This window comes from Vulpes vulpes, chromosome 1 (assembly GCF_048418805.1).
Source record: "Vulpes vulpes isolate BD-2025 chromosome 1, VulVul3, whole genome shotgun sequence".
In the NCBI taxonomy this organism is placed as follows: Eukaryota; Metazoa; Chordata; class Mammalia; order Carnivora; family Canidae; genus Vulpes; species Vulpes vulpes.
In genome coordinates this window covers 21,547,998-21,620,086 of record NC_132780.1, presented here as the reverse complement: position 1 = coordinate 21,620,086, position 72,089 = coordinate 21,547,998, and the positions used below count along the sequence as shown (strand labels likewise).

The window sequence follows — 72,089 nt, the reverse complement described above, 5'->3', positions numbered from 1 at the left end:
AGTTTTAATATTTTTTTTATTTTTTTTTATTTATTTACGATAGTCACAGAAAGAGAGAGAGGCAGAGACACAGGCAGAGGGAGAAGCAGGCTCCATGCACCGGGAGCCCTACGTGGGATTCCATCCCGGGTCTCCGGGATCGCGCCCTGGGCCAAAGGCAGGAGCCAACCCGTTGTGCCACCCAGGGATCCCTAGTTTTAATATTTTTATTTAAATATTATTGCTTCGGGAGAGGGGTCAGCAAGATAGGGGAAGAGTAGGATCCCCAAGTACCTGTCCCCATCAACTTACCTAGAGAACTTTCAAATCATCTGAAAAACCTATGAATTCGGCCTGCGATTTAAAGAGAGAACAGCTGGAATGTTACCGTGAGAAGAGTTTGCGGTTCTACCAAGGTAGGAAGACGGAAAATAAATAAATAAAAAAGCATCCAGTGGGGGAGGGGTTCCTGCGAGGAGCCTGGCTAAGGCCAGGCGGCAAGAGCCTCCAGCACAGGAAAGCCCAGTCATGGAGAAGCAGAAACTTTACTAATCTTCCCAGATGGAAAGGCGCTCACAGGGAACTCAGGCAGGATCCCAGGAGGGGCAGTGGAGCCTCGAGGTTGCCGGGGTCACTAACAGAGGGTGTGTGCTCCGGGAGAGAGCGCGCCACATGCCTAGGGTGGAGCTCCATGAGGGGCTGGAGCGCACACCCGGCGGGACCCCGGGAGCAGCTCCAGCGGCAGCTCAGACGGTGGCTCCGCATAGAGGAGGCTGCGTGGCCCCGGGAGCATGATTCCAGCGGCACAGGCCCTGGAGGCCAGGGCACCAGGGGACACAGCCCAAGATCCGGTGCTCCCCTTGGGACAGGCAGAGGCCGGGAGGACACAGGACACGGAGGACACTTCTGCCACCAGACGCCCCCGAACTGTGCAAATCAGTGCCGCCTGCCCTCGGAGCATCCGGGCCAGTGTGGAATGGGAACTGAGGTAGTTACTCTGGGAGCTGACTCCAGGGCTGGAGAGCTGCCCGCCGCCAGTCTTGTTGTTCCTCCCTGTGTCACCTTGTGCCTGGGACAGCACGGGGCTGCCAGGGAACAGGGGACTCACAGGATAAAAAGCTCCCACTGAGCTGTGCACCTGGCAGGCGGCGAGACAGCGCCCCCAGGTGCACACACCTGAGAATCAGCACAGCAAGCCCCTCCCCCAGAAGACCAGGTGGAAGGACAGGGGAAGATAGAGTTCTTAACCAAGCAGTGAGGAAAGCTCCAGAGAAAGTCGAGGGACTTACAGTACATAGAATCAGAGGATACCCCTCCTTGGTTTTTGGTTTTGTTTTGTTTTTGTTTGTTTTGTGTTTTTTTGTTTTGTTCTTGGTTTTCCCCTTATTTTCTCTTTTTTTCCCCTTCCTTTTTCCAGGACAACTTGTTTTTAGCCACTCTGCACTAAGCAAAATGACTAGAAGGAAGAACTCACCACAAAAGAAAGATTAAGAAACAGTACTCTCTGCCACAGAGTTACAGAATTTTGATTACAATTTGATGTCAGAAAGCCAATTCAGAAGCACAATTATAAAGCTACTGGTGGCACTGGAAAAAAGCATATAAAGGATTCAAGAGACTTCATGACTGCAGACTGTAGATCTAATCAGGCCGAAATTAAAAATCAATTAAATGAGATGCAATCCAAACTGGAGGTCCTAACGGTGAGGGTTAAAGAGGTAGAAGAAAGAGTGAGTGACATAGAAGACAAGTTGATGGCAAGGAAGGAAGCTGAGGAAAAAAGAGAAAAACAATTAAAAGACCACAAGGAAAGGTTAAGGGAAATAAATGACAGCATCAGAAGGAAAAATCTACGTTTAATAGGGGTTCTAGAGGGCGCCGAAAGGGACCAGAAAGCATATTTGAACAAATCATAGCTGAGAACTTCCCTAACGTGGGGAGGGAAATAGGCATTCAGATCCAGGAGATAGAGAGAACCCCCCCTAAAATCAATAAAAACCACTCAACACCTTGGCATTTAATAGTGAAACTTGCAAATTCCAAAGATAAAGAGAAGATCCTTAAAGCAGCAAGAAACAAGAGATCCCTAACCTTTATGGGGAGAAATATTAGGTTAACAGCAGACCTCTCTACAAAGACCTGGCAGGCCAGAAAGGGCTGGCAGGATATATTCAGGGTCCTAAATGAGAAGAACCTGCAGCCAAGAATACTCTATCCAGCAAGGCTCTCATTCAGATTAGAAGGAGAGATAAAGAGCTTCCAAGATAGGCAGAAGCTGAAAGAATATATGACCAACAAGCTGGCTCTGCAAGAAATATTAAGGGGGACTCTGTAAAAGAAAGAGGAAGTCCAAGGAAATAATCCACAGAAACAGGGACTGAATAGGTATCATGACGACACTCAATTCATATCTTTCAGTAGTAACTCTGAACGTGAATGGGCTTAATGACCCCATCAAAAGGTGCAGGGTTTCAGACTGGATAAAAAAGCAAGACCCATCTATTTGCTGTCTACAAGAGACTCATTTTATTTTTTTTTTAATTTTTATTTATAATAGTCACAGAGAGAGAGAGAGAGAGAGGCAGAGGGAGAAGCAGGCTCCATGCACCAGGAGCCCGATGTGGGATTCGATCCCGGGTCTCCAGGATCGTGCCCTGGGCCAAAGGCAGGCGCCAAACCGCTGCGCCACCCAGGGATCCCAAGAGACTCATTTTAGACCTAAGGACACCTACAGCCTGAAAATAAAAGGTTGGAGAACCATGTACCATTCAAATGGTCCTCAAAAGAAAGCAGGGGTAGCCATCCTCATATCAGATTAATTAAGTTATCCCAAAGACTGTAGTAAGAGATGAAGAGGGACACTATATCATACTTAAAGGATCTATCCAACAAGAGGACCTAACAATCATGAGTATTTATGCCCCTAATGCGGGAGCTGCCAAGTATATCAATCAGTTAATACCCAAAGTAAAGACATACTTAGATAATAATACACTTATACTGGGAGACTTCAACACGGTGCTTTCTGCAAATGACAGATCTTCTAAGCACACATCTCCAAAGAAACAAGGGCTTTAAATGATACACTGGACCAGATGGATTTCACAGATATTTACAGAACTTTACATCCAAACGCACTGAATACACATTCTTCTCAGGTGCACATGGAACTTTCTCCAGAATAGACCACATACTGGGTAACAAATCAGGCCTTGACGGATACCAAAAGATTGGGATTGTCCCCTGCATATTTTCAGACCATAATGCTTTGAAACTTGAACTCAATCACAAGAAGAAGTTTGGAAGGATTTCAAACACATGGAGGTTAAAGACCATCCTGCTAAAAGATGAAAGGGTCAACCAGGAAATTAGATAAGAATTAAAAAGATTCATGGAGACTAATGAGAATGAAGATACAACTGTTCAAAATCTTTGGGATACAGCAAAAGCAGTCCTGAGGGGGAAATACATGCAATACAAGCATCCATCCAAAATCTGGAAAGAACTCAAATACAAAAGCTAACCTTGCACCTAAAGGAGCTGGAGAAGGAACAGCAAATGAAACCTTCACCCAGCAAAAGAAGACAATTAATAAAGATTCAAGCAGAACTCAATGAAATAGAGACCAGAAGAACTGTGAAACAGATCAACAAAACCAGGAGTTGGTTCTTTGAAAGAATTAATAAGATAAACCATTAGCCAGCCTTATTAAAAAGAAGAGAGAAAAGACTCAAATTAATAAAATCATGAACGAAAAAGGAGATATCACCACCAATACCAAGGAAATACAAATGATTTAAAAAACTTACTATGGGCAGCTATACACCAATAAATCAGGCAATCTAGAAGAAATGGACACATTTCTAGAAAACCACAAACTACCAAAACTGGAACCGGAAGAAACAGAAAACCCGAACAGGCCAATAACCAGGGAGAAAACTTAAAAAAAAATTTTTTTATTGGACTTCAATTTGCCAACATATAGCATAACACCCAGGGCTCATCCTGCCAAGTGCCCTCCTCAGTGCCCATCACCCAGTCACCCTAACCCCCCATCTACCTCCCCTTTACTACCCCTTGCTCATTCCTCAATTAGATGTCTCTCATGTTTTGTCACCCTCACTAATATTTTCACTCATTTACTCTCCTATGCCTTTATTCACTTTCACTAATTTTTATATTCCCCAAATGAATGAGACCATATAATGTTTGTCCTTTTCCAGTTGACTTATTTCACTCAGCATAATACCACCCCCGCCCCAGTTCCATCCAGGTCTAAGCAAATGGTGGGTATTTGTCGTTTCTAATGGCTGAGTAATATTCCATGGCATACATAGACCACATCTTCTTTATCCATTCATCTTTAATGGACACTGAGGCTCCTTCCACAATTTAGCTATTGCAGACATTGCTGCTACAAACATTGGGATGCAGGTGTCCCGGGGTTTCATTGCATCTGCATCTTTGGGGTAAATCCCCAGCACTGCAATTGCTGGGTCGCAGAGGAGATCTATTTTTAACTCTTTGAGGAACCTCCACACAGTTTTCCAGAGTGGCCGTACCAGTTCACATTCCCACCAACAGTGCAAGAGGGCTCCCCTTTCTCCACATCCTCTCCAACATTTCTTGGTTCCTGTCTTGTTAATTTTCCCCATTCTCACTGGTGTGAGGTGGTATCTCATTGTGGTTTTGATTTGTATTTCCCTGATGGCCAGTGATGCGGAGCATTTTCTCATGTGCCTATTGGCCATGTCTATGTCTTCCTCTGTGAAATTTCTGTTCATGTCTTTTGCCCATTTCATGATTGGATTGTTTGTTTCTTTGCTGTTGAGTTTAATAAGTTCTGTTTTTTCTAAAATTTTTTTTTTGGAGTTCAATCTGCCAACATATAGCATAACACCCAGTGCTCATCCCGCCAAGTGCCCCCCTCTCTTGGATACTAGCCCTTTATCTGATAGGTCATTTGCAAATATCTTCTCCCATTCTGTAGGTTGTCTTTTAGTTTTGTTGACTGTTTCTTTTGTTGTGCAGAAGCTTTTTATCTTGACGAAGTCCCAATAATTCATTTTTGCTTTTGATTCTCTTGCCTTCATGGATGTATCTTGCAAGAAGTTTCTGTGGCCAAGTTCAAAAAAGGGTGTTGCTTGTGTTCTCCTCTAAGATTTTGATGGATTCTTTTCTCACATTTAGATCTTTCATCCATTTTGAGTTTATCTTTGTGTATGGTGTAAGAGAATGGTCTAGTTTCATTCTTCTGCACATGGCTGTCCAATTTTCCCAGCACCACTTATTGAAGAGACTTTTTTTTTCCAGTGGATAGTTTTTCCTGCTTTCTCAAATATTAGTAGACCATAAAGTTGAGGGTCCACGTCTGGATTCTCTATTCTGCTCCATTGATCTATGTGTCTGTTATTGTGCCAGTACCACACTATCTTGATTATCACAGCTTTGTAGTACAACCTGAAATCTGGCATTGTGATGCCCCTTATTATGGTTTTCTTTTTTAATATTCCCCTGGCTATTCAGGGTCTTTTCTGATTCCACACAAATCTTAAGATGATTTGTTCCAACTCTTTGAAGAAAGTCCATGGTATTTTCATAGGGATTGCATTAAATGTGTAAATTGCCCTGGGTAACATTGACATTTTCACAATATTAATTCTGCCAATCCATGAGCATGGAATATTTTTCCATCTCTTTGTGTCTTCCTCAATTTCTTTCAGAAGTGTTCTGTAGTTTTTAGGGTATAGATCCTTTACCTCTTTGGTTAGGTTTATTCCTAGGTATCTTATGCTTTTGGGTGCAATTGTAAATAGGATTGACTCCTTAATTTCTCTTTCCTCAGCCTCTTTGTTAGTGTATAGAAATGCCACTGTTTTCTGGGCATTGATTTTGTATCCTGCCACACTGCCGAATTGCTGTATGAATTCTAGCAATTTTGGGGTGAAGGCTTTTGGGTTTTCTTTGTAGAGTATCATGTCATCTGCAAAGAGGGAGAGTTTGGCTTCTTCTTTGCCAATTTGAATGCCTTTATTTCTTTTTGTTGTCTGATTGCTGAGGCTAGGACTTCTAGTACTATGTTGAATAGCAGTGGTGAGAGTGGACATCCCTGTAGTGTTCCTGATCTTAGGGGAAAGGTTCCCAGTATTTCCCCATTGAGAATGATATTTGCTCTGGGCTTTCCCTAGATGGCTTTTAAGATGCTAAGGAATGTTCCCTCTATCCTTATGCTCTGAAGAGTTTTGATCAGGAATGGATGCTGTATTTTGTCAAATGCTTTCTCTGCATCTATTGAGAGAATCATATGATTCTTGTTTTTTCTATTGTTGATATGATCTATCATGTTGATTGCTTTATGAGTGATGAACCAGCCTGGTTGATGGATGAACCAGCATCCCAGGGATAAATCCCACTTGGTCATGGTGAATAATCGTCCTCATATACTGTTGGATCCTATTAGCTAGTATCTTGTTGAGAATTTTGCATTTGTGTTCATCAGGGACATTGGTCTATAATTCTCCTTTTAGGTGGGGCCTTTGTCTGGTTTTGGAATTAAGGTGATGCTGGTCTCATAGAACGAGTTTGGTAGTACTCCATCTCTTTCTATCTTTCTGAACAGCGTTAGTACAATAGGTATGGTTTCTTCTTTAAACGTTTGATAGAATTCCCCTGGGAGCCATCTGTCCCTGGACTTTTGTGTCTTGGAGGTTTTTGATGACTGCTTCAATTTCCTCCCTGGAGGAAAGACTATCCAGTGGAAAAAAGACAGTCTCTTCAATAAATGGTGCTGGGAAAATTGGACAGCCATGTGCAGAACAATGAAATTAGACCATTCTCTTACACCATACACAAAGATAAACTCAAAATGGATGAAAGATCTAAATGTGAGAAAAGAATTCATCAAAAACCTAGAGAAGAGCACAGGCAACACCCTTTTTGAACTTGGCCACAGCAACTTCTTGCAAGATACATCCATGAAGGCAAGAGAAACAAAAGCAAAAATGAATTATTGGGACTTCGTCAAGATAAAAAGCTTCTGCACAACAAAAGAAACAGTCAACAAAACTAAAAGACAACCTACAGAATGGGAGAAGATATTTGCAAATGACCTATCAGATAAAGGGCTAGTATCCAAGAGAGGGTGGCATTGGCGGGATGAACACTGGGTGTTATGCTATCTGTTGGCAGACTGAACTCCAAAAAAAAAAATTTAGAAAAAACAGAACTTATTAAACTCAACAGCAAAGAAACAAACAATCCAATCATGAAATGGGCAAAAGACATGAACAGAAATTTTACAGAGGAAGACATAGACATGGCCAATAGGCACATGAGAAAATGCTCCGCATCACTGGCCATCAGGGAAATACAAATCAAAACCACAATGAGATACCACCTCACACCAGTGAGAATGGGGAAAATTAACAAGACAGGAACCAAGAAATGTTGGAGAGGATGTGGAGAAAGGGGAGCCCTCTTGCACTGTTGGTGGGAATGTGAACTGGTACGGCCACTCTGGAAAACTGTGTGGAGGTTCCTCAAAGAGTTAAAAATAGATCTCCTCTGCGACCCAGCAATTGCAGTGCTGGGGATTTACCCCAAAGATACAGATGCAATGAAACGCTGGAACACCTGCACCCCAATGTTTATAGCAGCAATGTCCACAATAGCCACAGTGTGTAAGGAGCCTCGGTGTCTATTGAAAGATGAATGGATAAAGAAGATATGGTATATGTATACCATGGAATATTACTCAGCCATTAGAAATGACAAATACCCACCATTTGCTTAGATGTGGATGGACCTGGAGGGTATTTTGCTGAGTGAAGTAAGTCAATCAGAGAAGGACAAACATTATATGGTCTCATTCATTTGGGGAATATAAAAAATAGGGAAAGGGAATAAAGGGGTAAGGAGAAAAAATGAGTGGAAAATATCAGAAAGCGAGACAGAACATGAGAGACTCCTAACTCTGGGAAACGAACTAGGGGTGGTGGAACGGGAGGTGGGCGGGGGGTGGGGGTGACTGGGTGATGGGCACTGAGTGATATGCTAAATGTTGGCAAATTGAACTCCAATAAAAATAAATAAATAAATAAATAATATTATTGCTTCCATCAACAGATCTTTGTTGAGTGCCTACTGTATGCTAAGCTCTGTTCTGAGCACTGGAGATACTGTAGTGAACAAACAGATCAAAGCCGTATCCTCATGAAACTTGCTTTCTGGTGGGAGAGCCACACAATGTACAAAATGCATGAAGTCCATGGCAACAAGTACAATGGAGAGCATGGTGACTTTAGGCATGGCAGCTTCAATGATATCATACTATAAAAGCTGGAAAGGGAATAAAGAATGCCTGGGTGTTTTGCCTTCTGCCCATAGATCTATAAGGGGACTTGACCCCAAAGAATAAGGAATGGCCCAAGAGACTTGACTTTCATGTTGAGTAAAAGGACCCAAGGAGTTAAATCCTGATACTTTGAAGGCAGAAAGCACAACCTGAAATCTGGCATTGTGATGTCCCCAGATATGGTTTTCTTTTTTAAAATTCCCCTGGCTATTCGGGGTCTTTTCTGAATCCACACAAATCTTAAAATAATTTGTTCTAACTCTCTGAAGAAAGTCCATGGTATTTTGACAGAGATTGCATTAAACGTGTAAATTGCCCTGGGTAAGATTGACATTTTCACAATATTAATTCTGCCAATCCATGAGCATGGAATATTTTTCCATCTCTTTGTGTCTTCCTCAACTTCTTTCAGAAGTGTTCTGTAGTTTTTAGGGTATAGATCCTTTACCTCTTTGGTTAGGTTTATTCCTAGGTATCTTATGCTTTTGGGTGCAATTGTAAATAGGATTGACTCCTTAATTTCTCTTTCTTCAGTCTCATTGTTAGTGTATAGAAATGCCATTGATTTCTGGGCATTGATTTTGTATCCTGCCACGCTACCAAATTGCTGTATGAGTTCTAGCAATCTTGGGGTGGAGGCTTTTGGGTTTTCTATGCAGAGTATCATGTGATCGGCGAAGAGGGAGAGTTTGACTTCTTCTTTACCAATTTGAATGCCTTTAATGTCTTTTTGTTGTCTGATTGCTGAGGCTAGGACTTCTGGTACTATGTTGAATAGCAGTGGTGAGAGTGGACATCCCTGTAGTGTTCCTGATCTTAGGGGAAAGGCTCCCAGTGCTTCCCCATTGAGAATGATATTTGCTGTGGGCTTTTCGTAGATGGCTTTTAAGATGTCGAGGAAAGTTCCCTCTATCAGTGTGGTACTGGCACAAAGACAGACACATAGATCAGTGGAACAGAATAGAGAACCCAGAAGTGGACCCTGAGCTTTATGGTCAACTAATATTCGATAAAGGAGGAAAGACTATCCATTGGAAGAAAGACAGTCTCTTCAATAAATGGTTCTAGGAAAATTGGACATCCACATGCAGAAGAATGAAACAAGACCACTCTCTTTCACCATACACAAAGATAAGCTCAAAATGGATGAAAGATCTAAATGTGAGACAAGATTCCATCAAAATCCTAGAGGAGAACACAGGTAACACCCTTTCTGAACTTGGCCACAGTAACTTCTTGCAAGATACATCCACGAAGGCAAAAGAAACAAAAGCAAAAATGAACTATTGGGACTTCATCAAGATAAGAAGCTTTAGCACAGCAAAGGATACAGTCAACAAAACTAAAAGACAACCTACAGAATGAGAGAAGATATTTGCAAATGACGTATCAGATAAAGGGCTAGTTTCCAAGATCTATAAAGAACTTCTTAAACTCAACACCAAAGAAACAAACAACCCAATCATGAAATGGGCAAAAGACATGAAGAGAAATCTCACAGAGGAAGACATAGACATGGCCAACATGCACATGACAAAATGCTCTGCATCACTTGCCATCAGGGAAATACAAATCAAAACCACAATGAGATACCACCTCACACCAGTGAGAATGGGGAAAATTAACAAGGCAGGAAACAACAAATGTTGGAGAGGATGTGGAGAAAAGGGAACCCTCTTACACTGTTGGTGGGAATGTGAACTGGTACAGCCACTCTGGAAAACTGTGTGGAGGTTCCTCAAAGAGTTAAAAATAGACCTGCCCTACGACCCAGCAATTGCACTGTTGGGGATTTACCCCAAAGATACAGATGCAATGAAACTCCGGAACACCTGCACCCCCATGTTTCTAGCAGCAATGTCCACAATAGCCAAACTGTGGAAGGAGCCTCGGTGTCCATCGAAAGATGAATGGATAAAGAAGATGTGGTTTATGCATACAATGGAATATTACTCAGCCATTAGAAACGACAAATACCCACCATTTGCTTCAACGTGGATGGAACTGGAGGGTATTATGCTGAGTGAAGTAAGTCAATCGGAGAAGGACAAACAGTGTATGTTCTCATTAATTTGGGGAATATAAATAATAGTGAAAGGGAATATAAGGGAAGGGAGAAGAAACGTGTGGGAAATATCAGAAAGGGAGACAGAACATAAAGACTCCTAACTCTGGGAAACAAACTAGGGGTGGTAGAAGGGGAGGGGGGGTGGGGGTGAATGGGTGATGGGCACTGAGGGGGGCACTTGACGGGATGAGCACTGTTATTCTGTATGTTGGTAAATTGAACACCAATAAAAAATTATTTTATTTAAAAAAAAGAAGGCAGAAAGCAATGGGAATTTTGAAAGTTTTGGAGCAAAAATGGAGATAAGGGCGAATTCCTACAAAGAGTATGCAAATTTTAGAGGAACCTCAAATCCTGCTGATAGAGACATGGAGGCCTGGGCTTCCTTTGCTCCCAACAGACTCAGTTTCTGTTGCTTGTAACCAAAGACTTCTAACATACATACATCTGTGCTGTGCCAGGCACAGTGCTGGGCACTGAGGACACTGAGATAAATCAGACACAGACCCTGTCCCCAAGGAACACCCAGCCTAAAGCAGGAGCTAGCTGGTGACATGTCAACCACAGCTCACAGAGCACCCACTGTGTGCCAGTCCCAGTGACATGTTTCATGTATGTCACTTACTAATTCTCATCCTAAACTTTGCAGAAGGCATTCAGAATGAACCTAAATGAGATCATATCCCTTGCTGAGTTAAAATTCTGTCATCACTTCCCACTGTAACAGAAATAAAATCCTCCCAAATATAGACACTTTGTCATGGCTTCTGACCTTATCTCCTGCAAATGCCCTCCTTCCTCAGGATCCTGGAAAAGTAACAACAAAATCATGATAATTATCATCACCACCACCATCATCATTTCCATCATCACCATCATCACCACCATTATCATCCTCATCATCACCATCATCATCTCCATCATCACCACCATTACCATCACCACCATCACCATCATCATCACCACCACCACCATAATCACCACCATTATAATCCTCATCATCACCATCATGATCATCACCACCATCACTATCATCATCTCCATCATCACCACCACCATTACCATTATCATCTCCACATCTTCTCCAGTATTTGTTATCTCTTCTTTTTTCCCCTTCTTTTTAATGACAAACATCATAGCATGTGTGATATGATTCCCATTGTGGGTTTGATTTACATCAGAGAAGGCATATTTTCATCTTAACCTATCTGCTTGCCCCCCAACATGGCTGTGTCAGTTTCTGCACCCACCAGAGGAGTAGAAGAGGACCCATTTGTTCATACCCTTGCCAACATCAAGTACTCTTGCCATGGAACTGGGTTTTTGTACCATAGAGAAGTATATGCCTCTTCAGCTATGTCACAGAGAGAGAGGATGGATAGAATAGAAGGGCTGTGTCCCCACTGCTCATTGGTTGGCACATAAGATAGATAATGAGCCCTGATTCTGAGGTCTTCAGGGAGAATGACAGCCTCAAGGTCCCTGGCCAGAAGTTTATATCTTGTTGAGCCTGCCTTCACCCAAGCTTCTGAGCTGTAGATGCACTGGTTGCTCAGAGTCTTCTTTGGGAATAGAGCCTCTTTTGGCTATTTTTTTTTTAAGATTTTATTTATTTAATCATAGAGACAGAGGCAGAGACACAGGCAGAGGGAGAAGCAGGCATCATACAGAGAGAGAGCCCTACGTGGGACTCGATCCAGGGCCTTCAGGATCACGCCCTGGGCTGCAGGCGGCGCTAAACCACCGCGCCACTGGGGCTGCCCCTCTTTTGGCTATTCAGGGAGAAAAGCATGGTTCCCTGAGGATCTGACAAGGGGCAAGAGGTGTGGACACTCCCATTTTGCTTTCTGAGTTGGTGAAGTTCTTTGAGCTTTTGTTTCCTGCTTAATCCATAATCTGAGGTTTACCCTACAGAACAGGATGATGCCAGAAGCATGGTGGTGGGGCAAGGGGACCACCAGGTCATGTAGGCAGACTGACTGAGCTTCACCTTTTCTGGTCCAAAAATGAAGAGCATTGGCTGATCTTCTATAAAACTTTACATCCCACAATTGCAAAATAATTCCTCCCTTCTCCCTTTCTTCCTTCCTTCCTTCCTTCCTTCCTTCCTTCCTTCCTTCCTTCCTTCCTTCCTTCCATCTCTCCTGCCCTGTTTCCTCCTTCATCCCTCCACCCCTCCTTACTCCTTCAATTCTTTTTCACCATAACTCATTTTAAAAAGCTAAAACAAGCCCAACACTTACCCACAAAGATGTCCATTGTGGAATTCTCTAGAGTTCTAAAAAAAATGAATACAACTTGATCACAGAGTAATGATAAAAATAAGACAGCACACACATCAAATGCTTGCTATATAAAGGACTTGTATTAAGACTTTTAATGCATTAACTCCATTCATTCCCACCACAAGCCTATGAGGTAAGTACTTTTACTCACTTCATTTGGTGACGAAAATTTCCTCATGTCATTTATGTAACTTAGACTTGTCTGAATATCATTTGCCAATACCAAATGACAAGATATTCACATTAATTAAAATCATGATTTTTATTAATATGGAAAATATTCCATGAATGAAACATGCTAAAATGTAAAATGTGATGAAAAACTAATTTTGTTTTCAAAATGAAATCTACGTATGTAATGCATCGAACAGGGATGATCTCTGTGGAATTGCAGATAAATTTTCAGAAGCCTATTTTTTTCTGATTCTAAAGTGTTAAATAAAATTGTGGTAGGAGTCAAATCATATAAAACATTTTATGTACATAAAAATCTGAATGATACAAGTCCAAACTATAAATCCTGATTATCACTTTGAAGTAGGCATTGGTTTCTGTGGAATGTTCTGTTTGTTTGGTACATTCTCGTGTTATCTCAAATATATTTAAATTTTTTATTTTATTAAATTGTGGTAGAATACAAATAACATAAAATTTACTATCTTAACCATTTTAAGTGTACACTTCAGTAGGGTTAAATACATTCACATCGCTGTGCAACCAACTTCCAGAACTTTTTCATCTTGCAAATTAAAATTCTGTACCCATAATGAGTACCCCATTTCTCCTTCCCTGCAGCCCCTAGCACCCCCCATTATCCTTTTGACCTCCATGAATTTGACTTCCCTATATACTTCATATGAGTGGATCAAATGTTTTTATAGCAAGTATGGCTTTCATTCTTTCTTCAGTGTCTAAAATTTCTGCAGAAGCAAAATACACACCCATGGTTAAAACTAAACATGTTCCAAGGATGAATGATGACAAATATATCTTGCCTCTCTGACCTCCAGTGAAACTCTCCAGAGGTAGCCACTGTTAACAGAATCTTAAATGTCTTTCCAGAAACATCCATTGCATATACATATGCAAGTGCATGTTGTGGATACATGTATAGATAATACATATATAGAAATGATAGCATATTCTCTACTTGTTATGCACCATGCTTCTCACATATTAATACCATTATTGCAGGAGGAGCTGTAGAGTTTTGCACTATAAGAATACAACACAATGCATTTCCCCAGTCCCATCAGTGAACATTAGGTCTGTTCCAATCTTCTATTTTTAGAAATAATGCTCAGCTCTAACTAACCTCACACACAGACCTTTGAGTGCACATGCACATCTGTCAGTAGGACAAATTCCTAGAAGTAGAATTGCAGGGGCGAGAGATTTCTTGAGTGTTCATGTGGACAGATATTGCCACAATGCCCTCCAAAGAGTTTGTTTCAGTTTATGTTCCTGTTAACCATGTATGTGAATGCTGGTGGGAAGATCTTTGTAATCATTCTTAAAGTCTAGGGATGGAGGGGCTGCCATGAGAGGTGATAAGCTCCCTGTCATGAAAGGTATGTAAACAGGGGCTTAACAACTACTTGGTGGGGATGTTGTCTTGATCATGGCTCCAGAATCACAGGAGGGAAGTGAGCGAGGTCACTTGAAGAAACTAAAGATTCTGTAATTAGTGACTGCATCCATAGTCTAGGAAGTGTAGTTTACAACCCATCAAATGTTTACTGAGTTATCACCCTCAACATCTTTGTGCATAAAAGACCAGAGATCAGGTTCCATGCCTCTCACTGATTCCCCAGTGTTGAGAAAAATGGTAGGACTCATGTCTGACATGTGCCCAGATATCCCCAGGAAATAAATTTGCCCTCACAACATGGAGGGTTAGATCTTCTTAACTCCAACTTGCTTGTGTGGAAGCAGAGGCTCTGTGAGGGAACAGAACTGTCCCAAGGCCACACAGCTAGGAAGGGGCATCTAGGACTATCATTTGTAATAGTAACAACAATAACTATTATTGAGCTCTTACTAGGCATTGTATTGAGTAATCTCAGTTAAAACTACCATCATGAAGAAGGTATAATTATTGTCCCATTTCACAGGAGATGAAACTGAGTAATATATGAATAGTATAGGAACACATTTTCCTTGAAAAATATTAAATTTTTATAGTAAAACTAACATCTCATTTATCTACACTCACATGTGTCTTCTCTGTCACCACCTGGCATTGTGTTCTTCTAGGTTAGGTTTCCCAGTGGTTATTGTTCAAAGTTTCTGACATGCAATTTCATTGGATTCTCATGGCCCTGAGATAGGTCTTTTTTCAACAATTTTTTTCTCCCAGTTTCTTTACTAGGGAATGGAAGTTCAGAGAGACAATGGAAGTTCAGACCATGATCACATGGTCAGGAAAAAGTAGAGCCTGGATTTGAACCCTGCTTTGTTTGAGCTCTGCTCGTGATCTCATGGTTCCAAGGGAGTGGAGGACATAATTCTTACTGGGTGAGTGCAAATGGGACTACTACTCCATGGATAATTCCATCCTCCATGACTGAGAGAGGCAAGAGGAGGGGGCGTTCTATGTGGACTTGGGGTATATAGGACAAGCATGTGGGAGGAAATTAATGTGTTACTTTATAAACTATTATCTGCTATGTGTAGAGGCTGCATAGGATGGAGTTTATCCTGAAGCTGGACACTGTGGGTTCAGATCAATGCTTTTCCATTTACTTAGGCAAACTTACTTAACATCTCTGGCCTCAGTTTCCCCATATGAGAAACAAGGAAGATACAATAACAGAACTTCACACAGTTGTAGTGAGTGCCCAGGTAAGGTGAGCAATTCTTATGCCATCCTCCTCTTACAGAGGAGAATATGGAAATTTGGAGAAGTTAACTCAACGTCTCTCTAAGTAAGCTCATTTGATCCATGACTTTGGAAATTCTCTCTGTCCTTACAACTCCCAAAAGTTTATCTCTGGGCTGAAGCTCTCATCTAAACCCCAGGACTGCAAACCCAGTGGTCTCCATGACAACCCAACTATGATCTCTCACAGGGCTTCACACTCATGTCATGCACTGGGGTGTGGACCAGGTAGTTGGAAATGCTTGAGTGTGAATATCTGGTCCACTGCTTACCAGCTGTGTGACTTTGGAGAAGTTATTCAATGTAAGAGTGCTGGTTTCCTCTTGACTTTGAGCAAGACACATTCTCTGTACTTAGTTTTCTTCCCCCCCCCCCCATTTTTGTTTTATTTAATTTTTTCCAGGTTTATTAAGATACAATTGATAAATAAGTTTGTATATATTTAAAGTGTACAAGGTGATAATTTGATATAGGTATATATTGTGAAATGATTTCCACAATTACCATCATCACCCACAGTTAAATTTCTGAGTGTGCATTGTAAGGACACTTAAAGTTTACTGTCTTAGCAAATTCCAAATAGACAATACAGTGTTATTAACTATAGTCACCATGCTGCACCTTAGATCCTCAGAAATCATTCATATCTAAGAGGAAATTTGTACCCTTGGCTGATATCTCATTTCTGCATGCTCCCAAACCCTGACACCCACCATTCCACTCTGTTCCTATGAATTCACTTTTTTTGAAAAAAAGATTCCATATCTAAGTGGGGTCATACAGTATTTGTATTCCTCTAACTAATGCATAATGCACTCCAGCTTCATACATGTTGCTGCAAATAGCAGATTTTCCAGCTTTTTATGGCTGAATAATATTGTATTATTGGAATGATATATATATATATATATATTCTCTATATCACATTGTATATGTATATATTATTTTATATATAATGTAGATTTTATACATGTAATTATATATTTTTTTCTTTGTCCACTTATAAATCAGTAGATACTTAGGTTGCTTCCATGTCTTTGCCAGTGTGAATAATGCTGTAGTACTGGGCATTTTATGAGGGTATAGATGACTTTGAGATAGTGATTTCACTTACTTTGGGATACTTATATTCTCTGGGTTTAATTTTCCTCACCCAGAGTTCTGAGACATAGGTTTTTGACTAAGAAATCTACCTATAGACGAGATGAGGCTCAAGTCATCCTGCTGGAATTGCAAGGTTAATAAATGGCACATGTGGAGCTTCAACACGTACTCCCTAACTACAGCTCCTTACCGTGCCATTTAGCCAGATGCCACGTGGTCCAAGGTTGGCATGATTTTAGGGCCAGGTGGAGAAGTGTGGGTATAGCCAGCATGAGGTGGGAATGCCTGTGCAATGGGTGAGCACCTGGGGAAATTATAAGAATGTGTTAAAGTGGAGGGTGTGGTGAGTACTGAGAAGACATCCTCTCCTTAGCTAATCAACAAATATTTTTGAGCTACTTCTGTGTGTAGCTCACTAATCTAGATTAGGATGTAGACACTAATCTAGGTCCTGGGGAGCTTCAACATGTAGGAGATAGATGTCCTGCCATTCAATAAATATTTACTGAGCATCTACTATGAGCCAGGCTTTGTATTAGGTGCTGGGGAGAAAATCATGGGTAGACAGAGGTTCATGCACACAATCAATTTTGATGGAATATCTAATGCAAGCTAGACATGACACCAGATGTTGAGATGCCAGTATAGAAAAGCTTTGCCCTGCTTCTGAGGAAGTTATCCTCTGTTCCCTCAAGGCAGCATGATGTCAGGGAACAGGTCTGATTCTCTTATTCACCCCCAAATCCCAGCCTGTTACGGCACCTAGTGCAGTGAATTCTCTCCGGCTAAATAAATGAATTAAAAAAAGGGGGCCAAAAAAAGGGGGCCATGCCTCAAGGGGCTTTGAATGCCGTAATAACATATTTAAGCTTCATCTTGTATATAACAAGAGTGTAGAAACAACTTCATGATGTGGATTCACTTAACAAACACGGATGCCCCTGGACTAACTATGTGACGGCCCCAGTGCTCATAACTTGGATGTATTGTCATTTATTCTTCACACACACACACACACACACACACAAAGCTCTTGTAAGAGAGAAGTTACAGTACTGTATAATGGAGAGTAAGTTGAGCTGGGCATTAAATGGAAAGGTGTCTACTCCCATGATGCTCATAGTCCATAGAAGGAAACAGATTATTGAACAAAAAAGTAAAGTCAATTTAATTCCAAACTGAGTATAGTGGAAAGTGTGGCTGGTTACATTCTCTCTGGCCATCAGGAGAGGAGAACCCAAAAAGGTGATATCTGAGAGGGGGCCTGGAGTATAGGAAAGGTCCAAACACACCCACAGGTAGGGGCATGCAATTGTGCAAGTGCAAAGCCCTGGAGAGAAAAGGAGATCTCTGAAGCTGGACTTGGTAAGTGAGAAGATCAGAAGAAGATGGGGAGAGAGACATAGCCAACAACCAATCCTCACAGACCTTGGAAAGGGAACCAGGGGCACAAACAGACAGGGAACAGCATCTCAAAGGACAGAGATGGCAAACACACAGGCCCTGAGGCAGGATCAGCCATGGTGGATGCAGCTCCATGGAGGAGAGGTCAGAAGATGGGTGGGCCAGACCAGTCAGGGCTTTGTGAGCCTTGTAAGCCCCGGGATCTCCTACCAGGCTCATGGGGGCCCTCAGGGAGGGCCCCGCACATGGCACGAGCTTATCTGCTCTGCGCAGCACCCACTGGGGAGACAGAGCCCCGGCAGGTGCAGCTCTGCTCTCCATAGCCTCAGCTCAACCCGTCCCCTCCCGCAGGCTTCCTGCCCGCCACGTCCCCACCCGGGGCCATGCCGACCGCCTGGGCCCCCCCGGGCGCCCCCGAAGCCCACCCCTGCGCCAACCAGAGCTGCGCTCCCAGTGAGCTGGTCCTGCTGGGCTTCGCGCACGTGCCCGCGCTGCGGCCGCTGCTCGCCACGCTCTTCCTGGCCATGTTCCTGCTCACGCTGCTGGGCAACGCGCTCATCGTGCTGCTGACCGCCCTGGACCCAGCCCTGCGCGCGCCCATGTACCTGTTCCTGCGCCACCTGGCCCTGGTGGAGATGTGCTTCTCGCTGGACATCGTGCCGCGGCTGCTTCTGACCCTGCTGCAGCCCGGGCGGGGCGTGTCTCTCGCCGGCTGCGCCCTGCAGCTGCTGCTGGTGTTGTCCTGCGTCACGTCCGAGTGCTTCCTCCTGACGACCATGGCCTGGGACCGCTACGTGGCCATCTGCAGGCCTCTGCGCTATGGCGCCATCGTGAGCCCGCGGCTCTGCAACCTGCTGGCCGCCACGTGCTGGCTGGCTGGCGTCCCTGTGTCTCTGGTCTTCACCGTCTGGCTGTTCCGCTTCCCCTTCTGCGGGCCCCGAGGCATCCGCCACTTCTTCTGTGACATCGCGCCTCTGCTGAGCCTGGTGTGTGCAGACACCAGAGTCTTCGAGGCCCACGTGTTGGCGGCCACGGTGCTGGTTATCATGGTTCCCTTCTGCCTGATAGCCGCGTCCTACACCAAGATTCTGGCCACCGTGCTGCGGATGCCATCCGCCAGGGGGCGCCACAAGGCCCTGTCTACGTGCGCCTCTCACTTCGTCGTGGTGCTTCTGTTTTATGGCACCACGGGGGTCATCCACTTGCGACCCAAGGCCAGCTACTCCCCGGAGAGCAAGCAGGTGGTGTCCTTGTCCTACACCCTGGTAACCCCCATGCTCAACCCCCTCATCTACAGCCTTCGAAACAAGGAGGTGAGGGCTGCCCTGGGACGCGTGTGTTGCCATGGCCAGGAATCTGGACCCCATGAATGACTTCCTCAGGAATTGTTGATGGATGTTTGACACGGATCTATGTGCAAATATATCATACAGTGCTCTGACTTTTTTCTGGAAAACTCTATTGTTTTCCTCTTCCGGTCATGGTGGTGCTGGTTCCACCTTCCTGTCCAAGCAAAGGCTCATGGCAGAGCATTCAATCCCTGATTACTATTATTTGGTAGTGGTGGATAAATGAACCTAATTGGGCCAACTAGAGTGTATTAGTAAGTGCCACAAGAATGCTGCATGGAAAACCATCCTAGAATGTACTGTATTAAAACATGTCACTTACTGCTGTTAATCGTCAGTCAGCTGAGGGTTAGCTAATTTGGGTTGGTGTCATCTGGGTGGTTCTTCTGATCTTGGCTAGGGTTGCTCATGCCCATGAGTGCTCACCATCATAGGCTTGGTTTAGCTAGAAGACCCTCTGGTCCACACATTTCCCGTTTTTCTCCTGGGAACAGAGCTCAGGCATGGTTTTTCTCATTACAATAGCTGAATGAGAAGGCTCCCTTGTTCAAATGATTTTCAAAGCTATGGTCATGTGCCACCCAATAAGATACCATTAGTCAATGCAAGTCACATGGCCATATCCAAAGTCACGGGGTAAGGAAATACACTCTGTGTCTTTGTGGGAGGAACTCTAAGATTACAAGACAAACGCTATCGATAAAGGGAGGACTAAGTAGTTAGGGGCTTTAGATCTTAACTTTGGAGAGCCAGACACTGAGATTTTTGTTCAAACTTCTTCTCTTTGTTCATAGCTGTTAAGGATGTAAGCTTGTAGAGGCAATCAGCTATCTGGTCTTTAACAGAGGAGTTCCTGCTTGATAATGGAGTCATTGCAAAGAAAATCAGAACCAATGGTGGTGGGTGGGGGGAAAGATGTGGTTCTGATTTTGTCGAGTTCCTGGATCCAGCCATGCCCAAAGTGTGTCTTGCCCTTAGGAATTCCTCTTAGGTGAACGAGTAAATTTGGCTTTTATTTAAGCCAATTTGGGTTGATGTCCTATCCTTCTCAGTGCCCTGATTTACTGATCTCTAATAACTAGCCTGGTACACGAATTACGTTATTTCTTCTCTAAAGCTCAGTAAGAATATTTTTTTGAATATGGGTAAATACATCAGAGGAGAAGTTTTTTTCCTTCAGTTTATGGGCTACCTTTGAAGGGATCTAGTTTCCTAGAAGACAAACCTGGATCTGAATTGTCTCTCTTTATTTTCTTGGTTGTACAAACTAGGATTTGACTTTCCTGAGCCTCAGTCCTCTCATCTGTGAAGTGGGAATAGTAGCCATACTTCCTACACTGAGTTGTTACCATTAAACAAAGAGATGTATGGAAGCATCTAGCACAGTGCTTGGAACACAGTTGGTGCTCAGTTAATGGTCTCCATTCATTATTCACATAGCTATCCTCATAGATTAGAAACCCAGAAGCTCCACCCTCGGAAGGTAATGTACTATATAGTACTCCCAGGATGCTGGATCTGGTGTTAAGGGACTTGGAGTTGGATGGACTAAAACCCTTCAGTGTGGGTTGTTGGACTAGTCTCTCTGAGGCTCAGTTTCACCCTGTATAAACAGGAAAGGGTGTGAGGAATAACCCCTGCCCTGCCAGGGGCACTCAGGATTACGGTGGTGATCTAATATGACAAACAGTATAAAAATACAACTACTGCACCAGACTGAATGAGTTTCTGTTCTTTGTCATCAGACCAGTTCTGCCAATGCTTTCATCTTCCCAGGTGTCCTCTCCTTAATTTGGCATCAAACAACAAACAAGTCAGGCACTTCTCGAGGCTCTCAGGACACTGTGGTGAATAACGTAACATAGTCTAACGTAACATAATAATATATGTTACGTAATAACGTAACATAATAACGTAACATAGTCTGTGCCCTCATGACCTTTCAGGAATGCACAGCATTTTTTAAAGATGTGGTTCAGAAACACCTGGGGTGGGGATCCCTGGGTGGCGCAGCGGTTTGGCGCCTGCCTTTGGCCCAGGGCTCGATCCTGGAGACCCGGGATCGAATCCCACATCAGGCTCCCGGTGCATGGAGCCTGCTTCTCCCTCTGCCTGTGTCTCTGCCTCTCTCTCTCTCTCTGTGACTATCATAAAAAAAAAAAAAAAAGAAACACCTGGGGTGGTCGTTCAGCATGGAGATGTCAAATCCAGGCTGGGCCCCACCTCAATCTATCAAATCAGAAACTTTGTGCTCACAGTCCAGGAACATGTATTCATGAAAACATAAGTCCTGGGTGATTCCAATATAAGGATATGGATCTACTAGTTTAGCAGATCCCTGTTAGAAGGGAGAGGGCAAAGAAGGCCAACACATCAACCCCAATGCAAATAGTAAAGGGAAAGTGGTCTACAATCTAACCAAACTCTTTTTCCTACTTTGAAACTCTGAGTCTTCACCACTGAAATCTGCTTGACCTACTTCTTTGGAAAACTGTGACCAAGACTAGGAACTTCAGTACTACTATCCTTTGAAATATAGAAGTGGTCATGTTGTGCCCAAGATTGCGAATCCGGGAAACCACCAAGGAGCCGACACCGATGCAAACACACGAGGGTTTATTTACAAGCTCGAGCTTGGGTCCAAGTGTACCCACACAGTGGAGCAGGGACTTGGACCCCGAGGTGGGTTTCAGCTTAGTTTTAAGGGCTGGTCTAGGGGACCTCCAGAAGGGGTGGAGGAATTTCTCAAGTTCTGTTTACATTCTGATGTGGGGCCTTCCAGGGCATCAGGCTCTGTTCTCATTCTAATATGGGGCTTCTTGCCCTTGGCTTGGGCTCTGTTCTTATTCTAATATGAGGCTTTCTAGGGCATTAAGCTGTAAGCTGTTTTCTTCCTGGAACTGAGGTAATGTAAATTTCAGCTCTTATTCACAGGGGCCTGGGATGGCTGTACTTGTGCTAACGCTGAACTTAAAGTGGAATGGCCTTAAAATTTTCTCGGCCTCCACAGTCATTGAACCATCAACCCCGTACCCAGTGCAGTTGTGAGAGGAAGAGGTAGGAGGCTGAGCCTCCTGGCATCCGATAAGCCACCCCTTTCCTCAGCCATAGGGCATCTCTCATGAGATCCGTTGATTCTCCTGCTGTGTACTCATTCCCCCTTCCTGATAACTGTATGTGGATTTGTCTTTGGGAAACTATATGGACCATATTCCCTACAGTCTTTTGTCTTTGGCAGTTTGATCAAAGTACTTCCCTCAAAAACAACAACACCACCACCAACAACAACAAAGACCCAGAGTGCTTCCCTCTGCCCTCACCGTATACAGGGTGTTGATTTGGTATCCCTAAACTAAACCATTCCAGCACTTTCTCCCTGGAATTGGATTACTGAGTGAAACAAGCACAGAATATGGAACTGACTTTTCTCTATGGTGGCCTAGTACTTCTTATCTGGTTTGCCAAAACTCTCCTGGTCCATGATCCTGGCAAAATATGGTTCTTCATCAACCCTGCAGTACCCAACCACTTTCTTGGCTTAAGTGATCCAGTTAGCTTCTCTTTTTAGCAACCAAAGGACTTACAATGATACAGCATCGGGCTGATTCCCTGCCTGACACTGCAGTTCTGTGTTTGGCCTGGACCCAATGGTTGCCAAAGTCACTTTAAAAAGCTCTTCTCAAGGGATGCCTGGGTGGCTCAGTGGTGAGCATCTGCCTTCTGCTCAGGTTATGATCCTGGGGTCCTAGGATCGAGTCCCGCATCGAGCTCCCCAAAGGGAGCCTGCTTCTCCCTCTGCCTATGTCTCTGCTTCTCTCTGTGTCTCTCATGAATAAATTTTTTAAAATCTTTAAAACATTCTTCTCAAGGATGTGGAGAAAGGGGAACCCTCTTGCACTGTTGGTGGGGGAATGTGAACTGGTGCAGCCACTCTGGAAAACTGTGTGGAAGCTCCTCAAAGAGTTAAAAATAGAGCTACCCTATGACCCAGCAATTGCAGTGCTGGGGATTAACCCAAAGATACAGATGCAGTGAAATGCCGGAGCACCTGCACCCCGATGTTTATAGCAGCGATGTCCACAATAGGCACACTGTGGAAGAAGCCTCGGTGTCCACTGAAAGATGAATGCATAAAGAAGATGTGGTCTATGTATACAATGGAATATTAGTCAGCCATTAGAAAGGACAAATACCCACCATTTGTTTCAACTTGGATAGAACTGGAGGGTATTATACGGAGTGAAGTAAGTCAATCGGAGACCAAACATCATATGGTCTCATTCATTCGGGGAATATAAAAAATAGTGAAAGGGAATAAAGGGGGAAGGAGAGAAAATGAGTGGGAAATATCAGAGAGGGTGACAGAACATGAGAGACTCCTAAATCTGGGAAACGAACAAGAGGTAGTGGAAGGGGAGGTAGGTGGGATGATGGAGTGACTGGGTGAAGGGCACTGAGGGGGGCACTTGATGGGATGAGCGCTGAGAGTTACATTATATGTAGGCAAATCGAACTCCAATAAAAAAATATACAACCCCCCCCGCACTCTTCTCAAGATGTTCTTGGGTTTTTTGTCCTTCTCACCAATGTTTCAGGTTCTTCCTGAAAACATGACCCAGGGCAATTGCATAGTTGAGTTGATTGGGCATCTGCCTTCAGCTCAGGTCATGATCTCAGGGTCTTGGGATCGAGCCCCACATTGGGCTTCCTGCTCAGCGGGGAGTCTGCTTCTCCCTGTCCTACTGCCCCTCTGCTCATGCTCTTTCTTTCTCTCAAATAAATAAATAAAATCTTAAAGAAAGAAAACATGACCCAATTGGTACTGGACTTAAGAACCTCATGGCCTCATAAACCCTGACTTTTGAGTTCTAGTCTCCAACTAAGACCCTCCAACAACCAAAGAGCACAAAAAACTTTTGGGACACTTCTTTCCAGGCCACCATTCTGCCAGATCCCTCCTCGTACCTCCTGTTTCCTCCATCCCTGGATGTATCATGAGAAAGCCTTCTGAAGTCAAGAATGAGACCTAGAACTTTCTAGGACGTGGAAAGCAGACCTCTAGTTTTATCCTACCCCCTCCCCGTCATCAAACATCCCTGGAGTATGCACTGAGTTAAGACCTGTGCTTGCCTCTGTGGACACAGAAAGAAAAGGCAAATTTCTTCTTTTGAAATAACTCCTTGAGGACACATAAGATAAAAAAGTTACAATTTAGTGTGAAGGACGTTGTAGTAGCAATGCACTAAGTCATTATTTTGAGCATTGGGATGGAGATGAACTAGTATGTATTGAATATCTACTAAGTGTCAATCATCACACTGGACATGTGACGCATATTTGCTAATATAATTTTCCAAAAGATGTTTTGGTTTAATACCTGTCTCATGGTATGAGCACTGGGTGTTATTCTATATGTTGGCAAATTGAACACCAATAAAAAATACATTTATAAAAAATAAAAAATAAAAAAATACCTGTCTCATGGCAATAATAATAATATTGCTTCCAAATGTGGGGTATTTAATTTGCACTGAGCTCAGAGACTTATATGCATTAAATAATTTTATCCTCTCGATGACCCTGGGAAGAAGGAAGGGTTATCTTACAGGGAGATTCAGAATGGGAGTAAATCATGAAAGTCCTGCAGCTATGAGATTTGAGTCAAGAACTAAATATCATCTGTCAGGCTTCAACTCTACAGAACATTTCCACAACCTCATTTGGAGGGTGTTTAACCAACACTGACCGATCACCCACGTGGTCCCAGAAGTGATTACATCACACCATCCTGTTTTATCAGAGAAGGGAACGAATTCTATGTGGCTAGAGATGAGAGAAGGTTAATATTTTTCAAAGACTGAAGTTTCATGTGAAATTTAAAGGGCTGAATTGAATTTCATTGTGAGAAAAGCTAATCTCTTGTCAGAAAGAACAGTTTGGGTAAAGTTCCTCAGGAGTCACTGTATTTTGGATCTCTGGATGTTTGTGTGAGCAAGGTTAAAGGTGTGGAAAGAGTCACACAAATATCTTAAGGGTGGATATAAAGGTTATAATGATTCTAATTGTGGAAAGATGTATATAACATAAAATTTGCCCCTGTTAACCATCTTTAGGGGGACAGTTCTCTGGCATTAAGCACATTCACTCTATGGTGCAACCATCACTGCACCCATCTCCAGAACACTTCATCTGGGAAAATGGGAGCTCTGTAGCCATTGTACACTAACTCCCCATTTCTCTCTCCTCTGGCCCCTGGAATCCACCATTCTACTCTCTTTTCCTAGGAATTTGACTCCTCTAGGCACCTCATACATCACACAATATCTGTCCTTTTGTGACTGGCTTATTTCACTTAGCATAGTCTTCAAGATTCATCTGTGTAGTAGCAGCATGTGTCAGAATTCCCTTCCTTTTTATGGATAGTTGAATTCAGTTCTCTGTATGTATTACATTTTGCTTATCATTGCCTCCATCCATGTACACTTGGATTGTTCCCATCTTTTGGCTTTTGTGAGTATGCTGCTATGAACACAGAGATGCAGATACCCATTCCTGCCATTACTTTCAATGGGCAGCATTGTCTTAGCCTCTAATTTGTACTGGAAAGTCTTCTCCTGAGCAAGTTATGAACATGTGTTTCCATAACCAAACTCATCAACCAAAGGCAGGAACAATTTACCACTTATCTTTATACTCCAGGACCAAAACACAAGACAAGGCATTTGGGAAGAAATCAGTCAATGTATGATGGCCTGAACTGAGAGTGGCTCTGAGGCTCCTCCTCCCCTTAACCTCCACAGAGTGTCAGGGAAGTGTTTTCCCTTCTTCTTCTTTTTAAAGATTTTATTCATCCATTCATGAAAGACACACACACACACACACACACACACACACACAGAGAGAGAGAGAGAGAGAGAGAAAGAGAGGCAGAGACACAGGCAGAGGGAGAAGCAGGCTCCATGCAGGGAGCCTTACGTGGGACTCAACCCTGGGTCTCCAGGATCATGCCCTGGGCCAAAGGCAGGCGTCAAACCGCTGAGCCACCCGGGCTGCCCAGAAGTGTTTTTCCCATCAACTATTCTCCAAGTCTGCAGAGACCAGGGGAGGTCTCTGAGGTCCAGAGCTCCAATTTAAGCTGGCACCCTGCTTCCTTTTCACCATGAGGAGAGTCAACTCAGCAACTTAGAGCATTCAGAACTACGAAGAAGGTGAAACAAGGGTGGGGAAGTGGATGCCTCATTCAGGACCAGCAACAGCTTTCCAAGGTGGACTGAAAAGTGACTCTACACTTCAACATCTCCTCCTCCAGGCAGGAGCTGAATGCACCTGAGCATCTGAGCCTCTTCCAGGGGCAGCATCAGCAAGAACGGATCTGAAGCTGCTGTCCTTTGACCATCATATGCGGAGACCAAATCTTATTCTTTGGCGGTGAGGACAAGGAACAGCAGAAAGAAACTTTCTTTTATAGAATATCCAAAGTATACCAGGTACTGACTTTGAATGCTTTAGAAAAGTATTCAGTTACTTTTAACTGATGTAACCCCCAATTAGTACTTATCCATAATTGTGTATTAATTTATGAGGCAGATTTAAACAGATTGAGTGACTTTCTTGCTTGGAAGTTCTTGAACACTTTGAGGCTAATACCAGGTTGGTTCATGCCCATATAGCCATCACTTTTGGTGTATTGCTTCTTTGCACAAAGCCCCTTACTTAATAAATAACTACCGTTAAACACTTTACCAGCCAAGGGTCTGTCTTCTCATGAGAGGAATTCTGAGTTTCATTTAGAACAACAGATTGAAACCCACTTCCGTATAACTTTGAGCTCAAGCTTCAGCCACAACATTATGTTGTCTCTCTTTTGACAGTGAGGAAATTAAATAGCCCAGGAGGGAGATGGTTATCTATATTTTTAAGTAACACACAACAGAAATTAAGTAGAACGCTCAAAGAGCCAGATAGAGAAAGCTCCATGGCCCAGATTGCTGTGGCGACAGGGAATGTTCTCTTACTGACCACCATATCTCCTTCGAACCTAGCACACACAGTCTTAGCAAAAAATTCCTGGATAACAACTATTTTTGAGATGGTATATCTAGATATTTTTGAATATCTAGTTTTGGGATTTGGGACGCTAATGTGCCTTCAGGGTTGCAGTCACTGGTTTTGCTGCAGGTTATCCAGGGATCTCTTAGTTCGCCTGAAGTCCTAAGTTAGGAAAGGCAATTCAGAAAAGGATCTTTGGAGGATGTATGTATTGAGTGGATACGGATAAGAGGATAATGAAGATCAGACGCAGAGCCAAAAAGAGGGGGAGCAAGAAATCTCAGTTGGGGGGAAGGACTGGGATGGAATGGGAAATGAAAGGTGAGTGGACTCCAATCCAGGAAGTGTTTACTGGGGTGCAAGTTCTGCTTGACAGCTCTAAAGCGAGTCGGTGGAGTCACACCCCTGATCCTTGGCTGCCCACCTACATTCGTGCAGTAATATACACAACACATGTATGTCCTCAGGGCAAAATTATCCTATGATCCTCATGCCTTTGCACAGAACCTTAGACTCTACAAATCCGGCCTCTTGGAAGGCTCTGATGCTCTGAGTCTTACAGGTCTCTGCTAACATACTTTGAGAGGCTCTCAGGCCACCTTTCATCCCTAACGTTGCTGTGCAGGGTAAACATCTTCCTTATGAACATTTGGCAGATACTGACCTCTGTCATTAGTTTATCCTCAATTATTTCTGCTTATGTAGCCGTGAACTGTTATCTAAGGGCCCCCTGTAACTTGGAATTTTTTTTGGTGGTGGTGGTGGTGCTGGTTTGTGCGTTCATCGACTCTTTCTCATAGGAAGTCAGTGGCCATAGACCTGGGCTATCTTCTTTACCCATGCATTCCCAAGAGCTAGCATACAAAGGGAGGTTCAGTGAATGCCATTGAATGAATTCTGTGAATGATAGATAGCCTTATAGTCAGAAGAATTCTCCAGCTGGATCACTTGCCGGCTCTTTACTTCCCATGTCCCAGGTGCAGACTTTTCAGGCTTGACTGTGAAGATGAAATGGAATGGGACTAGACAGCATAAACGTCTGCCCAGCTGTGTTACCTTCTTTGTGTTATGTCCTGGCAGTGTGGTCTTGGGCAAGTGAATGTATCTGTTTGGGCTCCATACCTGTCTTAGGGCATAAAACCAATGTATATAAGGAGGATTGATGGCAAGTAAATAATGCATACAAGGCACTCAATGAGTTGTGGAAGTATCAAGTATGAGATCATATATCCTCTTGTGTCTTAACAATTTGTTTTCCTGTCAGCTTCTTCGAATTTCTGAAATGTATCAGTGCGAAAATAACACCTATGTGTATTTGCAGTCCCTCACATTGATACAATGAGTGTTATTTGCGACCTTTGCTGAAAGACATGTCAGTCTTTTGGGGGATTCCTCCCTCTTTGCTCTTCTTGAACACCATCATTGGTGACCTACAGCCTAATACAATTATCAAAATAAATTTGCATTGAGAAGAGGAACATTTTCAAACAAAGGCAGTCTTGCTCTACTCCAGATTTTAAAAAATACTCCCAAATTCCTATGCAAAGTATACGAAGAGGGGGAAAAAGAACTTTTTTGGAACAGAAATAACAATCCTAATTTCTTATTTGCTCTACCAATTCTCATCTACTGCTTTATTCATTGTAACAACCTCATCGGAGGCCAGTGATTTTCTCCCAATTTTCAGGCAGTCTGATTATATAACGATTCAGACCTAGTAAGACCAATCAGAGTAATGACGGTGATCTCATGCTCAGAGTTTGTCTATTCTCCAAAGTCTATTCAGCGCTTGTCTGTAAAAGTCAATTTCCAACAGAAGCTGGGCTAGCCCAGTCCTAGGGTTTCACTCACTGTGAACATACTCCCTATTTTTTTTCTAACTAAGTGTCTTTGAAGAGACCAGAACGTGAATACACTTTATTTGTCTCTCTGCAGATGGAGAGTTCTCTGGAGTTGGGCAACATGACCAGAGTCCAGGAGTTTGTCTTGCTGCGTTTGTCCACAAGACCGGGCATAAGGAATGCCCTGTTTGCTGTCTTCCTGACCCTCTACCTGCTGACCCTCCTGGAAAACACCCTCATCATCTACCTCATCTGCAGTCACAGCGAGCTCCACAAGCCCATGTACTTCTTCTTGGGTAACCTGAGCTGCCTAGAGATGTGCTATGTGTCAGTGACCATGCCCAGCCTGCTCCTGGGGCTTTGGACTGGACCCTGCCATGTACCCTTCACAGCGTGCATGACCCAGCTATTCTTCTTTATAGTCCTCATCTGCACGGAGTGCACCCTCCTGGCCTCCATGGCCTATGACCGCTACGTGGCCATCTGCCGCCCACTCCACTACCCACTGCTCATGAGGCCCCAGGTCTGCCTGGGCTTGGCCTTGTCTTCATGGATTGGGGGGCTGCTAGTCTCAGTGGTCAAGACATCTTGCATTGCCAGCCTGTCCTACTGTGGCCCCAATGTCCTCAACCAATTTTTCTGTGATGTCTCCCCTCTGCTCAACCTGTCTTGCACCCACGTGGCCCTGACGGAGCTGGTGGACTTCATCTCTGCCATCGTCATCTTCTGTGGAACACTGTTGGTAGCATTAGCCTCCTACTCAGCCATCGTGGTGGCCGTGCTCCTCATGCCATCAGCCGCTGCCCGACGCAAGGCCTTTTCCACCTGTGCTTCCCACCTGATTGTGGTGGGCATCTTCTACTCAGCAGCCCTCTTCATCTACTGCCGTCCCAGCCGTATCAAATCCATGGACCTCAACAAGGTGCTGTCAGTCATCTACACGGTAGTCACGCCCATGTGCAACCCCATCATCTACTGCCTGAGGAACAAAGAGGTCCATGTGGTGCTTCGGAAAACTCTCCACTGGCCTTGAACATGGTCTTGAATAACTGGACCTCTCATCTCCTGATTGAAAAACTTCTATGGCCACGGAATTCCAAACATAATACTGAAAGGCCAAAGAAAAACTGCAGGAATATGTTTCCCATCTCACAAACAATGAGTTCATTTCAATCAGTAACAAAATCTGAATTACCCATGGAAGAAGTGAACAATGTCTATGAGAAAGCAAGTCATCGATGATGAATGATGAGTGGCTGGTAACTCACACGACAAGATGGTCAACTTTATTAGTAAACCTAGAAATCCAAATTTAACAACCCCATCATTTTATTCTTAGAATGACAAATATTAACAAATGTTTCTATATGGTTCCCACAAGTAGAGATAGATGATATATAGGAAGATATTCACAGCATCTTTGTATTGAAAAAAATCAGAAACAACCTAATATCCACCAAGTGGATGGATTAGGTACATTTTATTCATTCTGAGGTAAACATTGGGGTGACTAAATAAAAGGAAATAGATTTATGCCTTTGACATGGCCATATGGCATATATATAATTAAGATAGGGCTTTTATCTCAATCTTTTCCCCATTCGTTTGTACTAGCTATTACGCATCTATACTATTTTTTAAGGTATTAATTAATTAATTAATTAATTTGAGCGAGGGAGAAGGCACATGTGTGCATGAGCAGGCGGAGGGACAGAGGGAAAGAGAGAGAATCTCGAACAGACTCTGTGCTGATCATGGAACTGAGCCTCAGGACCTTGAGATCATGACCTGAGTGGAAACCAAGAGTTGGATACTTAACCAACTGAGCCACCCAGGCACCTGCCCTTCCTATATGCATTTTTTAAAAGATTTTATTTATTTGATAGAGAAATAGTGAGAGAGAGCATGAGCAGTGGGTAGGTGGAGAGGGAGAAGTAGACTCCCCACTGAGCAGGAAGCCCAATGCAGGGCTCGATTCCAGGCTCCTGGGATCATGATCTGAGCTGAAGGCTGATGCTTAATGGACTGAGCCACCCAGGCACCCCAATAGTGCCTTTTCGTAAATAGAAGCTTCCAATTTTGGTGAAATCTAAATTATCAGTACTTAAATTTATACCTCTTACTTTTTTAAAGAAGATTTTATTTATTTATTCATGAGAGACAGAGAGAGAGAGAGAGAGAGAGAGAGAGAGAGAGAGAGAGAGAGAGAGAGGCAGAGACGCAGGCAGAGAGAGAAAGAGGCTCCATGCAGGAAGCCTGACGCGGGACTTGATCCCGGGTTTCCAGGATCACACCCTGGGCTGAAGGCGGCGCTAAACCTCTGAGACGCCTGGGCTGCCCTATAGTTATTACTTTTGACGGCTTAGTAAAATTTACCTATTTCCCTGTCACATAAAACCATTTCCTACATGGTTTATAACTTTAGCTTTCTAATTTGTGTGTATAATGCCACTCAAAAAATGTGTGTGTGCATGTGCATGTGTGAGGTGTGAGTTGAACTTTACTTTTTCCGCACATAATCCAGTTGTACGAAAATGGTTGTTGGAAAGACTCTCCCATTAAATTGCATTGCATCTTTGTCAAAAATCAGATTGAGTAGGGACGCCTGGGTGGCTCAGTGGTTGAGCGTCTGCCTGTGACCCCTGGTCGTGATCCCGGGGTCCTGGGATCCAGTCCTGCATCGGGCTTCTTGCAGGGAGCCTGCTTCTCCCTCTTCCTGTGCCTCTGCCTCTGTCCGCGTCTCTCATGCATAAATAAATAAAATCTTTTTTAAAAAATCAGATTGAGGATAAGAATGGGGCTCTATTTCAAGACTCTGTTTTATTCTCTATCAATCTATTTGTCTGTTAGCTCACCAATATGAGCTTGTCGGGATTACTGGGATGTAACTGTATGAATTAACATCAGAATTCTAAGTCCTCCCACTTTGTTCTTTTTCAAGATAGCGGTGGCTTTTCTAGGCTCTTTACATTACCATATAAATTTTAGATTCAGCTATGCATTTTTATAAAAATTACCTTTGAGATTATAATTATTATTGCACTGAATCTAGAGATAATTTTGGGGGGAATTGATATTTTCCACAATGCTGAGTCTTTCAAATCATAAATATAGTATACTTTTCCCTTTATTTGGCACTTAAAATCTTTTGGGGTGTAGTTGACCCATGTTACACTAGTTTCAGGTGCATAACACAGTGAATCCACAAATTCAAACATTTTGCTGTGCTCACCACAAGTGTAGCTGCCATCTGTCACCATGCAACATATTCCAATACCATTGGCCATATTCCTTGTGCTGTACCTTTCATCCCCATGACTTATCCATCCATAACTGGAAGCCTGCGCCTCCTGCACCCCTTCACCAATTTACCCCACCCCCCACCCCCTCCCCTCTGGTAACCATCCATTTGTTCTCTGTGTTTGCAGGTCTGATTCTGCTTTTTGTTTGTTTATTTATTCCTTTTCATTTTTTAGATTCCTCACAGGGGTGAAATCGAGTGGTATTTTGTCTTCCTCTGTCTGACTCATTTCACTTAGCATAATCCCCTCCAGGTCCATCTATGTTGCCTCAAATAACATGATCTCACCTTCTTTGTCTTTTAATGTCTGCATAATATTCGAGTGAGTATGTATGTGTGCACACCCAGGTGTGTATACTTACACACCACACCTATCCTTATCCATTCACGTAGGGATGGACTCTTAGACTGCTCCAGTAGTTAGCACTTTAATCTTTAACCTTCCTGTCAGCAGTGTTTCAGACCATTTACTGTGGAGGGCATGTGTATCGTTTGTTAAATTTATTTCCATGTATTTAGTGTTTTCAATACTTTTGTATGTTTAATTGTAAATTTTACTTTCCAATTGCCACATGTAGTATTCAGAAACAAAATTGGTTTCTGTGCATTTGTCCTGTATCCTACAATCTTCACAATCCTGTATATTAGCTACAAAAACTTTGCACATTCCATAGGATTTTCAGTATAAATACTCATGCTATCTGCAAATAACAATAATGTTTCTTCTTTTCTTTTTCCAACCTGTGTCCCTTTTATTTCTCTCTTCCAGCATCATGTGTATTTTATTCACTCAGCCCTATGAGCTGCAGATCCATGAGTGCTGAGTGGGTTCCTGTGGGTCTTCTGCTGGTCCTGTTGAAACAATCACTGGGCATAGACTGGACATGGTGTACTCTCCAGTTACCTTCTGTAGAGCTCATCAAAGCCTGTAACAGTGGCTGGAGTAAGGGGTGAGTCTAAGAGGATCGTAAAGGACAGCACAATGCAATCTGCTGCTGTTACAGATGCCCCAAATCTCTGCACCTCAACATGCTGAGATTTATTTCTCACCAGCGCCTTAATTTGGTGCAGCCTGCCAAGGGGTGCTCTCCTTCCTGCAGTTGCCCAGGGACCTAGGGTCTTTCCTGATAACACCTGTTATCCTCCAGAGCCTTGGGGCTCACCACTTAAAATTTTATTTGTAGACAAGCAGGGAAAGAGAGAAGGAGAGGAAGTGAGAACCATCATCCAAGGTTTGAAGGGCCAGGTCTGGCATTTATATGCATCACTGCTGTCCACACGTCACGACTTAGTCAGATGGTCATACCAAGATTTAGTCACATGGTCATACCAGGGTGCAAAGGATGCTGGGAGATGTAGTTTATAGCAGCATGCTCCTGATTCAGCCGCATCACTGATAAGCACACAAATATGCATGGTAACTGTAGTGTCCCTTTTCAGCTATGGGCTCTAAAAAAGGGAGACAATTTAAGCAAATGAGTATGATTAAAGGGGTATAAAACAAGCATTCTCAGATATCTTCGATGGGAATGTAAATCCATGCAATATTTTTAGATGGTAGTTTTGTAACATGTATAAAAATTTTAAATGTATGTTGACCAATAATTCTACTTCCTTACATGTGTTGTATGGATATATCTCTATACATGGGCAAAAATAAGCATGCCAGTATATCTATGGAAGCAATGTTTGCCCTAGCAAAAACTGGACAACTATAAAAATATCCATCAATAAAGGGCTTATAAATCACATTATGGTCCATTACAGGCCAACCCCATCCCAGACTTTTCTTCCTTCCTCTACCACTTCCCTCTTACCAGTTATCCTTATATAGCCCACGATCAAGTATTCCAAAGTTAAAACAATTTGCATTAAAGAAAAACTTTGTCCAGGTCAGAGTCCAGGTATTAATTAGGCTTTTCCTCACAAAATCAACGAACATTTCATTACATAGAATACAGACATAAATGACAGAGTACCGTCTCTCAATGAGGTCCCAGTTTAGTGGTGCATGAAAAAAGTAGAGGGACTCATAATAAAGTTAATGAGAACTATATTAGTGTCAGAGCTAAGCAGTTTTTACTCTCAAGGGAAAGAATTGACATTCACTGATTGCTGTGTGTCCACTACTGTGCTAGATCTGTACACATCTCTGTTAATTTATATTTACATCAGCTCCGAGAAGTGTATTTGATCTCCATTTCACAGGTTTCAATAATAGCGATCAATAGCTACCACTTACTGAGCTCCTAGTAAGTACCGGGGATTGGAGTAAGTGCTTTACATGCATTGATTAGCATGTAGTCTTCATGGGAACTCGTGTGGGTGAGCATGATCGTCACCATTTTGCCTATGGGCAATCCGTAGCCTAGAGACGAAAAGACGTGTTTTATGCATAAGATGCCTAATGTTAAATGCTAAATCAGAGGGGGCGGGGCAACATGGCGGGGGAGTAGGGCCCCCAAGTGACCTGTCCCCACCAACTTACCTAGATAACCTTCAAATCATCCTGAAAACCTACGAATTTGACGTGAGATCTAAAGAGAGAACAGCTGGAACGCTACAGAGAGAAGAGTTTGCGCTTCAAACAAGGAAGGAAGACGGAAAAATAAATAAATAAAAAGGAATCAAGTGGGGGAGGGGCCCCGCGAGGAGCCGGGCTAAGGCCCCGCGGCAAAAGCCCCCTGGGACAGGAAAGCCGGGCCCGGAGAAGCAGGAACTTTAAAAATCCGCACCGGATTCTACCCAGACAGAAAGGCGCTTAGCAGAGAACTTGGGCAGAACCGCAGGAGGGGCAGTGGAGCCTCCAGGTCCCCGGGGTCACTACCGAGCTCGGTAAAGGGCTGGAGCGCGCGCGCCCGGCGGGGCCTCGGGAAAAGCTCAGCTGGCGGCTCCGGACAGAGGGGGCCGCGCCCTGCTGCCTTCGGGAGCCACGGCCGCGGGAGCACGATTCCAGCAGCACAGGCCCTGATCCCAGGGCGCCGGGGGACACAGCCCAGGATCCTGCGTTTCCTCGGGACAGATGGAAGCAGAGAGGGCCCCGGACAGCAAGGAGGCTCCAGCCGCCGGGCGTCCCCCCGACCCCCGGGAGCATCCAGGCCAGTGCGGACTGGGAGACTGTGGTAGTTACTGCGGGGGCTGACTCCAGAGCTGGAGAGCTGGCCGAGGCCAGTGTTGTTGTGCCTCCTGGTGTCACCCTGTGCCTGGGGCGGAGCGGGGCCGCCAAGGAACAGGGACCTCACAGGATAAACAGCTCCCACTGAGCCGTGCACCTGGCAGAGGCGGGGCAACGCCCCCAGGTGCACACACCTGAGAATCAGCACAGCAGGTCCCTCCCCCTGAAGACCAGGTGGAAGGACAGGGGAAGAGCAAGTTCTTGACCAAGCAGCACTGGAAAGCTCCAGGGGAAGTCGAGGGATTTACAGTATATAGAACGAGAGGATTCCCCTCCTTATTTTGTTTTTGTTTTTTCTTCCTTTTTCCAGTACAACTTGTTTTTAGTCACTCTGCACTGAGCAAAATGACTAGAAAGAAGAACTCACCACAAAAGAAAGATTCAGAAACGGTAGTCTCTGCCACGGAGTTTCAGAATTTGGATTACAATTTGATGTCAGAAAGCCAATTCAGAAGCACAATTATAAAGCTACTGGTGGCTCTGGAGAAAAGCATATAAAGGATTCAAGAGACTTCATGACTGCAGACTGTAGATCTAATCAGGCCGAAATTAAAAATCAATTAAATGAGATGCAATCCAAACTGGAGGTCCTAACGGTGAGGGTTAAAGAGGTAGAAGAAAGAGTGAGTGACATAGAAGACAAGTTGATGGCAAGGAAGGAAGCTGAGGAAAAAAAGAGAAAAACAATTAAAAGACCACAAGGAAAGGTTAAAGGAAATAAATGACAGCCTCATAAGGAAAAATCTAATTTTCCTTTAATTGGGGTCCAGAGGGCACCGAAAGGGACAGAGGACCAGAAAGCATATTTGAACAAATCATAGCTGAGAACTTCCCTAACGTGGGGAGGGAAATAGGCATTCGGATCCAGGAGAGAGAGAGATTCCCCCGCACCCCAAAATCAATAAAAACCACTCAACACCTTGGCATTTAATAGTGAAACTTGCAAATTCCAAAGATAAAGAGAAGATCCTTAAAGCAGCAAGAAACAAGAGATCCCTAACCTTTATGGGGAGAAATATTAGGTTAACAGCAGACCTCTCCACAGAGACCTGGCAGGCCAGAAAGGGCTGGCAGGATATATTCAGGGTCCTAAATGAGAAGAACCTGCAGCCAAGAATACTCTATCCAGCAAGGCTCTCATTCAGATTAGAAGGAGAGATAAAGAGCTTCCAAGATAGGCAGAAGCTGAAAGAATATATGACCAACAAGCCAGCTCTGCAAGAAATATTAAGGGGGACTCTGTAAAAGAAAGAGGAAGTCCAAGGAAACAATCCACAGAAACAGGGACTGAATAGGTATCATGACGACACTCAATTCATATCTTTCAGTAGTAACTCTGAACGTGAATGGGCTTAATGACCCCATCAAAAGGTGCAGGGTTTCAGACTGAATAAAAAAGCAAGACCCATCTATTTGCTGTCTACAAGAGACTCATTTTAGACCTAAGGACACCTACAGCCTGAAAATAAAAGGTTGGAGAACCATGTACCATTCAAATGGTCCTCAAAAGAAAGCAGGGGTAGCCATCCTCATATCAGATTAATTAAGTTATCCCAAAGACTGTAGTAAGAGATGAAGAGGGACACTATATCATACTTAAAGGATCTATCCAACAAGAGGACCTAACAATCATGAGTATTTATGCCCCTAATGTGGGAGCTGCCAAGTATATCAATCAGTTAATACCCAAAGTAAAGACATACTTAGATAATAATACACTTACACTGGGAGACTTCAACACGGTGCTTTCTGCAAATGACAGATCTTCTAAGCACACATCTCCAAAGAAACAAGGGCTTTAAATGATACACTGGACCAGATGGATTTCACAGATATTTACAGAACTTTACATCCAAACGCACTGAATACACATTCTTCTCAAGTGCGCATGGAACTTTCTCCAGAATAGACCACATACTGGGTCACAAATCAGGCCTTGACGGATACCAAAAGATTGGGATTGTCCCCTGCATATTTTCAGACCATAATGCTTTGAAACTTGAACTCAATCACAAGAAATTTGGAAGAAATTCAAACACGTGGAGGTTAAAGACCATCTTGCTAAAAGATGAAAGGGTCAACCAGGAAATTAGAGAAGACTTAAAAAGATTCATGGAGAATAATGAGAATGAAGATACAACTGTTCAAATCTTTGGGATACAGCAAAGCAGTCCTGAGAGGGGAAATACATCGCAATACACGCATCCCTAAAAAGACTGGAAAAAAGCCTCGGTGTCCATCGAAAGATGAATGGATAAAGAAGATGTGATTTATGTATACAATGGAATATTACTCAGCCATTAGAAACGACAAGTACCCACCATTTGCTTCCACGTGGATGGAGCTGGAGGGTATTATGCTGAGTGAGATAAGTCAATCGGAGAAGGACAAACATTATATGGTCTCATTCATTTGGGGAATAAAAGAATAGTGAAAGGGAATAAAGGGGAAAGGAGAAAAAATGAGTGGGAAATATCAGAAAGGGAGACGGAACATGAGAGACTCCTAACTCTGGGAAATGAACTAGGGGTGGTGGAAGGGGAGGTGGGTGGTGGGTGGGGGTGACTGGGTGAAGGGCACTGAGGGGGACACTTGAGGGGATGAGCACTGGGTGTTATTCTATATGTTGGCAAATTGAACACCAATGAAATATAAATTTATAAAAAAACAAATCGAAAAAAATAAAATTATGTCATATGTTACGCAAGTTACCTATCAATAAAAACTACATTTTGCCTGGTTCAAAAAAAAAAAACTGGAAAAAACTCAAATACACAAGCCACCCTTGCACCTAAAGGAACTGGAGAAAGAACAGTAATAAAAAGCCTACACCCAGCAGAAGAAGAGAGTTAATAAAGGTTTGAGAAGAACTCAATGAAATAGAGACCGGAAGAACTGTCGAACAGATCAACAAAACCAGGAGTTGGTACTTTGAAAGAATTAATAAGATAGATTAAACCATTAGCCAGCTGTATTAAAAACAAAAGAGAAAAGACTCCAATTAATAAAATCATGAATGAAAAAGGAGAGATCACAACCAATACCAAGGAAATACAAATGATTTTAAAAACATTATGAGCAGCTATATGCCAATAAATTAGGCAATCTAGAGGAAATGGACGCATTTCTGGAAAACCACAAACTACCAAAACTGGAACAGGAAGACATAGAAAACCTGTACAGGCCAATAACCAGGGAGGAAATTGAAGCAGTCATCAAAAACCTCCCGAAACACAAAAGTCCAGAGCTAGATGGCTTCCCACGGGAATTCTATCAGACGTTTAAAGAAAAAACAATACCTATTCTACTAACACTGTTCCAAAAGATAGAAAAGGATGAAATACTTCCAAACTCGTTCTATGAGGCCAGCATCACCTTAATTCCAAAACCAGACAAAGGCCCCACCTAAAAGGAGAATTATACACCAATGTCCCTGATGAACACAGATGCAAAAATTCTCAACAAGATACTAGCCAATAGGATCCAACAATACATGAAGAAGATTATTCACCATGACCAAGTGGGATTTATTCCCGGATGCAAGGCTGGTTCAACACTCATAAAGCAATCAACATGATAGATCATATCAACAAGAGAAAAAAACAAGAACCATATGATTCTCTCAACAGATGCAGAGAAAGCATTTGACAAAATACAGCATGCATTCCTGATCAAAACTCTTCAGAGCGTAGGGATAGAGGAAACATTCCCCAGCATCTTACAAGCCACCTACGGAAAGCCCAGAGCAAATATCATTCTCAATGGGGAAACACCGGGAGCCTTTCCCCTAAGATCAGGAACACCACAGGGATGTCCACTCTCACCACTGCTATTCAACATAGTACTAGAAGTCCTAGCCTCAGCAATCAGGCAACAAAAAGAAATAAAAGGCATTCAAATTGGCAAAGAAGAAGCCAAACTCTCCCTCTTTGCAGATGACATGATACTGTAGATAGAAAACCCAAAAGACTCTATCCCAAGATTGCTAGAACTCATACAGCAATTCGGCAGTGTGGCAGGATACAAAATCAATGCCCAGAAATCAGTGGCATTTCTATACACTAACAAAGAGGCTGAAGAGAGAGAAATTAAGGAGTCAATGCCATTTACAAATGCACCCAAAAGCATAAGACACCTAGGAATAAAGAGCTTTTGAAACTCAACAGCAAAGAAACAAACAATCCAACCATGAAATGGGCAAAAGGCATGAACAGAAGTCTCACAGAGGAAGGCATAGACATGGCCAACAGGCACATGAGAAAATGCTCCGCATCACTGGCCATCAGGGAAATACAAATCAAAACCACAATGAGATACCACCTCACACCAGTGAGAATGGGGAAAATTAACAAGACAGGAACCAAGAAATGTTGGAGAGGATGTGGAGAAAGGGGAGCTCTCTTGCACTGTTGGTGGGAATGTGAACTGGTGCAGCCACTCTGGAAAACTGTGAAGGTTCCTCAAAGAGAAAAAAATGGAGCTACCCTATGACCCAGCAATTGCACTGCTGGGGATTTACCCCAAAGATACAGATGCAGTGAAATGCCAGGATACCTTCACCCTGATGTTTAAAGCAGCAACATCCACAATAGCCACACTGTGGGAGGAGCCTCGGTGTCCATCGAAAGATGAATGGATAAAGAAGATGTGGTATATGTACACAATGGAGTATTCCTCAGCCGTTAGAAATGACAAATACCCACCATTTGCTTCGACGTTGATAGAACTGGAGGGTATTATGCTGAGTGAAGTAAGTCAATCTGAGAAGGACAAACATGTGGTCTCATTCATTTGGGCAATATAAAAAATAGTGAAAGGGAATAAAGGGGAAAGGAGAGAAAATGAGTGGGAAATATCAGAGAGGGTGACAGAACATGAGAGACACCTAACTCTGAGAAACAAACAAGGGGTAGTGGAAAGGGAGGTGGGCGGGGGGTTGGGGTGATGGGCACTGAGGGGGGCACTTGAAGGGATGAGCACTGGGTGTTATGCTATATGTTGGCAAATTGAACTCCGATAAAAAATATGCCAAAAAAAAAAAAGAAAGAAAGAAAGAAAAAAGCTAAATCAGGCAGCTTACATATCCAGCAGGCAGCAGGGAAAGGATATTTACATTTTATCTATGCCCTGGAATGATGTTCTATCTACCTGTTTCTTGTCTCATTTCAAGCAGAGGTGATCTTGTAACACTTATGAGATACCCAGCTCAGACATCCCTCGTGCAATGTATTCTCAAATCCCCTTCTCTGAACACCCACGGGTTGCTCATCTCTCACCATAATATGTGTAAATGTCTATTTCAGGGTCAATGTCCCTAAGACTCCTGGGAGCAACTTGAGAGCAGGAATTATGTATCCTTCAGTGTTGCAATGCCAACGTCCCACACCAATCCTCACAGCTATTATGGCTCCAAACTGCATAAGAATGGAACCATAGCATCGAGTCGCTTTCCAAGCCCCAGTACAATTCATGAAAAGTTTTTTTTAAGATTCATTTATTTATTCATGAGACACACGCACGCACACACACACTCACACACACACACACAAACACACACACACAGAGGCAGAGACACAGGCAGAGGGAAAAGCAGGCTCCCCACAGGGAGCCAGATGTGGGACTGATCCTGGATCCTGGGATCTCATCCCGAGCCAAAGGCAGATGCTCAAATGCTGAGCCACCCAGGCGTCCCAATGAAAAGTTTTTACTTCAACCTTTCCTCTAAATCCACAGAGATTGGGACAGCCCCCTAAGGTGCATCTCTTGGATTTAAGCAGCACTTCTCTTGGCAGCTCCGGGAACACAGTGGTGCTGAAATGAAGAGAGGCAGGTGAACCCACTGCTCAGGACAAAGACAGCTTCTTCCAAACATCTGTGACATCCTTGAATTGACTGGCAAACTCTCCCAGTCACTGGCATCTTCAGTCGTGTCCAGGAGCAGAAACTGAGTATTTTTGGCCCCCAGAGTCTCCTTTAGAAAAGAAAAGCAGGACCTGCATCACTTTTGCTGAGAGGTAAGGAAACAAGATCATTTGGTTTGGGAAGGGTAGAAAGAGAAGACCAAAACGTTCTTTCTCCTACAAGTCACCTGTGGGATGCCAGACACTACCTGGGTGCCATGGAGACTACATGGGATTTAATCCCCATGGCAGGCTGAGAGCATGAGGGCTCATCTCCCTACTGTAGGTGAAGACATGAGGGTCAGAAAACCAGAGCCCTGGTCTAGGTCAGGGGCAGAGCCTGGGCCTGGGCTAGAACCAGTTTCTGTTTGATTACACAGCCCTTCTTCTCTTAACCTGAATGACAGTATATTTTAAATTGAAGCTTATAAAAGAAATGCACTAGATCAATACTAGCATTAAAATTCCCACGTCATAGGGGCAGGTGGCTGGCTCAGTCAGTCCAGGGTGCACTCTTAGTTTCAGAGATATGAGTTCAAGCCCCATGATGGGTGCAGGGATGCCTTAAAAAAAGAATCTCTTTTAAAAACCCCATGGCACAGAACATGAGAGAAGATATCAAAGGGAATCCCACAGAATAAAAGTAAGTGTTTTTTGTTAGATTTCTCTTTTATTTGTGTATGTGCTCTGTGTGTGTGTGTGTGTTCTATTGTGTTGGGTAATAGTGTGAATGTATTTCTTACTTGGGGCAATGGTAAAAATGCATAAGAGCTACTGCACTCTGTATTCCTGCATCTAGATTGCCTGTACATAGAAAGCAGGCAAAAAATGAAAGCCACCTTACCGAATATCCCCTTCATTCCTGATGGAAATATTGATACCATCTTCCTTAATAATTATCTCAAGTTTTTAGAGATAAAGAATCTTGCTCATGGGAACACTTGGGTGGCTCAGCAGTTGAGTCTCTGCCTTCCGCTCAGGGCATGATCCTGTGGTCTGGGATCGAGTCCTGCATTGGGCTCCTTGTGGGGAGCCTGCTTCTCTCTCTGCCTATGTCTCTGCCTCTCTCATGAATAAATAAATAAAATCTTTAAAAGAAAAAGAATCGGGCAGCCCGGGTGGCTCAGTGGTTTAGCGCCGCCTTCAGCCCAGGGCCTGATCCTGGAGACCTGGGATCGAGTCCCGCATTGGGCTCCTTGCATGGAGCCTGCTTCTCCCTCTGCCTGTGTGTGTGTGTGTGTGTGTGTGTGTGTGTGTGTGTGTGATGAATAAATAAATAAAATCTTTTAAACGTTTAAAAACAAAAGAAAAAAAAGGAAAAGAATCTTGCTCATGGTTACAGAGCGAGCAAGTTGCTGGTCATAACTGTCTCTGCAGGGGTGAATACCAAGTCAACCATAACGACATCTCAAGCTCTTGGTGAAATTGAGGTGTGAGAATTGTTTGTGCAATGGGCTTGAGATGTCTGAATCATCCCCAGAGAGTCCAGTACCTTTTCAGGTACACTTCTGAGTTCTTCAGCAGATTAAAGAAGGACATTCTGGAGCACCTAACCTTATCATAGAGGCAAAATCACCTCAAGAAGCCTTCATGAAGAGGTGAAGACAAGAAGAGGGGCAGCTAGAAGGGAGAGGAGGTCAAATGCAGGACCAGGGGTAGATGAGAGCAGAGACAGAAAAAAGTCCATCTGAAAAGAGGATGTGCATGGCAAGACGTTGTGGCAGCAATTCATTTTTAGAACCAAGGACAGGACCCTGCCAGCCCTATTAGCAGCTCAGCCCTGGTTCAGGACCAAGAACAGCCCAACAGGCCAGTTTGCTTTGTTCAGAGCTAAGAACATCACTCCATCAGAAGTTGGCCTGGAAAGAGTGTTAAGCACCAACTGCGAGCCTCCTTGTGCTCATTTGAAAAAAGAGGTTTATGCCAAAATACCAAGTAGAATTTTCCACCAAAAACATATCTGCCTTCCTGTGCAAAACTGTGTCCCCATAATTATAAAATAACATCAACAGTGACAACAGATAATTCATTGCGTTCATATTATTCAACAGTTTTTCCTCTGTTACTCTAAGGGAAATATCTTAATGATCTCATCTATCTTTGCCTAAACCAACAGTTTTGGAAGGATTTCTCCTTTTTCCTTAATTCGGACATGTTAAGGATTAAGCATTTTCAGGGGGGAAATTTTTACTAAAATTGAGGGAGACGCCATTTAAAGAATTGGAGTAAGAACATTTAGGTTCAAAGGAAGATTAGTACTCACACTTGATGTGCGATGTTGGTCCTGTTTTAAAGTGGGGGGAGAGTGCATTTGTACATTAAGTGCAAGAATATGCCATCAATATTTCTGAAAGGACCCTCAAGAAACTGGTGACTGTTGTTTCCTCAGAGAACGAAATGGAAGCACAAAATTTTATTTTTTATTAAAATTTTACTTAAAAAATTCACATACATAAAATTGACTTTTTGGTGTGCATTTATATTAATTTTTAACACATGTAGAAACTATTTCTATAAATGGCTTTTATAAATACTGAGCAGATGCAAAAAAAAAGGCAACCCAGAAATATGTATAAAAATAATGATGCATTTGTCTTTCTCTGACAGACTTATTTCACTTAGCATTATACCCTCTAGCTCCATCCATGTCATTGCAAATGGCAAGATTTCATTCTTTTTATGGCTGCATAATATTATATTGTGCTGGATAATATTTTATAGCACATCTCCCTTATCCCATTCATCTCTTGTTGGACACTGGGCTGCTTCCATAAGTCATTGCATTGGACACCTGAAGGTAATATAACACTGTATGTTAACTATACTGGAATGAACATAAAAGATAAAATAACAAAATAAGATAAAAGATGCAATGAGTCCCTTATATTCATTAGCTATTTTAAAAGCTTGATTATCTTTGAAGTCCCTGTATACTCTTCTTATACCACTCTTCACTGGTAAGAAGTATCCTTGAATTTGGGGCTCATTATTATCCTATTTTGCCACGTAACTTTGTATCCCTAAACAATGTATTTCTTCAAACTTTTTGCACAGTGTGACTTTTAGATAAATGGAATTATAACTGCACACATACGTAACTTTTCTCTTTTGTTCAATATAACGTTTCTGAGATTGATTTATTCAGAACGTTAGATGTGGTCCTGATTCATTCATCTACTTGAAGAATAGTATTCCATTATATAAAGAGATCACAATTTATTTATCAGTTCTACGACTGGACACTTGGGATGTTTGCAGGTGTTTTGTTTTGTTTTGTTTTGTTTCCTTTTTTTGCTAGTAAAACGGTGCCGCTTTGAACAGTACTTAATCCGGATGTATACTTACACATAGAATTTCTGGGGCATGGTGACATCTTAAAACTTAGTACATAATGCCAAATTGTTTTCTGAAGTCAGCATACAATTCAGACTCCCAGGAACTGTGTATAAAAGTTCTTATTATTAGACTTAATATTTTCAGACATTTATACTTGTCAATTCCATGAGTGTGAAATGGTATCTAATTTTGGTTTTAATTTCCATCTCCTTGGTTCCTAATATCTCCCAAAATAGCAAATTTCCTATGTTTCAAGTGATGAATTATTCTTTGGTGAGGTATACTTTCAGGCCTCCTCTGCAAGTTTCTATGGAAAAGATTATTTTTCATATTAATTGGACAATTTCTTTGTATAGCCTACATAGGCTGCCCTTGTCACTCATATGTTTTGCAGGAATATTTTTCATTTGTGACTTTTAAATTTTTTTGTGGTGATCAGATTTTCTTTTGATGATTATAGTTTTTACATTTTATTTTTTAAAGTTTTTAAAAGTTTATTTATTTATTGAAGTAATCTCTATACCCAGCATGGGGCTCAAAAGAAAGGAATCCAACCTAAGTATGACCACTTAAAGTCAACAAAAGAAAAGAAAGTACAATCATAGCTCTTACCTCCATTCTACAGGCAAGATAACAGGCTTGTAAAGGCTGTCTTGCCAAAGATCACAGATTTGCTAACTACCGGTGGAAGCTTCTTGTTTCCAGGTTTGCGACTTTCTGGCTCACTGGTCCTCCTGACAGTAGTCAATCTATAGCACTTACGGTGGCTCTCAGGGCCCCTGATGCTCTTCCTCTTTTGCCGTTTTACTCCTGCCTGGATCATGGTCTCCACTAACATTTCTTTCTTCACTCAGATGGAGAGGTCCCTGGAGTTGGGCAACATGACCAGAGTCCAGGAGTTTGTCTTGCTGGGTTTGTCCACCAAGCCGGGCATAAGGAATGTCCTGTTTGCTGTCTTCCTGACCCTCTACCTGCTGACCCTCCTGGAAAACACCCTCATCATCTACCTCATCTGCAGTCACAGCGAGCTCCACAAGCCCATGTACTTCTTCTTGGGTAACCTGAGCTGCCTAGAGATGTGCTATGTGTCAGTGACCATGCCCAGCCTGCTCCTGGGGCTTTGGACTGGACCCTGCCATGTACCCTTCACAGCCTGCATAATTCAGCTTTTTTTATTCATAGCTTTCATTAGTACCAAGTGCACCCTCCTGGCCTCCATGGCTTATGATCGCTATGTGGCCATCTGCCGCCCACTCCACTACCCACTGCTTATGAGGCCCCAGGTCTGCCTGGGCTTGGCTTTGTCTTCATGGATTGGGGGGCTGCTGGTCTCAGTGGTCAAGACTTCCTGCATTGGCCGCCTGTCCTACTGTGGCCCCAATGTCCTCAACCACTTCTTCTGTGACGTCTCTCCTCTGCTCAACCTCTCTTGCACTCATGTGGCCCTGACGGAGCTGGTGGACTTCATCTCTGCCATCATTATCTTCTGTGGGTCATTACTAGTTGCTTTGGCCTCCTATGTAGCCATTGGGAACACTGTGCTCCACATGCCATCGGCAGCCACCCGTCGCAAAGCCCTCTCCACCTGTGCCTCACACCTGTTGGTGGTGGGCATGTTCTATGCAGTGGTCCTCTTCATATATTCCCACCCCAGCCACATCAATTCCACAGGGCTCAGCAAGGTGCTGTCAGTCATCTATACGGTGGTCACACCCATGTGCAGCCCTATCATCTACTGCCTGCGGAACAGAGAGGTCCACGTTGCGCTGCAGAAAACTCTCCACTTGTGCTGGGTCTCTTCAGTGAGAACTGACCTTGCCCACTCTTGAATTTAAGAGAACAAACTGATGGTCACCACCGGGTAGATGAGTGAGGTGAATGGAATGAAGGAGTGCACTTGTTGTGATGAGCACCAGGTGATGTATGGAAGTGTTGAATCACTATATTATACACCTGAAAATAATATTACACTGCATGTTAGCTAAGTGAAAATTAAATAAAAGCCTAAAAAATAATAAAATAAAACTATAATGGCCAAACGCACACACACACACACACACACACACAAACACACACACACACAGGATCAAAGGTAAGTGGAAACTGGGAGGAAAATATTAGCAACATAATGTATAAAGACATTCTTAAAATAAATGAGAGAAATAGGAATACTCTAAGACAAAAGCAAAGAAAAATGATCATGGACAGGCAGGTTATTGAAGGGAAAATATATGGCTGATGGCCTACCAAAAAATGTGCAACCTCTCTAATAACCCAAGATATATAAGTTGAATCTGAAGATAGCAATTTACTCCATGCCTCCTGAAAAATATTATGAAGAATGCTATCAAACAAGAATGTTTATTGCAAAATTGTGAAATTTGGAATAAACTTTATTTTATTGGTAATTATTGGAAATAACTCAAATGCCCATTGACAACATATTATTTAAATATATTGCATTGTATCCATACTATGAAATAACATCCATCCATTGAAGAGATTAAACTAGATCACTAGTATCTACTAGATACTGTTGTGGGGATGTGGTCTGTTGAGTTAAAGATGAAAGAAACAGTACATGAATATGTCAATGTTTTGTGAAACAGTAATGATAAAGATGCTAATTGCAATAATTATTCATGTTTGTTCACACCTAGAAATGAATCAGAAAGGGTATATATTGAACAGTTTTTAGGTGTGAGACCACAGGAAACTCATATTTTCCATTTTATATGTTGGAATATTTAGCAATAAGGCTATTTGACCTTCATAAATGAATAAATAAATGTATTATAGGAGAAAGGAAATTCAAAGAATGACCTTCTATGGGATGATTTACTTATCACACTAGCACATTTTAAATTTATTTTTTTTAATTTTTTCCAGCTTTAATGAGATATAATTGGCATTTAACATTGTGTAAATTTAAGGTGTACAATGTGTTGATTTGATTAATTTATATATTGTGCATACTTTTAATTTTTATTTTAATTAATAAAATAAAATTCGTGTTGACAATAACTCAAGGGTAATGAGCATGTTCAGGTGTTTTTTGTTACATTATAGACTGGTGCGTTTTAGGAGGGAAGTTTGTTAATACAAAAAGTCTTGAGAATCTGGATGCCTTTGCATCCAGCAATTCCACTTTGAGAATTTAACTTGAAGGAAAAAATGAAAGAAATGAGCAAAAGCTGAGCTACAAAGATACCCACTCAGGACTATTTTCACAAGGACAAGTAATCTAAGAGTTTATTTTTTTAAGTAATAGGAATGGCCAATAAACCTATGGAATGATGCTCAGCCTTCACCACTACTAGAGACATGAAAACCAAAGTAATAGGATGCACTTCCACATAGCAAATTTTATTTATTTTTTATTTTTTAAAATATTTTATTTATTTACTCATAAGAGACAGAGAGAGGCAGAGACATAGACAGAGAGAGAAGCAGACTCCCTGTGGGGAGCCTGATGCGGGACTCAATCCTAGGACCCTGGAATCACAATCTGAGCCAAAGGCAGATGCTCAACCACTGAGCCCCCAGGTGCCTCTCACAGAGCAAATTTTTTTTATAAAAAGAAATTATTTGAGAATACCCAGTGTTAGTTGATGTGGCAAGGAGTGGGGTGGGAAGAGGCACTCTCTCAGATGCTATGGGAATGTGGATTGAGGCAGTGTTTTTGTAAAACCATCTGCTGATATTGATCAAAGTTTACATTCATATTACTTTGATACAGCAACTGCCATTTTATCTTTGTGTTATAGATGTTGAGATAATCATTTATATTCTTCATCAATGATTCCAGATCCCTACCTGCTAGGCACATGTAGGATTGATTGCACTTTCTGGGCTCTTTGTGGGTGAGTAGAGTTACGTGGGTGGGTGAAGTCCTATGAATGGTTCTGGCCTACAAGCAATTATGTCACTTACAGGCCAAAGCATTGAATTCCTGGTGTGCGACCCCCTCATCTCTTCTGTCTTGCATGGTGACTGGCAAGGTTCAAAGTAGTGGCTGTTTCTCCCACTTGAGGTAAGCAGATCCTTACCTGCCAACCTTCGGTGGACACAAAACAGGAGCAATTGACCAACATTTACTAAACGAAGTCACTAAGATTTCAGGGTTATTATTGTTATAGCAGTAACCAGCCTTCCCAGCAAAATACAAAACTATTTGGACATGTGGACAAAAAGTAGCTAATCAAAGAGTTTATTGTAATATTTCTTGCAATAATCATAAACTAAAAATTACCTATATTTATCCATAGATAAATGGATGAATCTGTTATGAGTACTATGCCTTTATGAACCTTTACGATGGCCATAGAAATTCTCTATATGCCAGTCTCACACAGGCATTGCTAAGTGACAGAAGTAGTGCATCAAGTCATATGATCGGAGAAATGAGCTATTTAGTTCAAATAGTTTGGAAAAATATGTCCATCAGTTGATACATCTCCCTCCCTCCCTTTAGCTATGTGCAAACCATCCTGTAAATTTTATGTCAGATGATAAATCAGTCAGTGTAGGGTTAGGTAGATGACTATTCCCAATTAGAGATGAGGAAGTTGACATTCATAGAAGTATGGTAAGTTGCTCAAGGTCACACAGGCAGCAGCTGTAATACCACAACTTCTTTTGCGGCCATCTGACTTAGGTATGTTGTGCTCCTGGATGCTCATTTGAGCCTCCTTAGCTAGAGGTGGGCACCAGATCTCTGCTCCCTAAAAGGATACCATTTGGTGTCTTTCTGTGTCTGTCTGATTTCACTTAACATAATGTTCTCTAGGTCCATCATGTTGTTGTTGTGAATGGCAAGATTTCCTTTTTGGAGGGTTGGAGGTGGACTAAATAATATTCCATATATATGTCACATTTTCTTTATAGTTCATCTGTTAATGGACATTTAGTTGTTTCTATATTTGGCTACTGCGAATAATGCTGCAATGAACATGGGAATGGAGATTTCTCTTCAAGATCCTAGATTAAAGTTGTGTACATTAAATGGGTACAGCTTTTCATATATCAATTATACCTCAATAAAATGGTTTTGAAAATCTCTTGACCCTAGTTTACTTATATAAAATAAAAAGAATTATTTCAGGTATATTGTATTATTTGCTCACAATTCCTCTACTCACTGTCCTTACGACTTTAATTTGGATAAAATACACTTTGCTGTGCCCACTGACTTTTGATTGACCATATAATTCACTGCGGCTAGTGGAATATGGATCAGATTGAGAGTTCTGAGCTGATGCCAAAAGAAGCACTAACTAGGAGCACCTGGGTAGTTCAGTCAGTTAAGTGGCTGACTCTTGGTTTCTGCTCGGGTCATGATCTCAGGGTCCTGGGATCCAGTCCTGCATGGGGCTCTGAATTTGGCAAGGGGTCTGTTTGTGGATTCTCCCTCTCCCTTTTGCTCTGCCCCTCCCCCTGCTCTCATGCTCTCTCTCATGCTCACTCTCTAAGATAAATAAATAATTTTTTTGAAAAATATATTAAAAAGAAAAAGAAGCACTAACTTTTTCTACTGCCCTCTTGCTATTTGGCTTGATAAGAGCATATCCTGGTTCTGGGATAAGAAACAAGGGGAACAGACCTAAACCTGATCTGCAGCCAGAAGCAGAACACCACCACTCAGCCATAGATCCACCAGGCAGGGGGGAAATTTGTGCTATTAAAGTCACTGAAAACAATTTTTGATTGCTTGTTACATAGCAGTAGTGTAGCAATAGCTACATATAGCATCATAATGGTTAAGTTATGGGTTCAGCCAAAAATAGTTGCTTAAACAGGATGGAAATAATTTCCCACCAATGTAGCATCATTGATTTGGGGTTGACAAGACAATCCAAAGTGTCAAAGGACCCAAGCCCCTATCTTGTTCCACCATTCTCAACATGAAGCTTCCATATCAGAGTCCAAGACAGCTGCTCCAGTTCCAGCCATCATGTCTTTATTCCAACCATAAGAGATGGAAGGGTAGCAAAGGATGTACAGGAAAGTGTCTTTCCCCTAAAAAGCATAACCTGAAACTTTGCCATTGACGTCTGTCCAGCACATACTCATATGACCCTATGTAGGGACAAGAGAAGAGTTGGCAAATATTGTTTTCTGAGTGTCATATGGCCCTATGCAGGGGAAAGAGAAGAGCTGACAAACATTTTTTTCTGGGTGGCTATGCTTCCAGCTGAAATCTGGTGGATCTATTACTAAAGGAAGAAGGAAGGACAACACTCGTTGTCACATGCATCTCCCTCACAGGGTGGCTGTAAGGCTTAAAATGTGACAAATATTTATCCATTCATCTTCTTTATCCATTCCTCTTTCGATGGACAGGCACTGAGGGGGGCACTTGATGGGATGAGCACTGGGTGTTATGCTACATGTTGGGAAATTGAACACCAATAAAAAATAAAATAAAATAAATAACCAACAGGAAACTAAAAAAAATAAATAAATAAAATCCTCATTAACCTTTCTAGGAAGGTTCTTTGAATAAACAATGGAATTTTAAAGCAAAAAAGTGCAAAAAATCCATATAAAGTGCTTTGCATAGGGTCTGGAATTCAGCAAATTCTCTATAGGCAGCAGGTCTTATAAGAGTCATGAATCTTTGGAAATATGGAGATCGTTAAGACTTTACCTTTCTTCAATGGATTGTCCACTTGTTTATTCGAGCAAATTCACTGAGCAGCTAACATGTACCAGGTGTTGTCCTGAGCAGTGGCATCACTGCCTAAGAGTGATGGAGTCCATGCTTCTGCAGCTCTACTGCTTCGGTCTGTATAGTCTCACCTTGTGTGAAATGGAAGCCACAGAAGAAATGGAAAGAGGGGTGCTGTATTAAGCCTTCATATCAGGGCAATTAGGGAAAGCTCCATAACAAAGAGACCCAGAAGCCAGACCTTGAAGGTGTCTGCATGTGCAGAGATGACAGGGAACATACCAGCATTCAGACAGACCAGCTTTTGCAAAGACACCAGATGTAATGGACCTGACATATCTCCGTAATGTTGGGTGTAGTGTGGCTAAAACCAGAACAGAATGGAATCGTGAATCCCTAGTTAAGCAGGTTCAGTTCTGTCTCAAGGACACAAAAGACAGATTAAAGTGATTTTTTTAACTGAAAAATACATATTTATTACAAAGGCAATGCACACTTACAACAACAAAAAAGACAAAATACAACAAAATGAAAATGAAAGCAAAGACCACCCAAGATCTTCCATATAATGGCAATTACCAGAAACATTTTATAAAAGTGATTTTCAATTCTTTCCTATATACATATATATATATATATACGCACTGCACTATGCTGCATTTGAACATTAACATGTAGTTATGCTGTACATGTCATTTTATAACACATTTTCCACATCACAATGTACAATTGACATCTCTCATGGCAATAAATGGACTTATAGGAGTTATTTTTCACGACACCTTAGGATTCCATCGTGTGGCTGTGCTGGAGTTTATTTTGACTACTCCTGCCTTGTCAAATATAATTTTCTCCCAATATTTATCTATTACAAACAGAAGGGGTGCTTTGGTGGCTCAGTCAGTTGAGCATCTGATCTGACTCTTGATCTCAGCTCAGGTCTTGATCTCAGGGTGGTGAGTCTCACAGGTTCCATGCTAGGCATGAAGCCTACTTAAAAATAAAATAAAATAAAAAATAAAAGCACAAAATTTATTGCTGAAAACATCCTAACTTATTTTCTTGGCAAAAGATTGTTAACTGCCAAAGCCCACATACAGTCAGGGTTTTTTTTTACACATATTGCCAAATTGCCCTCCAGAAGCGTTGTACCAATTTCAGTTAATAACTTTTATTAATCTTGAAATTTGCAAAAAAATGTTTTTACTCTTCCAGAATTTTTGTTTTTAAATTTTAAAAATTTAAATATTTATTGGGGCACCTGGCTGGCTCATCAGCAAAGCGTGCAACTCTTGATTGATTGGTTTTGAGTTCAAGCCCCACGTTGGGTGTAGTAGAGCCTACTAATAAAAAAAAAAAAAAAACTTAAAAAAATGTAAAGATTTATTTAAAAGTTTACTCCAAAATTTTACCCTTTATATACAAATATGTCAGGGCTCCATGTCAATGTAAAGAGATATAATTAATTCTGTTTTAAAAAATTGTTTCATAAGATTTCATAATATTCAGTCACTATGACATATTCAGTCTTTATCTTATTGATGAATATTCACATTCTTTCCAGTTGGGTCACATAAAACAAGAATACAATAAACATCCTTATTGGGATGCCTGGGTGGCTCAGGTGTTGAGCATCTGTCTTTGGTTCAGGGCATGATCCTGGAGTCCTGGGATGGAGTCCCACATCAGGATCCCTGCATGGAGCCTGCTTCTCCCTCTGCCTATGTCTCTGCCTCTCTGTGTGTGTGTGTGTGTGTGTGTCTCTTGTGAATAAATAAATAAATAAAAATCTTTTTTAAATCCTTATTTATGTACTTTTTAAAGATTTTATTTATTTACTCATGAAAGGCTAACAGAGAGGCAGAGAGACAAGCAGCCTCCCTGTGGTGAGCTTGATGTGGACTCCATCCCAGGACCCTGGGATCATGCCCTGAGCCAAAGACAGACACTCAATCACTGAGCCACTCAGTGCCCCCTTATTTATTTATTTTTATAAACCTTTGATTTACCTATGAGGTATTTATAAAGTGGAAATGCTGAGTCAAAGTGAAGGCACAATTAAAATTTTAATAGATAATACCAGGTTTCTCTTCAAGAAGGTTCTAACAATTTATGTCACCACCAGCAATATGTGACAGAGAATACCTACCTTCCCAAGACTACCTCAGCTCTAGGTGTAACAAATCATGTAAATTTTTCCTGACTGGATATAGTGATGTTATAGTTTATTGCTATCAGCATTTTTGTTGAATACCAAGGATGTTTTTAGATTCATTCATCATTTGCCTTATCTCACATATAAATTGCCTTTACAATTGCTATCCCTGCCCTGGCATACACGTATGAATAAAGTTAAACAAAGAGTTACCATTTGACTCAGCAGTTCCCTCCCGCCAAACACTCAAGAAAAATAAAAACATATGTCCACACAAAAAGTTGTACACAAATGTTTACAGCAACATTATTCTTAATAATCAAAAGATGAAAACAACCTAGATATCCATCAATTGATTCATGGGTAAATAATAAATGATATATCTACAAATGGAATATTATTTGGCTATAAAAATGAATGAAGTACTAATATATGCTACATCATATATAAGCCTCAAAAATATTACACTAAGTGAAATAAGTCATACAAAAGGCCACATATTACATGATTTCATTTATACAAAATGCCCAAAACAGGCAAATCTATAGAGACAAAGAAGATTTACAGTTTTTTAGGGCTGGCAGGACGGGTTTGGGAAGTGACTTCTAATGTGCATGGAGTTTTCTTGGTAGTGATAAAAACATTCTGGAAGTAGATGGCGGTGATGGATGCACAGCTTTGTGAATATACGAAAATCCACTGAATTGCAAATTTTAATTATTTTTATTTTTTTATCTATTTATGATAGTCACACACAGAGAGAGAGAGAGAGAGGCAGAGACATAGGCAGAGGGAGAAGCAGGCTCCATGCACCGGGAGCCCGACGTGGGATTCGATCCCGGGTCTCCAGGATCCCGCCCTGGGCCAAAGGCAGGCGCTAAACTGCTGCACCACCCAGGGATCCCTGAATTGCAAATTTTAAAGGGGAAAGTGTACGGCATGTGATTTATATCTCAGTAAAAATTGAAAACTGTTAATAGCTTGAGGTCCCCTCAATGCTGTACTAAAGTGGTCAGCTTCGGGACCAGTGTAGGGTTCTGTGGATCGCTGCCTGGACCTCCCTGTTACGCAGGCAGTAGATGATGGGGTTGCACATGGGCGTAACCACTGTATAGATGACTGACAGTACCTTGTTGAGGTCCATGGCTTCTATGCGGCTGGGACGGGCGTAGATGAAGAGAGTGGCTGCATAGAAGATGCCGACCACCACCAGGTGCGAGGCACAGGTGGAGAGGGCTTTGCGACGGGCAACAGCTGATGACATGCAGAGCACAGCCCTCCCGATGGCTACATAGGACGCGATAGCCACAAGGAGGGAACCCCAGAGAATAATGATGGCAGAGATGAAGTCCACCAGCTCTGTCAGAGCCACGTGGGTGCAAGACAGGTTAAGCAGAGGGGAGACATCACAGAAGAAGTGGTTGAGGACATTGGGGCCACAGTAGGACAGGCTGGCAATGCAAGATGTCTTTACCACTGAGACCAGCAGCCCCCCAAGCCATGAGGACAAAGCCAAGCCCAGGCAGACCTGGGGCCTCATAAGCAGTGGGTAGTGGAGTGGGCGGCAGATGGCCACATAGCGATCATAAGCCATGGAGGCCAGGAGGGTACACTCCATGCAGATGAGGGAGATGAAGAAGAAGAGCTGGGTCATGCAGGCTGTGAAGGGTACATGGCAGGGTCCAGTCCAAAGCCCCAGGAGCAGGCTGGGCATGGTCACTGACACATAGCACATCTCTAGGCAGCTCAGGTTACCCAAGAAGAAGTACATGGGCTTGTGGAGCTCGCTGTGACTGCAGATGAGGTAGATGATGAGGGTGTTTTCCAGGAGGGTCAGCAGGTAGAGGGTCAGGAAGACAGCAAACAGGACATTCCTTATGCCCGGCTTGGTGGACAAACCCAGCAAGACAAACTCCTGGACTCTGGTCATGTTGCCCAACTCCAGGGACCTCTCCATCTGAGTGAAGAAAGAAATGTTAGTGGAGACCATGATCCAGGCAGGAGTAAAACGGCAAAAGAGGAAGAGCATCAGGGGCCCTGAGAGCCACCGTAAGTGCTATAGATTGACTACTGTCAGGAGGACCAGTGAGCCAGAAAGTCGCAAACCTGGAAACAAGAAGCTTCCACCGGTAGTTAGCAAATCTGTGATCTTTGGCAAGACAGCCTTTACAAGCCTGTTATCTTGCCTGTAGAATGGAGGTAAGAGCTATGATTGTACTTTCTTTTCTTTTGTTGACTTTAAGTGGTCATACTTAGGTTGGATTCCTTTCTTTTGAGCCCCATGCTGGGTATAGAGATTACTTCAATAAATAAATAAACTTTTAAAAACTTTAAAAAATAAAATGTAAAAACTATAATCATCAAAAGAAAATCTGATCACCACAAAAAAATTTAAAAGTCACAAATGAAAAATATTCCTGCAAAACATATGAGTGACAAGGGCAGCCTATGTAGGCTATACAAAGAAATTGTCCAATTAATATGAAAAATAATCTTTTCCATAGAAACTTGCAGAGGAGGCCTGAAAGTATACCTCACCAAAGAATAATTCATCACTTGAAACATAGGAAATTTGCTATTTTGGGAGATATTAGGAACCAAGGAGATGGAAATTAAAACCAAAATTAGATACCATTTCACACTCATGGAATTGACAAGTATAAATGTCTGAAAATATTAAGTCTAATAATAAGAACTTTTATACACAGTTCCTGGGAGTCTGAATTGTATGCTGACTTCAGAAAACAATTTGGCATTATGTACTAAGTTTTAAGATGTCACCATGCCCCAGAAATTCTATGTGTAAGTATACATCCGGATTAAGTACTGTTCAAAGCGGCACCGTTTTACTAGCAAAAAAAGGAAACAAAACAAAACAAAACAAAACACCTGCAAACATCCCAAGTGTCCAGTCGTAGAACTGATAAATAAATTGTGATCTCTTTATATAATGGAATACTATTCTTCAAGTAGATGAATGAATCAGGACCACATCTAACGTTCTGAATAAATCAATCTCAGAAACGTTATATTGAACAAAAGAGAAAAGTTACGTATGTGTGCAGTTATAATTCCATTTATCTAAAAGTCACACTGTGCAAAAAGTTTGAAGAAATACATTGTTTAGGGATACAAAGTTACGTGGCAAAATAGGATAATAATGAGCCCCAAATTCAAGGATACTTCTTACCAGTGAAGAGTGGTATAAGAAGAGTATACAGGGACTTCAAAGATAATCAAGTTTTAAAAATAGCTAATGAATATCAGGGACTCATTGCATCTTTATCTTATTTTGTTATTTTATCTTTTATGTTCATTCCAGTATAGTTAACATACAGTGTTATATTACCTTCAGGTGTCCAATGCAGTGACTTATGGAAGCAGCCCAGTGTCCAACAAGAGATGAATGGGATAAGGGAGATGTGCTATAAAATATTATCCAGCACAATATAATATTATGCAGCCATAAAAGGAATGAAATCTTGCCATTTGCAATGACATGGATGGAGCTAGAGGGTATAATGCTAAGTGAAATAAGTCTGTCAGAGAAAGACAAATGCATCATTATTTTTATACATATTTCTGGGTTGCCTTTTTTTTGCATCTGCTCAGTATTTATAAAAGCCATTTATAGAAATAGTTTCTACATGTGTTAAAAATTAATATAAATGCACACCAAAAAGTCAATTTTATGTATGTGAATTTTTTAAGTAAAACTTTAATAAAAAATAAAATTTTGTGCTTCCATTTCGTTCTCTGAGGAAACAACAGTCACCAGTTTCTTGAGGGTCCTTTCAGAAATATTGATGGCATATTCTTGCACTTAATGTACAAATGCACTCTCCCCCCACTTTAAAACAGGACCAACATCGCACATCAAGTGTGAGTACTAATCTTCCTTTGAACCTAAATGTTCTTACTCCAATTCTTTAAATGGCGTCTCCCTCAATTTTAGTAAAAATTTCCCCCCTGAAAATGCTTAATCCTTAACATGTCCGAATTAAGGAAAAAGGAGAAATCCTTCCAAAACTGTTGGTTTAGGCAAAGATAGATGAGATCATTAAGATATTTCCCTTAGAGTAACAGAGGAAAAACTGTTGAATAATATGAACGCAATGAATTATCTGTTGTCACTGTTGATGTTATTTTATAATTATGGGGACACAGTTTTGCACAGGAAGGCAGATATGTTTTTGGTGGAAAATTCCACTTGGTATTTTGGCATAAACCTCTTTTTTCAGATGAGCACAAGGAGGCTCGCAGTTGGTGCTTAACACTCTTTCCAGGCCAACTTCTGATGGAGTGATGTTCTTAGCTCTGAACAAAGCAAACTGGCCTGTTGGGCTGTTCTTGGTCCTGAACCAGGGCTGAGCTGCTAATAGGGCTGGCAGGGTCCTGTCCTTGGTTCTAAAAATGAATTGCTGCCACAACGTCTTGCCATGCACATCCTCTTTTCAGATGGACTTTTTTCTGTCTCTGCTCTCATCTACCCCTGGTCCTGCATTTGACCTCCTCTCCCTTCTAGCTGCCCCTCTTCTTGTCTTCACCTCTTCATGAAGGCTTCTTGAGGTGATCTTGCCTCTATGATAAGGTTAGGTGCTCCAGAATGTCCTTCTTTAATCTGCTGAAGAACTCAGAAGTGTACCTGAAAAGGTACTGGACTCTCTGGGGATGATTCAGACATCTCAAGCCCATTGCACAAACAATTCTCACACCTCAATTTCACCAAGAGCTTGAGATGTCGTTATGGTTGACTTGGTATTCACCCCTGCAGAGACAGTTATGACCAGCAACTTGCTCGCTCTGTAACCATGAGCAAGATTCTTTTCCTTTTTTTTCTTTTTTTTTAAACGTTTAAAAGATTTTATTTATTTATTCATCACACACACACACACACACACACACACACACACACACAGGCAGAGGGAGAAGCAGGCTCCATGCAAGGAGCCCAATGCGGGACTCGATCCCAGGTCTCCAGGATCAGGCCCTGGGCTGAAGGCGGCGCTAAACCACTGAGCCACCCGGGCTGCCCGATTCTTTTTCTTTTAAAGATTTTATTTATTTATTCATGAGAGAGGCAGAAACATAGGCAGAGAGAGAAGCAGGCTCCCCACAAGGAGCCCAATGCAGGACTCGATCCCAGACCACAGGATCATGCCCTGAGCGGAAGGCAGAGACTCAACTGCTGAGCCACCCAAGTGTTCCCATGAGCAAGATTCTTTATCTCTAAAAACTTGAGTTAATTATTAAGGAAGATGGTATCAATATTTCCATCAGGAATGAAGGGGATATTCGGTAAGGTGGCTTTCATTTTTTGCCTGCTTTCTATGTACAGGCAATCTAGATGCAGGAATACAGAGTGCAGTAGCTCTTATGCATTTTTACCATTGCCCCAAGTAAGAAATACATTCACACTATTACCCAACACAATAGAACACACACACACACGCGCGCGCGCGCACACACACACACACACACACACACAGAGCACATACACAAATAAAAGAGAAATCTAACAAAAAACACTTACTTTTATTCTGTGGGATTCCCTTTGATATCTTCTCTCATGTTCTGTGCCATGGGGTTTTTAAAAGAGATTCTTTTTTTAAGGCATCCCTGCACCCATCATGGGGCTTGAACTCATATCTCTGAAACTAAGAGTGCACCCTGGACTGACTGAGCCAGCCACCTGCCCCTATGACGTGGGAATTTTAATGCTAGTATTGATCTAGTGCATTTCTTTTATAAGCTTCAATTTAAAATATACTGTCATTCAGGTTAAGAGAAGAAGGGCTGTGTAATCAAACAGAAACTGGTTCTAGCCCAGGCCCAGGCTCTGCCCCTGACCTAGACCAGGGCTCTGGTTTTCTGACCCTCATGTCTTCACCTACAGTAGGGAGATGAGCCCTCATGCTCTCAGCCTGCCATGGGGATTAAATCCCATGTAGTCTCCATGGCACCCAGGTAGTGTCTGGCATCCCACAGGTGACTTGTAGGAGAAAGAACGTTTTGGTCTTCTCTTTCTACCCTTCCCAAACCAAATGATCTTGTTTCCTTACCTCTCAGCAAAAGTGATGCAGGTCCTGCTTTTCTTTTCTAAAGGAGACTCTGGGGGCCAAAAATACTCAGTTTCTGCTCCTGGACACGACTGAAGATGCCAGTGACTGGGAGAGTTTGCCAGTCAATTCAAGGATGTCACAGATGTTTGGAAGAAGCTGTCTTTGTCCTGAGCAGTGGGTTCACCTGCCTCTCTTCATTTCAGCACCACTGTGTTCCCGGAGCTGCCAAGAGAAGTGCTGCTTAAATCCAAGAGATGCACCTTAGGGGGCTGTCCCAATCTCTGTGGATTTAGAGGAAAGGTTGAAGTAAAAACTTTTCATTGGGACACCTGGGTGGCTCAGCATTTGAGCATCTGCCTTTGGCTCGGGATGAGATCCCAGGATCCAGGATCAGTCCCACGTCTGGCTCCCTGTGGGGAGCCTGCTTTTCCCTCTGCCTGTGTCTCTGCCTCTGTGTGTGTGTGTTTGTGTGTGTGTGTGTGTGTGTGTGTGTGTGTCTGATGAATAAATAAATGAATCTTAAAAAAAACTTTTCATGAATTGTACTGGGGCTTGGAAAGCGACTCGATGCTATGGTTCCATTCTTATGCAGTTTGGAGCCATAATAGCTGTGAGGATTGGTGTGGGACGTTGGCATTGCAACACTGAAGGATACATAATTCCTGCTCTCAAGTTGCTCCCAGGAGTCTTAGGGACATTGACCCTGAAATAGACATTTACACATATTATGGTGAGAGATGAGCAACCCGTGGGTGTTCAGAGAAGGGGATTTGAGAATACATTGCATGAGGGATGTCTGAGCTGGGTATCTCATAAGTGTTACAAGATCACCTCTGCTTGAAATGAGACAAGAAACAGGTAGATAGAACATCATTCCAGGGCATAGATAAAATGTAAATATCCTTTCCCTGCTGCCTGCTGGATATGTAAGCTGCCTGATTTAGCTTTTTTCTTTCTTTCTTTTTTTTTTTTTTGGTATATTTTTTATCGGAGTTCAATTTGCCAACATATAGCATAACACCCAGTGCTCATCCCTTCAAGTGCCCCCCTCAGTGCCCATCACCCAGTCACCCCAACCCCCCGCCCGCCTCCCTTTCCACTACCCCTTGTTTGTTTCTCAGAGTTAGGTGTCTCTCATGTTCTGTCACCCTCTCTGATATTTCCCACTCATTTTCTCTCCTTTCCCCTTTATTCCCTTTCACTATTTTTTATATTGCCCAAATGAATGAGACCATATAATGTTTGTCCTTCTCAGATTGACTTACTTCACTCAGCATAATACCCTCCAGTTCTATCAACGTCGAAGCAAATGGTGGGTATTTGTCATTTCTAATGGCTGAGGAATACTCCATTGTGTACATATACCACATCTTCTTTATCCATTCATCTTTCGATGGACACTGAGGCTCCTCCCACAGTTTGGCTATTGTGGATGTTGCTGCTTTAAACATCAGGGTGAAGGTATCCTGGCATTTCACTGCATCTGTATCTTTGGGGTAAATCCCCAGCAGTGCAATTGCTGGGTCATAGGGTAGCTCCATTTTTTTCTCTTTGAGGAACCTTCACAGTTTTCCAGAGTGGCTGCACCAGTTCACATTCCCACCAACAGTGCAAGAGAGCTCCCCTTTCTCCGCTTCCTCTCCAACACTTCTTGGTTCCTGTCTTGTTAATTTTCCCCATTCTCACTGGTGTGAGGTGGTATCTCATTGTGGTTTTGATTTGTATTTCCCTGATGGCCAGTGATGCGGAGCATTTTCTCATGTGCCTGTTGGCCATGTCTATGCCTTCCTCTGTGAGACTTCTGTTCATGACTTTTGCCCATTTCATGGTTGGATTGTTTGTTTCTTTGCTGTTGAGTTTCAAAAGCTCTTTATTCCTAGGTGTCTTATGCTTTTGGGTGCATTTGTAAATGGCATTGACTCCTTAATTTCTCTCTCTTCAGCCTCTTTGTTAGTGTATAGAAATGCCACTGATTTCTGGGCATTGATTTTGTATCCTGCCACACTGCCGAATTGCTTTATGAGTTCTAGCAATCTTGGGATGGAGTCTTTTGGGTTTTCTATCTACAGTATCATGTCATCTGCAAAGAGGGAGAGTTTGGCTTCTTCTTTGCCAATTTGAATGCCTTTTATTTCTTTTTGTTGCCTGATTGCTGAGGCTAGGACTTCTAGTACTATGTTGAATAGCAGTGGTGAGAGTGGACATCCCTGTGGTGTTCCTGATCTTAGGCGAAAGGCTCCCGGTGTTTCCCCATTGAGAATTATATTTGCTCTGGGCTTTCCGTAGGTGGCTTGTAAGATGCTGGGGAATGTTCCCTCTATCCCTACGCTCTGAAGAGTTTTGATCAGGAATGGATGCTGTATTTTGTCAAATGCTTTCTCTGCATCTGTTGAGAGAATCATATGGTTCTTGTTTTTTTCTCTTGTTGATATGATCTATCATGTTGATTGCTTTATGAGTGTTGAACCAGCCTTGCATCCGGGAATAAATCCCACTTGGTCATGGTGAATAATCTTCTTCATGTATTGTTGGATCCTATTGGCTAGTATCTTGTTGAGAATTTTTGCATCTGTGTTCATCAGGGACATTGGTCTATAATTCTCCTTTTAGGTGGGGCCTTTGTCTGGTTTTGGAATTAAGGTGATGCTGGTCTCATAGAACGAGTTTGGAAGTATTTCATCCTTTTCTATCTTTTGGAACAGTGTTAGTAGAATAGGTATTGTTTCTTCTTTAAACGTCTGATAGAATTCCCGTGGGAAGCCATCTAGCCCTGGACTTTGTGTTTCGGGAGGTTTTTGATGACTGCTTCAATTTCCTCCCTGGTTATTGGCCTGTTCAGGTTTTCTATGTCTTCCTGTTCCAGTTTTGGTAGTTTGTGGTTTTCCAGAAATGAGTCCATTTCTTCTAGATTGCCTAATTTATTGGCATATAGCTGCTCATAATGTTTTTAAAATCATTTGTATTTCCTTGGTATTGGTTGTGATCTCTCCTTTTTCATTCATGATTTTATTAATTGGAGTCTTTTCTCTTTTGTTTTTAATACAGCTGGCTAATGGTTTAATCTATCTTATTAATTCTTTCAAAGTACCAACTCCTGGTTTTGTTGATCTGTTCGACAGTTCTTCCGGTCTCTATTTCATTGAGTTCTTCTCAAACCTTTATTAACTCTCTTCTTCTGCTGGGTGTAGGCTTTTATTACTGTTCTTTCTCCAGTTCCTTTAGGTGCAAGGGTGGCTTGTGTATTTGAGTTTTTTCCAGTTTTTTTTTTGAACCAGGCAAAATGTAGTTTTTATTGATAGGTAACTTGCGTAACATATGACATAATTTTATTTTTTTCGATTTGTTTTTTTATAAATTTATATTTCATTGGTGTTCAATTTGCCAACATATAGAATAACACCCAGTGCTCATCCCCTCAAGTGTCCCCCTCAGTGCCTTTCACCCAGTCACCCCCACCCACCACCCACCTCCCCTTCCACCACCCCTAGTTCGTTTCCCAGAGTTAGGAGTCTCTCATGTTCCGTCTCCCTTTCTGATATTTCCCACTCATTTTTTCTCCTTTCCCCTTTATTCCCTTTCACTATTCTTTTATTCCCCAAATGAATGAACCATATAATGTTTGTCCTTCTCTGATTGACTTATCTCACTCAGCATAATACCCTCCAGCTCCATCCACGTGGAAGCAAATGGTGGGTACTTGTCGTTTCTAATGGCTGAGTAATATTCCATTGTATACATAAATCACATCTTCTTTATCCATTCATATTTCGATGGACACCGAGGCTTTTTTCCAGTTTTTTTAGGGATGCGTGTATTGTGATGTATTTCCCCTCTCAGGACTGCTTTGCTGTATCCCAAGGATTTGAACAGTTGTATCTTCATTCTCATTATTCTCCATGAATCTTTTTAAGTCTTCTCTAATTTCCTGGTTGACCCTTTCATCTTTTAGCAAGATGGTCTTTAACCTCCACGTGTTTGAATTTCTTCCAAATTTCTTCTTGTGATTGAGTTCAAGTTTCAAAGCATTATGGTCTGAAAATATGCAGGGGACAATCCCAATCTTTTGGTATCCGTCAAGGCCTGATTTGTGACCCAGTATGTGGTCTATTCTGGAGAAAGTTCCATGCGCACTTGAGAAGAATGTGTATTCAGTGCGTTTGGATGTAAAGTTCTGTAAATATCTGTGAAATCCATCTGGTCCAGTGTATCATTTAAAGCCCTTGTTTCTTTGGAGATGTGTGCTTAGAAGATCTGTCATTTGCAGAAAGCACCGTGTTGAAGTCTCCCAGTGTAAGTGTATTATTATCTAAGTATGTCTTTACTTTGGGTATTAACTGATTGATATACTTGGCAGCTCCCGCATTAGGGGCATAAATACTCATGATTGTTAGGTCCTCTTGTTGGATAGATCCTTTAAGTATGATATAGTGTCCCTCTTCATCTCTTACTACAGTCTCTGGGATAAACTTAATTAATCTGATATGAGGATGGCTACCCCTGCTTTCTTTTGAGGACCATTTGAATGGTACATGGTTCTCCAACCTTTTATTTTCAGGCTGTAGGTGTCCTTAGGTCTAAAATGAGTCTCTTGTAGACAGCAAATAGATGGGTCTTGCTTTTTTATCCAGTCTGAAACCCTGCACCTTTTGATGGGGTCATTAAGCCCATTCACGTTCAGAGTTACTACTGAAAGATATGAATTTAGTGTCGTCATGATACCTATTCAGTCCCTGTTTCTGTGGATTGTTTCCTTGGACTTCCTCTTTCTTTTACAGAGTCCCCCTTAATATTTCTTGCAGAGCTGGCTTGTTGGTCATATATTCTTTCAGCTTCTGCCTATCTTGGAAGCTCTTTATCTCTCCTTCTAATCTGAATGAGAGCCTTGCTGGATAGAGTATTCTTGGCTGCAGGTTCTTCTCATTTAGGACCCTGAATATATCCTGCCAGCCCTTTCTGGCCTGCCAGGTCTCTGTGGAGAGGTCTGCTGTTAACCTAATATTTCTCCCCATAAAGGTTAGGGATCTCTTGTTTCTTGCTGCTTTAAGGATCTTCTCTTTATCTTTGGAATTTGCAAGTTTCACTATTAAATGCCAAGGTGTTGAGTGGTTTTTATTTATTTTGGGGTGGGGGGGGAATCTCTCTCTCTCCTGGATCCGAATGCCTATTTCCCTCCCCACGTTAGGGAAGTTCTCAGCTATGATTTGTTCAAATATGCTTTCTGGTCCTCTGTCCCTTTCGGTGCCCTCTGGAACCCCAGTTAAAGGAAAATTAGATTTTTCCTTATGAGGCTGTCATTTATTTCCTTTAACCTTTCCTTGTGGTCTTTTAATTGTTTTTCTCTTTTTTTCCTCAGCTTCCTTCCTTGTCTTCTATGTCACTCACTCTTTCTTCTACCTCTTTAACCCTCACCGTTAGGACCTCCAGTTTGGATTGCATCTCATTTAATTGATTTTTAATTTCGGCCTGATTAGATCTACAGTCTGCAGTCATGAAGTCTCTTGAATCCTTTATATGCTTTTCTCCAGAGCCACCAGTAGCTTTATAATTGTGCTTCTGAATTGGCTTTCTGACATCAAATTGTAATCCAAATTCTGAAACCCCGTGGCAGAGAATACCGTTTCTGAATCTTTCTTTTGTGGTGAGTTCTTCTTTCTAGTCATTTTGCTCAGTGCAGAGTGACTAAAAACAAGTTGTACTGGAAAAAGGAAGAAAAAACAAAAACAAAATAAGGAGGGGAATCCTCTCGTTCTATATACTGTAAATCCCTCGACTTCCCCTGGAGCTTTCCAGTGCTGCTTGGTCAAGAACTTGCTCTTGGGATCCCTGGGTGGCGCAGCGGTTTGGCGCCTGCCTTTGGCCCAGGGCGCGATCCTGGAGGCCCTGGATCGAATCCCACGTCGGGCTCCCGGTGCATGGAGCCTGCTTCTCCCTCTGCCTGTGTCTCTGCCTCTCTCGCTCTCTCTCTGTGACTATCATAAATAAATTAAAAAAATAAAAAATAAACAAAATAAAAAGCTTTTAAAAAAAAAAAAAAAAAAGAACTTGCTCTTCCCCTGTCCTTCCACCTGGTCTTCTGGGGGAGGGACCTGCTGTGCTGATTCTCAGGTGTGTGCACCTGGGGGCGTTGCCCCGCCCCCTGCCAGGTGCACGGCTCAGTGGGAGCTGTTTATCCTGTGAGGTCCCTGTTCCCTGGCGGCCCCGCTCCGCCCCAGGCACAGGGTGACACCAGGAGGCACAACAACACTGGCCTCGGCCAGCTCTCCAGCTCTGGAGTCAGCCCCCGCAGTAACTACCACAGTCTCCCAGTCCGCACTGGCCTGGATGCTCCCGGGGGGCGGGGGGACGCCCGGCGGCTGGAGCCTCCTTGCTGTCCGGGGCCCTCTCTGCTTCCATCTGTCCCGAGGAAACGCAGGATCCTGGGCTGTGTCCCCCGGCGCCCTGGGATCAGGGCCTGTGCTGCTGGAATCGTGCTCCCGCGGCCGTGGCTCCCGAAGGCAGCAGGGCGCGGCCCCCTCTGTCCGGAGCCGCCAGCTGAGCTTTTCCCCGAGGCCCCGCCGGGCGCGCGCGCTCCAGCCCTTTACCGAGCTCGGTAGTGACCCCGGGGACCTGGAGGCTCCACTGCCCCTCCTGCGGTTCTGCCCAAGTTCCCTGCTAAGCGCCTTTCTGTCCAGGTAGAATCCGGTGCGGATTTTTAAAGTTCCTGCTTCTCCGGGCCCGGCTTTCCTGTCCCAGGGGGCTTTTGCCGCGGGGCCTTAGCCCGGCTCCTCGCGGGGCCCCTCCCCCACTTGATTCCTTTTTATTTATTTATTTTTCCGTCTTCCTTCCTTGTTTGAAGCGCAAACTCTTCTCTCTGTAGCGTTCCAGCTGTTCTCTCTTTAGATCTCACGTCAAATTCGTAGGTTTTCAGGATGATTTGAAGGTTATCTAGGTAAGTTGGTGGGGACAGGTCACTTGGGGGCCCTACTCCCCCGCCATGTTGCCCCGCCCCCTCTGATTTAGCATTTAACATTAGGCATCTTATGCATAAAACACGTCTTTTCGTCTCTAGGCTACGGATTGCCCATAGGCAAAATGGTGACGATCATGCTCACCCACACGAGTTCCCATGAAGACTACATGCTAATCAATGCATGTAAAGCACTTACTCCAATCCCCGGTACTTACTAGGAGCTCAGTAAGTGGTAGCTATTGATCGCTATTATTGAAACCTGTGAAATGGAGATCAAATACACTTCTCGGAGCTGATGTAAATATAAATTAACAGAGATGTGTACAGATCTAGCACAGTAGTGGACACACAGCAATCAGTGAATGTCAATTCTTTCCCTTGAGAGTAAAAACTGCTTAGCTCTGACACTAATATAGTTCTTATTAACTTTATTATGAGTCCCTCTACTTTTTTCTTGCACCACTAAACTGGGACCTCATTGAGAGACGGTACTCTGTCATTTATGTCTGTATTCTATGTAATGAAATGTTCGTTGATTTTGTGAGGAAAAGCCTAATTAATACCTGGACTCTGACCTGGACAAAGTTTTTCTTTAATGCAAATTGTTTTAACTTTGGAATACTTGATCGTGGGCTATATAAGGATAACTGGTAAGAGGGAAGTGGTAGAGGAAGGAAGAAAAGTCTGGGATGGGGTTGGCCTGTAATGGACCATAATGTGATTTATAAGCCCTTTATTGATGGATATTTTTATAGTTGTCCAGTTTTTGCTAGGGCAAACATTGCTTCCATAGATATACTGGCATGCTTATTTTTGCCCATGTATAGAGATATATCCATACAACACATGTAGGGAAGTAGAATTATTGGTCAACATACATTTAAAATTTTTATACATGTTACAAAACTACCATCTAAAAATATTGCATGGATTTACATTCCCATCGAAGATATCTGAGAATGCTTGTTTTATACCCCTTTAATCATACTCATTTGCTTAAATTGTCTCCCTTTTTTAGAGCCCATAGCTGAAAAGGGACACTACAGTTACCATGCATATTTGTGTGCTTATCAGTGATGCGGCTGAATCAGGAGCATGCTGCTATAAACTACATCTCCCAGCATCCTTTGCACCCTGGTATGACCATGTGACTAAATCTTGGTATGACCATCTGACTAAGTCGTGACGTGTGGACAGCAGTGATGCATATAAATGCCAGACCTGGCCCTTCAAACCTTGGATGATGGTTCTCACTTCCTCTCCTTCTCTCTTTCCCTGCTTGTCTACAAATAAAATTTTAAGTGGTGAGCCCCAAGGCTCTGGAGGATAACAGGTGTTATCAGGAAAGACCCTAGGTCCCTGGGCAACTGCAGGAAGGAGAGCACCCCTTGGCAGGCTGCACCAAATTAAGGCGCTGGTGAGAAATAAATCTCAGCATGTTGAGGTGCAGAGATTTGGGGCATCTGTAACAGCAGCAGATTGCATTGTGCTGTCCTTTACGATCCTCTTAGACTCACCCCTTACTCCAGCCACTGTTACAGGCTTTGATGAGCTCTACAGAAGGTAACTGGAGAGTACACCATGTCCAGTCTATGCCCAGTGATTGTTTCAACAGGACCAGCAGAAGACCCACAGGAACCCACTCAGCACTCATGGATCTGCAGCTCATAGGGCTGAGTGATTAAAATACACATGATGCTGGAAGAGAGAAATAAAAGGGACACAGGTTGGAAAAAGAAAAGAAGAAACATTATTGTTATTTGCAGATAGCATGAGTATTTATACTGAAAATCCTATGGAATGTGCAAAGTTTTTGTAGCTAATATACGGGATTGTGAAGATTGTAGGACACAGGACAAATGCACAGAAACCAATTTTGTTTCTGAATACTACATGTGGCAATTGGAAAGTAAAATTTACAATTAAACATACAAAAGTATTGAAAACACTAAATACATGGAAATAAATTTAACAAACGATACACATGCCCTCCACAGTAAATGGTCTGAAACACTGCTGACAGGAAGGTTAAAGATTAAAGTGCTAACTACTGGAGCAGTCTAAGAGTCCATCCCTACGTGAATGGATAAGGATAGGTGTGGTGTGTAAGTATACACACCTGGGTGTGCACACATACATACTCACTCGAATATTATGCAGACATTAAAAGACAAAGAAGGTGAGATCATGTTATTTGAGGCAACATAGATGGACCTGGAGGGGATTATGCTAAGTGAAATGAGTCAGACAGAGGAAGACAAAATACCACTCGATTTCACCCCTGTGAGGAATCTAAAAAATGAAAAGGAATAAATAAACAAACAAAAAGCAGAATCAGACCTGCAAACACAGAGAACAAATGGATGGTTACCAGAGGGGAGGGGGTGGGGGGTGGGGTAAATTGGTGAAGGGGTGCAGGAGGCGCAGGCTTCCAGTTATGGATGGATAAGTCATGGGGATGAAAGGTACAGCACAAGGAATATGGCCAATGGTATTGGAATATGTTGCATGGTGACAGATGGCAGCTACACTTGTGGTGAGCACAGCAAAATGTTTGAATTTGTGGATTCACTGTGTTATGCACCTGAAACTAGTGTAACATGGGTCAACTACACCCCAAAAGATTTTAAGTGCCAAATAAAGGGAAAAGTATACTATATTTATGATTTGAAAGACTCAGCATTGTGGAAAATATCAATTCCCCCCAAAATTATCTCTAGATTCAGTGCAATAATAATTATAATCTCAAAGGTAATTTTTATAAAAATGCATAGCTGAATCTAAAATTTATATGGTAATGTAAAGAGCCTAGAAAAGCCACCGCTATCTTGAAAAAGAACAAAGTGGGAGGACTTAGAATTCTGATGTTAATTCATACAGTTACATCCCAGTAATCCCGACAAGCTCATATTGGTGAGCTAACAGACAAATAGATTGATAGAGAATAAAACAGAGTCTTGAAATAGAGCCACATTCTTATCCTCAATCTGATTTTTTAAAAAAAGATTTTATTTATTTATGCATGAGAGACGCGGACAGAGGCAGAGGCACAGGAAGAGGGAGAAGCAGGCTCCCTGCAAGAAGCCCGATGCAGGACTGGATCCCAGGACCCCGGGATCACGACCAGGGGTCACAGGCAGACGCTCAACCACTGAGCCACCCAGGCGTCCCTACTCAATCTGATTTTTGACAAAGATGCAATGCAATTTAATGGGAGAGTCTTTCCAACAACCATTTTCGTACAACTGGATTATGTGCGGAAAAAGTAAAGTTCAACTCACACCTCACACATGCACATGCACACACACATTTTTTGAGTGGCATTATACACACAAATTAGAAAGCTAAAGTTATAAACCATGTAGGAAATGGTTTTATGTGACAGGGAAATAGGTAAATTTTACTAAGCCGTCAAAAGTAATAACTATAGGGCAGCCCAGGCGTCTCAGAGGTTTAGCGCCGCCTTCAGCCCAGGGTGTGATCCTGGAAACCCGGGATCAAGTCCCGCGTCAGGCTTCCTGCATGGAGCCTCTTTCTCTCTCTGCCTGCGTCTCTGCCTCTCTCTCTCTGTCTCTCTCTCTCTCTCTCTCTGTCTCTTATGAATAAATAAATAAAATCTTCTTTAAAAAAGTAAGAGGTATAAATTTAAGTACTGATAATTTAGATTTCACCAAAATTGGAAGCTTCTATTTACGAAAAGGCACTATTGGGGTGCCTGGGTGGCTCAGTCCATTAAGCATCAGCCTTCAGCTCAGATCATGATCCCAGGAGCCTGGAATCGAGCCCTGCATTGGGCTTCCTGCTCAGTGGGGAGTCTACTTCTCCCTCTCCACCTACCCACTGCTCATGCTCTCTCTCACTATTTCTCTATCAAATAAATAAAATCTTTTAAAAAATGAATATAGGAAGGGCAGGTGCCTGGGTGGCTCAGTTGGTTAAGTATCCAACTCTTGGTTTCCACTCAGGTCATGATCTCAAGGTCCTGAGGCTCAGTTCCATGATCAGCACAGAGTCTGTTCGAGATTCTCTCTCTTTCCCTCTGTCCCTCCGCCTGCTCATGCACACATGTGCCTTCTCCCTCGCTCAAATTAATTAATTAATTAATTAATTAATACCTTAAAAAATAGTATAGATGCGTAATAGCTAGTACAAACGAATGGGGAAAAGATTGAGATAAAAGCCCTATCTTAATTATATATATGCCATATGGCCATGTCAAAGGCATAAATCTATTTCCTTTTATTTAGTCACCCCAATGTTTACCTCAGAATGAATAAAATGTACCTAATCCATCCACTTGGTGGATATTAGGTTGTTTCTGATTTTTTTCAATACAAAGATGCTGTGAATATCTTCCTATATATCATCTATCTCTACTTGTGGGAACCATATAGAAACATTTGTTAATATTTGTCATTCTAAGAATAAAATGATGGGGTTGTTAAATTTGGATTTCTAGGTTTACTAATAAAGTTGACCATCTTGTCATGTGAGTTACCAGCCACTCATCATTCATCATCGATGACTTGCTTTCTCATAGACATTGTTCACTTCTTCCATGGGTAATTCAGATTTTGTTACTGATTGAAATGAACTCATTGTTTGTGAGATGGGAAACATATTCCTGCAGTTTTTCTTTGGCCTTTCAGTATTATGTTTGGAATTCCGTGGCCATAGAAGTTTTTCAATCAGGAGATGAGAGGTCCAATTATTCAAGACCATGTTCAAGGCCAGTGGAGAGTTTTCCGAAGCACCACATGGACCTCTTTGTTCCTCAGGCAGTAGATGATGGGGTTGCACATGGGCGTGACTACCGTGTAGATGACTGACAGCACCTTGTTGAGGTCCATGGATTTGATACGGCTGGGACGGCAGTAGATGAAGAGGGCTGCTGAGTAGAAGATGCCCACCACAATCAGGTGGGAGGCACAGGTGGAAAAGGCCTTGCGTCGGGCAGCGGCTGATGGCATGAGGAGCACGGCCACCACGATGGCTGAGTAGGAGGCTAATGCTACCAACAGTGTTCCACAGAAGATGACGATGGCAGAGATGAAGTCCACCAGCTCCGTCAGGGCCACGTGGGTGCAAGACAGGTTGAGCAGAGGGGAGACATCACAGAAAAATTGGTTGAGGACATTGGGGCCACAGTAGGACAGGCTGGCAATGCAAGATGTCTTGACCACTGAGACTAGCAGCCCCCCAATCCATGAAGACAAGGCCAAGCCCAG

At 42.5% G+C, this 72,089-nt stretch overlaps 5 protein-coding genes across 5 annotated transcripts in view; 3 read left to right on the top strand and 2 right to left on the bottom strand.

Moving 5' to 3' along the window:
* The first annotated feature begins 18,457 nt into the window (after positions 1-18,457).
* Positions 18,458-19,447, top strand: LOC112911914 (olfactory receptor 10A7-like). The gene has a single exon (XM_025988611.2). The coding sequence runs from the start codon at positions 18,458-18,460 to the stop codon at positions 19,445-19,447; it is 990 nt and encodes a 329-aa protein (XP_025844396.2).
* A 9,960-nt stretch (positions 19,448-29,407) lies between these two features.
* Positions 29,408-30,346, top strand: LOC112909325 (olfactory receptor 6Z7-like). Its single transcript, XM_025985215.2, has one exon. The coding sequence runs from the start codon at positions 29,408-29,410 to the stop codon at positions 30,344-30,346; it is 939 nt and encodes a 312-aa protein (XP_025841000.2).
* A 15,533-nt stretch (positions 30,347-45,879) lies between these two features.
* Positions 45,880-46,854, top strand: LOC112909364 (olfactory receptor 6Z7-like). The gene has a single exon (XM_025985270.2). It carries the CDS (start codon positions 45,880-45,882, stop codon positions 46,852-46,854), a length of 975 nt encoding a protein of 324 aa, XP_025841055.2.
* An 8,008-nt stretch (positions 46,855-54,862) lies between these two features.
* Positions 54,863-55,807, bottom strand: LOC112909365 (olfactory receptor 6Z7). Its single transcript, XM_072747544.1, has one exon. It carries the CDS (start codon positions 55,805-55,807, stop codon positions 54,863-54,865), a length of 945 nt encoding a protein of 314 aa, XP_072603645.1.
* Positions 55,808-71,585: 15,778 nt separating this feature from the next.
* The window catches only part of LOC112912781 (olfactory receptor 6Z7-like), a 939-nt gene continuing 435 nt past the window's right edge, over positions 71,586-72,089 (bottom strand). The window contains exon 1 of the mRNA XM_025989392.2: positions 71,586-72,089. This exon is cut by the window's right edge and continues 435 nt beyond it. Within this exon, the coding sequence (XP_025845177.2) occupies positions 71,586-72,089 (504 nt within the window).

What these genes read in the sequence shown, in the direction of transcription:
- LOC112911914 (XM_025988611.2), top strand. Translation starts at nt 18,458, where the DNA reads ATGCCGACCGCCTGGGCCCCCCCGGGCGCCCCCGAAGCCCACCCCTGC.
- LOC112909325 (XM_025985215.2), top strand. Translation starts at nt 29,408, where the DNA reads ATGGAGAGTTCTCTGGAGTTGGGCAACATGACCAGAGTCCAGGAGTTT.
- LOC112909364 (XM_025985270.2), top strand. Translation starts at nt 45,880, where the DNA reads ATGGAGAGGTCCCTGGAGTTGGGCAACATGACCAGAGTCCAGGAGTTT.
- LOC112909365 (XM_072747544.1), bottom strand. Translation starts at nt 55,807, where the DNA reads ATGGAGAGGTCCCTGGAGTTGGGCAACATGACCAGAGTCCAGGAGTTT.